This window comes from Nansenia antarctica, assembly GCF_963989245.1.
Source record: "Nansenia antarctica genome assembly, chromosome: 7".
Classification (NCBI taxonomy): Eukaryota; Metazoa; Chordata; class Actinopteri; order Argentiniformes; family Microstomatidae; genus Nansenia; species Nansenia antarctica.
Genome location: NC_137677.1, coordinates 53,409,776 through 53,481,864, shown reverse-complemented (window position 1 = coordinate 53,481,864; position 72,089 = coordinate 53,409,776). Strand labels below are relative to the sequence as shown.

General features: G+C 40.4%; 3 protein-coding genes across 3 annotated transcripts; all 3 read right to left on the bottom strand.

The window, feature by feature from the left end:
• Positions 1-21,975: 21,975 nt before the first annotated feature.
• slitrk5b (SLIT and NTRK-like family, member 5b) lies at positions 21,976-24,643 on the bottom strand (the record flags this gene model as incomplete). Its single annotated transcript, XM_080535549.1, has 1 exon — positions 21,976-24,643. Exon 1 carries the CDS (start codon positions 24,586-24,588, stop codon positions 21,976-21,978), a length of 2,613 nt encoding a protein of 870 aa, XP_080391675.1. The 5' UTR covers positions 24,589-24,643.
• A 7,601-nt stretch (positions 24,644-32,244) lies between these two features.
• On the bottom strand, positions 32,245-42,319 carry LOC308162775 (protocadherin-17-like; the record flags this gene model as incomplete). The annotated part of the gene is made up of 4 exons (XM_080536917.1): positions 32,245-32,840; positions 38,269-38,441; positions 38,572-38,630; positions 39,848-42,319. The coding sequence occupies 4 exons, from the start codon at positions 42,317-42,319 to the stop codon at positions 32,245-32,247; spliced, it is 3,300 nt and encodes a 1,099-aa protein (XP_080393043.1).
• Positions 42,320-47,386: 5,067 nt separating this feature from the next.
• LOC308162774 (protocadherin 8) lies at positions 47,387-57,877 on the bottom strand (the record flags this gene model as incomplete). The annotated part of the gene is made up of 5 exons (XM_080536916.1): positions 47,387-47,404; positions 54,450-54,670; positions 54,933-55,066; positions 55,307-55,377; positions 55,493-57,877. 5 exons carry the CDS (start codon positions 57,875-57,877, stop codon positions 47,387-47,389), a joined length of 2,829 nt encoding a protein of 942 aa, XP_080393042.1.
• Positions 57,878-72,089: the final 14,212 nt, after the last annotated feature.

Genomic DNA, 72,089 nt, shown 5'->3' with positions numbered 1-72,089 from the left:
TGAATAATGACTAGTAGGCTGATCAGTTTAAGGGAAACCCCCTGTGAATGAATCCTTTATTTTTCCACAATGCTCTTCAAATCAAATAGCACGTGGCTTGTGGCTTTACACCTGTAAGATTATGGCACACTTGACCAATTTGTCTTAATTGCCAGCACTTTTACAGAAGCATCTAGGATAAATCAAACAGCACTTACACAATGAATGATAGGCCGAAATGAACACCATATGTGAAATATGGGCCTTTTAGAAACATGATGACAATCAATGCGAGGGGGGTATTTTTGGTAAGTAAAATACACATCTAAACATTCAATTAAATGCGCAACTATCGACCCGCGTTTCGAGGGGAGCTGCACATGCGTTCTCGGACATCCCCCTCCCCCACGATCTTCACTAACATGGCGCCGGAGTGAGTCGCCTGTTCAAGCATTTTAACCCCCATAGTCAATTTCATCTGAATTAAAGAAAGCAATAACAGAGATACCTCTCTGTCAAGTCAACAGGTAGAAACATTCAACAATTCATGCACTGGCCCAATGCAGAACGTCAATTCCACGCGCCGAACTGATCGAGTGCACCAAATCAAGGCGCTTGTCGACTTTGCACGAATCCCACAAGCTACTGGACACAGGCGCTTTCGTATACAAAGCATGTGAGCACGTTAGCTAGAAGGATAACCACGGGTGGCATGGTGCAATTCTAGCTTCGCCAACTTTGTGTACCTAAGTTGTGATGAAACCTAACCTTTTGAGACTCTAGCTAGCGCAATGTGGGGACCTAAACTTGGCTACGTCGATTGGTCAACAAAGCAACAGTTATGAAGTGAGATCATCAAATCAAAGATAGCTAGCTTTGCTTTCTAACCCATGGCCTTCAAATTCAAACTCTGCGCATTTTACATCTCCAACATTGTTGAAGCTAGCAAGCCATGTTGCATGACAAGTTAACACCCGCGAAAAGCATTGAAGCCACGTGTAGCCAGTAATCACTTTCCATCACATCACAGGCCCTCCATAGGGTTTGACTATGGTAAACATGTGTTTGTTAGCCAACTACACACGGTTACTGCAGAGCTAACTAGCTCGGTATGCTAGCAGAGGCGCGGCCTTGCTGCTCCCATGTGCTGCCGCTTTGTTCTGGAGGCACTTTAACGCACACCACTCCACACAGAAACGGTCCAATAACTTCACTTTATGAGCCGACAGGGATAGCCATTATTGTTAAAACACGTTTCAAGAGACGACATCCAGTGTTTTCTAGGAGTACCTAACACTAACACAACAGTTCTTGGTTGAGGTTAGCCAGCTAGCTTAGCTTAGCCATCGCAGAGACAAGCAGAGACGCACGCTTTTCAAATCTCCCTCAACTATGGAGGGAGAGGGGCCACGCGCCTCTTACAAACAATTGTTTTTAAGTACCAAAAACCTGTCGCTTTTAAAGATTGTTCGTCCATAAATCAATACTGGGAAAATCGGTATGAATACACTGAGAAAAGTAGTACGACTCGACTTGGAGAACTGATACACATCCCAGGAAAGGCTAACAACAGGTTTCTGGTCAATAACATGCGCGTAGTAAGACACTCGCCACCACCGAAATCCACCATCTTCACTCACTTGTGCCAGACTTACCGTTTAATGTCACTGCTCCCAGGCATATCTACGAAAGTAAAACCACAAACTTCTAAACAGCATTACAGTTAAGCTATTTAACACATACCAGATCCTAATTCGCTACTGTTTTGATTCTTCAGGAGTTTTGCAAAAGCGTAGTAAAAAAATTGCGCGAAAGTGGCGCGAACGTACCCTGCGTTTAACCATGTGGTGAATGAAGGGCGGAACCCGTCGAACGTAAATATCTACAAGCCCCAACTCCTTCATTAGCATAAATAAACTACTTCCGATTTTAGCCCTCCGCCAATCCCGAACATCAGCTACTACAATGAAAATAGTCACAGTTTTTTTTTTCCTCAAATATTTTTCTTATTTTTCTTGAGATTAGGACAACACAACATCCAACAGGAAAGACAGACACACATTAATACCGACATCACAATCTGGGCAAAACAAACAAAAAAACACAGAAAAACCCAATAAAACAAAAACAGCAACAAAACAAAACAGCAATAAACAAAACAAAACCAAGCAGAACAAAAAACAAAAACACAAAAAATAAAACAAACAAACAACAAAAAACCAAAACTAAAAGAAAGCAACAGATAAACAAACAACAACAACAAAATAGTCACAGTTAGCTCATGAGCCCACATGCCATACCCTTCTAGACAGGCTGTTTGGTGAGATTTTAGCGTGGTAGAGGCTACCATGATGAACTCTAACCTAGAGATGAAAATCTAATCCATTACAGTCTGAGATACTTGCTGACTTCTCTTATTAATGTTATGAATTGATACAATCTTGAAAATCACAATTTGCATTATTTTTATTATTAAAAAAATAAAACAAATCCTTCATTTGGTAGAGTTGCATGCGTTAAGGCTGTTAAACTGACTAATATACATAATGTATTGGTATAGTCAGTGTGTGTGTGTGTGTGTGTGTGTGTGTGTGTGTGTGTGTGTGTGTGTGTGTGTGTGTGTGTGTGTGTGTGTGTGTGTGCGTGCGTGTGTGTGTGTGTGTGTGTGTGTGTGTGTGTGTGTGTGTGTGTGTGTGTGTGTGCGTGCGTGCGTGCGTGCGTGCGTGTGCGTGCGTGCGTGTGTGTGTGTGCGTATGTGTCTGTGTCTGTGTCTGTGTGTTAAAAGACTTATGAGAAATGAACAGGTAGGCTACATGTATTCCATACATGAAAAATAAAATGTTCTCCACTCCAACTCACCCCCTAGCCTAGATTGTTGAAGTCTGGGCAAATAATAATTGCAGCAAAGACAGAAGCATTATTATGTGCTTAATGTTTGGACAGAAGTTGCTTGCAGAAGTCTCCTTGTTATTCTGACTGCTGAAGGGAAGTTTACATTTAATGATCCTATTCCCAGAGTTGCTTGGTCTTACAGCCAGCTGTGTGTGTTTTTTATGCATGAATTAAACTTTGTTTTGAATGTTTTTAGTGTAAGTCTCAATGTGTGTGTGTGTGTGTGTGTGTGTGTGTGTGTGTGTGTGTGTGTGTGTGTGTGTGTGTGTGTGCGTGCGTGCGTGCGTGCGTGCGTGCGTGCGTGTGCGTGCGTGCGTGTGTGTGTGTGTGTGCGTATGTGTCTGTGTCTGTGTCTGTGTCTGTGTCTGTGTGTTAAAAGACTTATGAGAAATGAACAGGTAGGCTACATGTATTCCATACATGAAAAATAAAATGTTCTCCACTCCAACTCACCCCCTAGCCTAGATTGTTGAAGTCTGGGCAAATAATAATTGCAGCAAAGACAGAAGCATTATTATGTGCTTAATGTTTGGACAGAAGTTGCTTGCAGAAGTCTCCTTGTTATTCTGACTGCTGAAGGGAAGTTTACATTTAATGATCCTATTCCCAGAGTTGCTTGGTCTTACAGCCAGCTGTGTGTGTTTTTTATGCATGAATTAAACTTTGTTTTGAATGTTTTTAGTGTAAGTCTCAATTGGCTTACATGTACAATTCAACTTGACTATAATGTCAACTGCTCAAGTGTACTTATGGATGCTGTGCACTGGATTGTTTGTTTATTCAAGGTTTATTACTGAATTATAACTGGATAATGAACAGCCTATAGAATTACTTAATATGCCCTTGAAAAAGTGTACCATAAATGAAAGTGGTACCATAAATCTGTTGTGCAGTATCACACACTGAAACCATATCATAACTAACTTGACGTTTGGTCAATAAGCCAATCAAAAATAGCATTGATAATAAAGCATGAATGCAAGTGGTGTTGTTTAATCCATCAAAGCAGTGTTATCAGTAGACTTTGAAGTGTAGAGCCACTTCCTGTTAGTCCATACATTTTTGGTAAATATGAGTTAACTTAAGACAGATGTGGCATTACTGTGTACAATGTGTTTTTTCTCTGATTATATGCATGCACATGTGCATACTTCTATTGATATGCAGTTCCACAAGTGATTGCATATAGCCCTTCAGTAGCAGGGGTAGAAATGGAATCCCTGTTGTAACATTGCCACCACCTCTCTTTAAAATGGCAGTTACTGAAACTCCACCCACAATGGGGCCAGAGGAGTGTTCCTCCCCATAAAAGCAATGCTTGGAATTGTCTTGCTTTGTGACCTGAGGTCAGTCCAGCTCACCTCTCACCTTTAGCCTCATTCATGTGTAAAATCTCACACAAGGGGAACAGAAAAAAAGAGGTACCCTCAGAGCCACATGACAACAGATAAAGTATAGGGGTAAAAACTATATTTATGCATATTTGTAAACATGTCCAAACTAATCAGTTTGAATGTGCCTGATGAATCAAATTCAGCTTCAAAGATTACTCCTGGAATGGGAAAAAAAACACTACTATAACAACCTTTCAGTTTTCAGTTCGTTCCTGAACTTTCCTGTGAACAAATTCATAGTTATGGATTAGGTTATTTAGGGATACTCTTACAATTTTCAGAGAAGAATTCAAGATAGGAGAGTGTTATAAGCCATGTCCATTACCAGGCTTTGAAGCAAAACATTGATGAAATAAACTAGGCTAATTGGTTAAACAATGTGGAGCCAATAAATCCATCTAAAATGTGTGCTCATCCTGTTTGGTGAAAAAAAACACAGAGCCATGGCAAAATAATTACATTGCACTCCTGCAGGTGTGTCTCCATAGAAACAGGCTACAAACAACATTCATCCAAAATAGCCACCATAGCAACCTCAGGGCAGGTTGGGCAATATACTCACAATCAGAAATGTTTTGATAAAAACATTTCCCTGTTTTATGAACCATTAAACCTTCTCATAACAGAGTATGTATTCACTACAGTATACCAATGAAACATAAATCAGACCTCAATACTTTTGATTTCCATTTCCATGTATTCAAAAGCATCATATAAATGTGAAATATTTTTTTTACAAATACGTTAGTGATAAGTTAATATAAATACCAATACACTGGTATGCTATAAAGATACCCATACTCAATATCTCATAGCAAATGCCTCTGACGTTCTCTGAATTTCTCAGTGAACCGTACATCTCTACCTGTCCTCACTCCCAAAGGTGCTTCAACCTTTGGCATTAAAAGTTATGATAGAGTGTCTTTCTGACACTACACCCCCTGATAGATCCCTATTCCAGTCAGGGGTCTAATCCTCCACTTGTGTTGCCATCAAGGGCTATCTGCTGAGCACACCAGGCAAGAGACAAGGTCATACCCTCCCCCCTGACCCCTGGTGACTGCCCCACTCATTCTGAAAGGGAATTTATGGTCCCCAGGCTTATACGTATGTCTGCTCCCACATATTAGACCTGGCTCTGCAGCCCATCTGTCCTATTCTGACCTCATACTTCTCCTGCTGGGGGGTATCTATCACTGCTCAGACCAGAGAAAAGGGACTTAACTAATACGGGACAAGTAAAAAGAAAAAAGATGGTCGTTGTGAAGTTAATTGTGGCTGGATTGTTTTGATATTCTTTTTGCTGATCCATATCCCATCAGTTGAATCTAATTGAAAGGCTTAATTGTTTGTGGCTTAATCATGTTATTTATGCTATGGTTTCTTTGATCCACTACAGATATTAGGCTATTATTACATTTGCTATTTATTTGTAGTTCATTTTAATTCCTCTATACAGCAAAGAGAAGGTTTTGTGCCATGCCTGGGTCTTGCCAGCAGATGACGCTCTGCACATGCACAATTAAAATGGACATTGGACAATGATAAACCAACTCAGATAATGAAACCTCAACACAAGAACTGGGCATATTGAAAAACAACAGTACCCTAGAATGTGACTTTTCCCTCTATGATAGGAATCATAAAACAGTTATCTCAACAAAAACGTGAATGTGGCATCTTAGGGTCATTTATATTAGCTTTACCGGTGGTGCGATTGTTCTAATATTGCTGGCAGTATTATGTTATCATAATACGTTTTCTGACACCATCTGAGCAGGATGCAAATTGCACAATGGCAAAACAACAGTGAATTAAATAACTGCACCTTTTGTCCCATTAGCTTGACAGGTACCCTTGACTTGGAGAAATGTATTGCAATGCTCTTACCAATCAGTGGGATCTGTCAAATTTATTTGATTGATATACTTGGTGTATTTCAACTTATACACTACATACACACATAGAAAACACAAAAATATACCAATAAACATCCAGGGAACCAAATATTTTTAGTTTTTTTCTAAAACACGTCTGCGTAAAGATACCATTGCACAACCTTCCCTCTCCACTACAGATCTGCCAAACAGATCAAAGTAAATTCACAGTTGGGCACTTTTAAGTCAGCGTCACCCCTGCAGCTACAGATTTCACAGTGCTGGAGTGTGCAGGAAGCATGCTTTTGAAGTGGAGATGACTCAGTATCTCATTTAGTGCCATTTTCTTTGGATTCAAGTGCAACTCTTGGGACGGCCAAACAAACGCCATGGCCATGGATGGAGAAAACAATCTCTCTGCCATTGTTGTCATGTCAACACTATTAGTCTTTTGGGGTTGAGGGTAAGAGGGGTAACCATGGGATAGGGACTGCCTGCCAAAATACATTTTATTGACTGGAGAATGTGGAACAATGTGGAGGATTAAAGGATTAGACCAGGACATTAAGTAATTACCGGTACAACATTGTACAAAACTCAACAAGGTAAAGTTCTACAAATTCAAGCACCATTGTGATTGTTTATGTCTGAATTAACATTTACAGTATGAAAAGAGAAGGGTTATTTCCCAATTGTTGTCAATGATGAGAAGTTACTGTATAGCTGTACATGAATGCATTAATTAAACATAGTTGAAGAATGAGAGATGTTTGAAACACTGGGCGCTATTGCACCAGTTTATGGAAGAGATTCTAGCTGAGTGAATGCTCTCTCTCAGTAATCCTCTTCTAATTTGCATTTCAATTCTTTTGCCTTTCTCAGCCTCAAAGCTAATCCAGTGCCAGCTTGAATGTGGCCTGATGCTTCGACCAGCAATTCCCCAAGCCTTCTCTGCACGTCTTGTTACTGTTTTGACAGTAACTAGCTTGAATCTTTGTGTACTGTGATAATCTGACACCATTACTATATGAATTCCCACATTGCTCCTTTTGATGGACTAAATTATAAGAACAAAAACAGATGTGTAATGTTTATTTTTCACCAGAAGCTTGAGGTTTCAGGGGAGCAACATGTATAAACCCACGTCTTTAAAAGACTATAGCACTAGAAAGGTATAGGACATGTAAATGATTTGTCCTGCTGCAGACTAACTGAAAATAATACAGATTTATCAACATGACTTTGTAATGGAATTAGCTACCTCTGCCCAGTACCATCCCACGTCCAGTTCCTAGCCACTTCCTTCCTGATCCATTAGCTGGTGGTGAGGTAGCATTCAGTAATGGGTCTGCAACTTTGGATATGTATTTAACATTCCACTCACCCACCCTCCTAAACCAACCACTTCAGGGACATTACAATGTGAGAGACTGTTAGCATTCTATGCTTGCATAGCCAGTGCTGCTGATAGTCCATGCTTCACCCACAACCACAGACTTCACAGTTGCAAGTTCCCCACAGTCTTAAATCTCCTTACTTGGATAGTGATCTTCAACCTAGTGATTAGGTGATGTTCAACTTAGAAGACAGTGGGTTCAGTATATGAAGCATGTGCTGTCCTGATGTTAAACTCCCTCTGACATGAGGGGGACAATAACACAGCAATTGGCATGCTATTTCATGCTCTGTCAATAAAACTATAGTGAATCATGTGTGTAAATGCATATACCATGTACTGTTATACTGACAGCAGTACAGCACTATGTTGGATGGTAACGTAATAATTGTACAGCATAAGGGGAGTAACTATATTGGCCGATTCTTTTTCGAGCAGAGAAATCATGCATATAATGCCTTCCTCTCTGTGTAGGATTTACTTTCTGCTTTGTTGATTCCATCCTACTCTATGCATATAGATGATCAAGTGGTCCATGTACAGTAAATCGAACTGCTAACCAAATTCCACGATAGTAGCTGGCTGATATCACCACCAGGTGGCACAGTCACAGAGTATCCCCTAGGGTAATGCATGGTGCTTCACAACATCAACCACTACATAGGAATGAATGACTATCATGATAACAACATATTTTACACAGGCAAGAACAAAAGATGCAGGGGCAACCACATAAGCACATTTCATAGTCCCTCTCTATCCAAGTGATGTGAGGGGAGGCCTCGGTGGTAGCCTTGTTATATGAATAACACAGTATATTTTAGCTGATGTATTATGAGGAGGGTTTTGAGAAGCACTGTACCCTGGTTAATTAGCCTCATTGTTTCGCTGTGAGTGAAGTTCAAGCTGACACTTGGGCCAGCATCATCGTGTTGCATAACAGGGTTGTATTTCCCTGGCTACACTCGGCATTAATTTTGGTCGCACTGATCATTAAGATTCAAACGTTAGGATTGACGTTAGCACACCAGACATATCAGGATGCTTAAGTGGTGCCAGACGTGAATCTAGCACAGCATAGAGATGTCTCCAGATCCCTCTTGCCTTTATGCATTCACATTGACGTTGGCAATCTTACCATTAGTGGGATGTAGTACATTTGATCTCCCTTTCCCATTTTTCTACCTGTACAGCTAAATAGTGATTTCTTGTGTACAGAAAATAATGATTAATGAAATTCAAAAACACAGCAGGACATATCTTCAGGAATACAAAGCAATGACAACTCATACAGCCAAATGACACCATTTCTTTTTTGTAATTATCTGAAAATTTAAAATGCACACATATGGTTATTTGGCTATAGGGTTGATTGATTGATTGAATAGTGTGAGAGAAAACTATTATATGTAATAAGACATTTTTCTACATTTAAGATTCAAACTTCACAACAGAAAATTGAATATCTAGAGAAAGCTATATAAACTGATTTCCTGTTGTAACCACACAATGAAACCAGTTTCTCTACTTGAAGCTTGACATTGGCTAGAGACAACAGACACGTTTAAATGATTACAATGACCTGATTGCTCTCTTTTCTACCTAGATGGACCAAGCCATCTAGAGCAGTTTTGGACCTTTGTGTTTCCCAGACCCAGTACTCTAAAACCAGACTAAACCAGTTGTAGCCTTTGTGTTCCTTGTCCACCTTTGTGTCTCTAGGAGAAAGTGGGGGCCGATTCCCCCTTAACCTTCATCCCCCATCATCTTCCTCATGTACAGATCCACACCCCTTGTTAATGATTGGTTTAGAACTCACCCGAGGGCGGACTTGTTACCTGAGGGCATAAATACTGAGATGAAATGAATGATCGAGACTTTGTGAGAAACGTTCACTGTTAAGACTTGTCTGACGTGCTTGTAAACTTTCTCCTTCTGCAGAAGAATATTAAATATATTTTCTTATATATCTTGACAGGCTGCCATTATTGATAATTTGCTCTAACAATAGAGGGTCAGTTTTTCATACAGTAAAGGACTGTCCAATTCATATTTCATATGTACATGTTTTCTGGAGTACTTACTGTACAATAGCCTTCGTGATTGATAAATGTGTCCTCTTCTTACTGCAATAGGAACTAGCACAGTGGGAAGACAGCTGATAAAAGAGCACTGGAAAGTAAAAAATCGTTCCTATGTTCCAACTTCCTATCATTAATAATGCATGCACTTACAGTACATTCACATCGCTATGACATCGGGAAAATATTGTGCACCACTGCACACTACTGTACAACATGCCATTGAAAGATGGTTGCGAGGACAAAAACATGGCAGACATGATGCTCTGTAGAAGCTGTGGTCTTGGTATGTATGGTGCTCTGACATACTAAATGCATTTGACATAACATGTCCAGTAGCCTAATGTCTGTCACCTTGGAGAATCATATTCTGTATATACTGTACAGCAAATGTACCAAACAAGGTATACAGTTAAAAGGAATAGAATCTTAATTAGAGTAGATCAAAAACATATTTCTACAGATCGCACAGGCATTTCATTGTAAGGACACATTCTGCAACTCAAAAATGGTTGACCTCATTCTTGAGGAAAGATGCATTGTGGGACCCTGTTGATCAGAAGGAGGTTTAATAATTCTTGTCTCAGTGGTTTAACACTTATCAACTCATCCTGCTGTTGATTAAACTCCATTCCTGCGTTAATCTGTGCTGCTTCATTATAAATCACATACTTTCATGGACGCTTCCACTTCCAAGTGACGTGGTGAATATTTGATACTGTAGTCCTCCTGTGTGCGTAGCAATGCACAATCTCCAGAGATGTGCTCAGGGACAAACATACAGTATTCAGACCCTTTGAAAGTTCTTACCTTTTGTTGCTCTTGTGGCTGGAATCAAAACACATTGAATTTGGTTTTTTCCTCCCCACTGATCTACACAGCCTATTGGACACGTTCAAAGTGAAAGACTTTTTATTTTTTTATTTTATGTAAAAGCATAATTTAGTTAAAACCTGTGGCTGTGGCTCTCCTAAAATGATCTAAAATGCACAAATGTCTTCAACAAATTACCCAGTTGAATTTAGTCCATTGAGTGCAATGATAGGTAAAAAGAAAAGAAAAAAGAATTCAGAACTATGTCCTTGATTTGAACAGGAATGGATAGCATGCTGTTGCAATGCTTCGGAGGAAAACCAGAGAAACACATTTCCAGTCACTTAGACAATTATTGATTTCAAATACATTTATTAAATTAAGTGATTCCTTCTGGCCACTTTGTTATATAGTATGTAGATTAATTTTGTAGAGTGACAGGGGGGGATGTTGTCGAATGTGCTTTTCCATCTCAGGCATTCATCTTTGTAGATTCCTTTGAAGTCTCTGCTGTCCCCCAGGGCTCCGTCCTAGGGCCCTTACTGTTCTTCCTCTATACCAAATCTCTTGGCTCAGTAATTTCCTCACACGGTTTCTCCTACCACTGCTACGCAGACGACACTCAACTCTTCCTGTCTTCCCCCTCCTCTGACTCACAGGTGGCAACACATGTCTCTGCAGACATTTCTGCTTGGATGTCAGCCCATCTCAAGCTCAACCGTAACAAGACTGAGCTACTCTTCCTCCCTGGAGAAGCCTCGCCTCTCCAATACACTCTCTCATACACCCATTCACACACCAATGGCGGCAAGCTACTATGCAAGGTGCCAGCCCACTCATTGGGAACAATTTGGGGTTCAGTGTCTTGCCCAAGGACACCTAGACACGTGGCCAGACGGGGGTCAAACCGCCTACTTGCAAACATTAGACGCTGGCTCTACCTCCTGAGCCAAGACTTCTCCATCACAGTAGAGAACTCTATGGTGACCTCCTCCCAGACAGCCAAGAACCTTGGGGTGACCCTCGACAACCACTTATCCTGTGCGGCGAACATCACAGCGACAGCATGCTCCTGCAGATTCTTCCTCTACAACATCAGAAGGATAGGTTCATTCCTCACCAGAGAAGCAGCTCAACTCTTGGTCCAGACACTGGTCATCTCCTGTCTTGATTACTACAACGCACTCTTGGCCGGGCTCCCCACCTCCACCATCAGACCTCTGCAGTGCAGCTCATCCACAATGCTGCCGCCTGTCTGGTGTTCAACCTCCCCAAATTCTCCCATGTTACCCCTCCTCCTTCGCACCCTTCACTGGCTCCCAGTAGCAGCTTGCAATGGTCAGCCCCCAAACACCTGCACGTTCACGCCACTCTTCCACCTCTGCTGGCCGACTGGCACCACCGCCGCTACGAGGATGCAACCATCCTGGCATCCGCTGGTGGAACAAGCTTCCCACTGCTGATCTGCCACCGTAGACAGAAGACCCATCTCTTCAGGCTACACCTTAACTGTCCCTCCTGAAACCTTTCCCTTATGTCCTCTCTATCCCCCTGGAGAGTTTCTCTTCTGTAAATACAGTATAACAAATATTTTGCAATGCTTCGAGCATTTTGACTGCCAATGGCCTCTGGGCCGAGCATAGATTACTTTTTCTTGCGATGACTGATGGATAGATGATTCACCTACTTAGACAAATGTATTGTAAGTTGCTTTGGATAAAGGCGTCCACTAAATGCCAAAAATGTAATGTAAATGTAACGCTGGCATCAAGGTAGCATTCCTGAGCAGTTTTGATTTTCTCTTTTTGCTCAGTTTTTATTGACAATCTGATCAACAGAGTTTGATTACTATTCAAGTGGGGGGACCTGCAAAAGCAAGGTTATACATTAAACAATTTTAATATATTACTTTACTATTATCATTGCACTCAAATGGAGTTAATGTAACTTATTTAGTAACTTGTGTAGCCTCTTAATTAACCTCTTAACCATCCAGGATTGCCACAGAAATGTGTGCAGTAGGCTATGTAGATCAGTGGGGAAAATCCTAATTGAATGTGTTTTGATTCTAGACTCTGGGGCAAGAAAAGGTGAAAACTTCTCAAGAGTCTGAATACAAGGCACTGTATATTCACAATAAATGTGATTCATGCATGCGTGAAAATATTCAGTTCCTTGATGGTGGTGGAATGAACCATCCAGCGGCTAATGAAATATATTCCTAGCCTCCTTCAGAGGACATAAAATACAGAATGATATGTAAGATTACTTTGAATGCAAATCTATTATTATGTAAACAATATTCATATATACAGTACAAGTAAGAAAGTATTTTCATACACTGAGATATATTACTTTTTACATTTTCGATTTATCCTCACTGAGAGAATACACATTTGCATTTTTTTAAGGCATATTGGCATTGAAGGTGCATTTCTTGTTTGGAAATGTTGTTGTTGGAAATATTGAACATCCATACATGATAAACTGCACATACTGTACCGTACATGTGTAATAAATGTAATTCTCATCTATTCAAGTCAACAACATCATGAACGAGAACCTAGCAGGAGTGGTATAGTTGCTATAGCAACCACTCCATCTGAACTCACGACAATTATTTCCTGTAAATGCATTTTGCTTTGATCTCTTAGCCAATGGCTAGTTGACGAATTTAACTGTGGGAGACCTGTGGGAGAATGTTCCCTGTGGGAGAATGCTTCCATGACAATAGCCATCATTTGACTGATAGAGAAGAAATGCCCAGTTATACTTAAGCTCTGCAACTAGTATGGTCCTCTGGGGTTCAATTCTAAGAAGGTGAAGGGGTATCTCCCCCACAAAAATGTAGAGCAGTTCATGGCTTATTCACACGGAACACTTTCTAAACATTTCTTTGTATGCTAAGGTGTGTTAAATTATCAATTGTTGAATAAAATAAGGCATTCATTATTCATCAACACCTCCACACAAATGGAGGTATTTTCAAATATTCAAGATATGTTTAATTATTTACAAACATTCTGAAATATAAAATAGCAACTTTCAATTATTCATCCCAAGTTCTAACGAATTTCACATTATAAAACATTTTGAGATTGATTTCTTATCACATCTTACATAAGAAGGCACCTTCACCACCACATGAATTCAATATCCCTCCCTTGCATGACTATAGAGGAAGAAAAGGAAGCTCCTCAGAGGTATGCTCAACACAGCAAATACTGTAACAGAAGGTGTTTATTAGCATGGTTGTTTTGGTGTGAAGATGATTTAATCTCATGCTCTGATCTTATTTCTGGCCTTATGGAGTTGATTGAAACCTATTATCAATCAATGTAGCGATTATTACTTATGTCCAGCCAAAATAAGTGGTAATGGTGAATTACTTCAGTGATAAGACGAGATACCACTGTATAGATTTTAAATAATGTATTGCTTATAGCCCAAGTATTTCCTGCAATATGGCTTGTTAGTAATCATTTTTACTTACACATGCCTTTCAATGCAGTTATAGCAACTTAAAATAACTTTCTCTTTTGATATGATCCACTTGCTATGAGCAACGGTACACAGCCTACAGCATATAATGCTACCCAGCATCATTAATTAGGAAAGATATGAATGGTCAAATGCATTCAACGCTGAGGCATCGGGTTACAGCTCTTTGAAGTACTGAATTCTGAATATTAATCACACTCATGACCTACTTCGGTTTATGGAAATGTGGTATGCCCTTGTTGCCCTGGTAAAGTCATTGAGGATCTGAAGACGCTGTTAGAACAACAACACTTTCATTACGTTTGGGAGTGGTTTGCATAAACTTGTTACCAAGAACCACAAGTTCAAGATGTCATAGATCACTGAAAAATTCTAAATATTTGAAAGTGCACTGAAATGCATGGCAAAGAGACATCTCACATCATAGATGCTGATAAAAAAAACTGTCTGCTGACGGCTTGTAGAAAAAGCTTCCCTTGGGTACCCAACCGTACCATCTGTCCAAAGCAATTGCACCTTTATAGTTAATCCCATGAGAACACTCACACCGAAGAGAGACAGAAACATGGAAATACGTATGCTTTTAGGAACCATGCTACATCATCAGCCTGAAATGAGAGTTGGGCATGACATGAGAATACTGTTATGGCTACAACCAAATTTGATGCTGTTTGTAGACACTCTGAAATCAAGAAGAAAACAACCACAGGCACTCAAGTCAAGTCTGCATCTTGTAAGGTAGACTCAATGCTCCTCTGTGGTATGGTAATAAGGCCAGGGTTATTATATTCAAATCCACCAGATGGTCAGATAATGGAAATCTGAAACAATGTACTGTTATCTATTGACACAAAGCAATTGCCACTCATTTCTTCTCATAACATGAAGTGAAACAGCACAGATATATAGTATCTAATATATGGCGAATGAGGCAATGAGGCAAGTAGTAAATAGGGTGTCATTTCTTTTCATTTTCCATCTTTTCATGTACGGTAGTTTCGTTTTCTTTGATGGATGTCACTAGGTCAATTGGTCAAATTGGGGCTAGTGCAGCTTCTTTCACATCAATGTTTTTTTTATTTGTTGGACCACATATACTGTAGGTCAATAGGTCAATCGTCAATGTCAAACACGTTCAGCAGATGCAGATGCAGATGCAGAATCAGCCTACACAAGCAAAAAACGATTACACATACATGTTTTTCTACTCTCAAGGAGGTAGATCATGTGCATACTCTAGTCAATGCAAGAGGTGTTTTCTTACAGTGCTGGGAGAGGATGCTGATTTGTTCTGTGCAAGGTTTCAATTGAAATTCTGCCCCAGTCTGTCGGTAATGCAGGTACACCAGCACGCAACTATCCTGAAACTTGAGTGCTGAGACTTGAAGAAATCTATTACAAACATCCAAATCTGTTGTTGGATACACCATGGCTGAGTTGCCTTTTACCGAAACATTGATAAACAACAGTTGCGATGTGTGCTGCACCCCCTCAGATACCATATTCTTCCACTGAGAACTTATTGATCTTATCAAGCAACTTACGTATATATTTATATTATGTTTGATTATATTTATATTACATATTGATTATATTATTCAAGCCATGGAATAATAAAAAATAAAAAACCTAACCCTATATATATATTTATATTTTTCATATACTTGTAATTGCATGTGTACACAATGTCTGGAGTTATTACTGCAAGGCCTTTCTCAATCCCAGTGAATGGGACAATCGGAGGTGGGGACAGATATTGTCAAAAGGTAATTATTGAGGCCTGAGAATGATTTGATATGCATATGAACAGGTTATGATTATCATTATCAATATAATCTTTCTTTCATGCCTTTACAGCGAGAACAAACTGAAGAAGTTGTACGTCACTTAACAGCTCAATTCCTCAATTCTCTACTCTCTATCAAGTGATAAAAGGAGTGCTAAGGCTGCAACTTTCAGCATCCATTGGTGTCAAGACATTCTTGGACACGTTCACCTGCAGGACAAATGGTCGTGAGGCTCTTGGACACACGTGCATTTCACACAAAAACACATCTGCTGTGTTTGACTGTGACGATTGACCTATATGATCTATATGATGTGGTTCATCAAATAAAAAACATTGATGGGTAAGTGTGCTTCTAGCTCATCTGCTTTATATAGGCTCCAAACTCAAATTGTTCAATACATGACATGCCGATCATCTTGATCATGAACTTCTATAACACTCTGCCTGTATATTATTATTCTAAATGACAGACAAAGTAGCGTGCCAGTCTATGGTAGACGCTGATTATAAAAGAGTAGGCACCAGGCCAAGATATGGAGAAGGACATGCCCTTGACGTGCTGTATCGCCAATAGGCAAGAGATTGATAAACAGAGGACGGGTACAGGGCATGGACAGAGGTTAACTAGAGATGCACAACTTTAGGGTAGTATGTGAGCAACACAGTATACCAGTCAGTGAAGCGGAGGGGCGAAATTATTTCAGAATCAATACAGTACAGCATTGCCTTTAGAGCCATGTACAGATGGCATATGAGGTGGGGAATGTGTTCAATTCTTACTTGAAACCAGCAGTAGTCATAGTATGACAACATACTGTGTAACAACACTAAGAAACGACTCTAGTCTGTAGTCTGACATTCTAATGAAATACCCCAAACGCTCCTGGAATAAAAAGCGTCTTAAAAACACCAACTCACAGCAGACCTATTTTGATTCTTGACATCAAATATAAGACCTATTTTGATTCTTGACATTAAAATATAGTTCATATGTTCAGTTTGAGAACTATAAATGGGTGAGGATGAGGAAGGATTTTGTTACTTTTTTCATGCTGGCAGTCGTAAGCCTGGATGAGCCCCTATAAATATTACCGTGCCTCATACCCGCTGTTTCCAGCTGTGGCAAATATGCTGGCAAGGTGCATGCTGACATCTTGAATCCCTATCCAACTTGGCAAGCCAGTAATTACTATTCCACTCTAGCAGCTTATATTCCCCAACAAATTAATATACAGAAAGGTACAGTACAGTACAGTATAGCGCACGCACACACACACACACATACACACACACACACACGCATTTCCACACGCTCTCTCTTTCACAAACACACACACACACACACACACACACACTGGACACGTACATAAATAGTACTGCATGTTCAATCATTATTCCATAAATTATTATTGAAAAACAGTATTCCGCCTGTGAATTATGTAAAGGTTTTTTTGTACAAAAATGTTGAGGGAGGATGGCACTGTTGCCACATTGGCTGAAGTCCTTGAGGCATGCATGAGTCAATAATTTATGCACCCAGACACATACACACACATACACACACACGCACGCGCGCACGCATCTACACACACGCACACACACACACACACACACACACACACACACACACACACACACACACACACACAGAGACACTGCAGTGCCGCACAGAGGATAGGGAATAAGAGCTTTAGGACAGGAACAGAGTCACAAGGAACAATACAAATGTTACCAGAGATAAGATGCCATTATTATTTTTTTTACCATTGACTATCTCTATGAGAAAGGGTTGGTCATAATCATTAAAAGTCACATTTGACCTACTGTATTTCTACTTGATAAAAATAAGCACATTTAAGAGAGTTCTACTTCATTGAACACTTGCAATCATATGCTCTCTTCACAGTGCTTGACAGATCTCCTCAAGCTTACATAATGTAGATCTGCCCTAATTTCCGTCTCCCCAGCAATACTGGAATCTTCAAGGACTAAGTAAACATAACACCAGCAATCTGCCAAGCAGATGAGTTAAAAGTATTTCAAATGAAGTGATGGGGCTATTAAAATTTAAACTTTGCTTCTAATTCTTGAGAGCATTCTATTCCTGCATTCTTAATTACAGGAGATACTGTCAAATCTAAATGCAATGCAATTCCATTTCAACCAAGCTATTACAGTAACACCAAGGTCTATCTACAAATGGGGAATCTCACGAGTCTCATTATCACAAAAATAAGATACAGAAATAATGATTTATGCCACATAATCAGTCTACAGTTTATATGCAAATTTGCGGGCAAAATAAAACTTCACCATACATGATACATGAAAACATATCTCCCAATATTGTGTATGTCTACACATCAGTATTGTCTATAACATTCCATGCATGTTACTGTATGCCTCAAGAAAGCCATCTCTGCCATCTCTGCTAAGAACAGAGTGTTTATTTACAATGTCCTTCTCCATCCATGCATGCACATTTGGCTGTTGTTCATATTGCACAGCTACGGACAGATCATCAGATCCCATTAGCTCAGTGTTATGGCTATGACTTCTGAGACATCAAGGGCCGGTTTCACAGACAAACCTTCAATGTAAAATCTCCATTGAAGATGCTTTTTAGCCTAGAGTTAGGCTTAAGCCTTGTCTATGAAACTGGCCCCAAATATCGTTGTCTTCACACTAACAACTTCAAATAGAATATCTGCAATTTCAAAGTCAAACTATTATATTAGTTTATATTAGTATTATTTCCAAAGTCTTTAATACATTCACATGAACTACCTACAATATTTACCCATTGATTTGCTTGGTTTTAGACACTGTGTGTAAGTTAAGTCTTAAAACAAGTACAGCATTTGTACTATGATGACCTTGACAAAAAGGTCAGGTGATTACTAATGAATGGTCCTGGGGACCCAACAAGCATTTTCACATAACCAGTCAACATTAATGTTGTTGAAATAGGATATTGGGAAAACATAAACAATCTTCAAAACACAAATTAATATTGAAACCATCTGTCTTTAGGATTATGTAACATGTCTCATAATCATAGTTTCATTTCTGCTTCGATGAGATCCTGAGAGTGGTGTAAACTGCTTATTTGAAATTACTTCTTAGTAATACTCTGAAAGATGCCAGTGGGCTTTTGGGCAGAATTTCATAATCAAACCTCCTGGTATGCTGACATTTACCTCTTATATAGATCATATTTTTCCACCACAGTTTGGAGGGTGAAGGCAAAACAGAAAAGATATACAGAATGAATGCACATATTTTATTCATTAGCTAACAATAGGAGAAACAGCACTTTTTTTTAGATACATTTACCTCTGAGCTCACATGCCCATATCTTCCCAGGCTTTTCCACAATAAAAACTAGGCGTTGCACTCAGTGAAGCAGGTCTGCATGGAAATGCAGCCAAAGCATCTACAGTATGTACACAGTTGAGGTTATAATTTAGCAAATCACATCTACATATGAAAACTAAAAGGACATGTCAATAAAAAATATGCTTGAGTGGAACACTGACTGGACCTCACTTAAAGAATGTATTACATTACATTTCCACATGTTATTCAATCATCAACTATGTTTGATTGTTTTGTGAAGCATTTGAAGATTAAAAAAGCTAAGAGGACAGTTTTGACATTTGCTTGTGATATTTACAGTGTAGATACCGAGTAACCTTTAGAAACTGTAGCTTCCTCTAGCATAGTTGCAGATTGTCCCAAAAAGCTGTATTTAGCAACGTAACATAAATTTTATAAATTGTAAAATTAATCAAAATAAACGTACAGGTATATACATTATTTCATGCCTTTCATTGATTTTACATGTCAGCTTCATTTGGATACTCAATCGTCATCTTATGGATGAAAAACTAAAATGTCTGTACCAGCACATGAAATGATAGTACTTTATCATAATAAGGGTACATACATCAACATGAATAGATGCTTTAAAAAATGTGTTCATGTTTAGTACCATGAACAAGGCCTTGCTCGTAAAGACACTACATATGGCTTAGTAAGTAATTATGCTAGTAAAGGGGTACAATTTGGACAACATTAAGTAATCCGAAATTACTGGCTTTTATACAAATATGGTCAAAGAGAATTCTGGAAATTGCAAAATTATGCAATTTTCAAGGTTTTTCCACTAAAGCATGATGATAGTTGTTTAGAAGGAGGGGTCAACCATTACTGTAAGGGTCGTCCACCTCGCTAGATTGTCCTTTCTCAGTCGCCACTCACATTAAAGTAAGCAGTGATGTCACACTCTTACAAAGTCATCTGTATTGTTGACATCAGTGTGGCACGTAGCTTACTGCACTATGTGTTCTCAAACATTTTTACACAACCTGTTTTGAGTTGATCTCAGCATTCTATTCCGATCATGCTAACAGAGCATTCCAATTGCTATGCACTCACCAATACTAATGCTAAGCTGTATCTTAGTAAATAACTCAAAATAATCTGATATTCTTGACTCCAAGTCCATGTATTCATGAGATTAGGTCAATTGAGGTTCATTTGTAATTTGAGTGAACCATCCCTTCTATAAAATGCTTACCCCATGTTTATTACCATGGACAATAATCCTAATAAACCATTTGTTATGTAATAACTTAATCAACAGGTTAAATGTTTACCCCTTAGTATGAAACAATTGCAGTGTTAACCATTACACAAATTGTGATTCAAAATCAACAGGAAAAATAACATGTTGTAATGATGCACACAGCAATATGCAAGGCCAGCACCAGATGGACCATTTTTAACTGTAACCTCTAATAAGGTCAATAAAGTAAAATTGACAGATTCCACATGGTTATATAATTCAGTGCATTATAAAAGTGGCAGTCCCTCTCAGTGCAGACTCTAGAGATCTACTCAAATCTCTGGGGGGGTTTCTGACACAATTGACCCAGAAATGTGTTATATTGCATTCTTTTCGATGTGCCTAGCCTATGACAATATGTATCTAAAGAGAAGCCTCACCGGGGGTTTATAGAAATTCCAACACATCCTAGCATTCAGGGAAAGTACACATTCTCCACCACATCTATCTCAAGGAGGGTTTTGCTCTTCTCCCCCACGAAACCAACACATGGGAGGAAGACTGATGAACTCCAGTACAGTGACATTACACAATTATTTTCCAATGTTTTATACATATCACAAATATCAAAGTGATAAGACCACAACAGTTAATGTGTATGTTTAACAATTACTTGGAATTCGTAGAGTTTAAAGTAATATACCAAACCCGCAAATGTAATTTTACTGTATTTCTGGCACAATATACTGTATATGTGTAATTGAAGTATGCACACTTGTAGTCAAATAAACAAATATGTGAGTGATCAAATATGTCAATATGTTAAAAGTGGCAGTCATAAGAACATTGTTGTTTTGCATCTCAATAATACATATATAACTATTAGTAGCAACAATAAGGAGTCAAACTGACTCTTTCCAGTCAGGGGTAGGGTGGGGGTTATATACAGATTGTTTTACAGTCCAGGGAAACATTTGGGAAAAGATAAAATAATTGGATTATTGTCTTAATTAGGGTAAAGGAATTGGCTATATCTAGGTATAGTGCAATTATGTCTTATAACTTTCCGTCACAATGCAGTTGCATGTGTGCAAATTATTCAACCATGGCTATAATCACGTTTCACATACTGTACACAATACATAAGAAAGTGACATCATATTGTAGACCAGTTTTGGTCAATAGTGCATTGTGTGCAAAATAATTAAAATTAAAACAGAGAATTAGATATTTGTATAAAAATAGGCAATTATTTAAACCATGAGCATACCACAACCAAAATCATCCGTAACTGTGTACTATGGATTTATCTTTTAAAACTTGCTTTTTAAAACTTGCTTTCCCAAAAAGTTGAGAATGATTAATGAAAAACAGTTGAGCTTTTAAAAAAAAAGAAAATAATCATATTAAATGCAACAGGCATATGTAAACTGCATAATATACATAGTGTTAGGGATAGGACAACCTAATTACAATCCCTTCAAAAGTCAACCAGTAAACAATAAACATACTCCATGATGGATTTTGGATTTTGAAATATCACAAAAGCATAGATTTCTTTATGCTATTGGAGAAGTATTGTCAAGTCAGTGTACATTTAAAAGATAAAAAATGTACCATAAAACATGTCGCTATAGTCCCAATGAATCAACCCTTCAAGGAAAATCAAGTCATTCAAGTCATTCAAAACTGGGTAAATGTTGTACGTTTCTCAAGAACTTCAAGGTAGTCTGGATCAATATGAAGCTTAGCTTTCAGTTCCCAATATTCACTCCTGTTGGGCTCAACATAAACAGTACTTGGTGCTGTGCAATACAGTATTGTCTGTTGTATTCTCTCTGGTTGCATGTATTGATGTCTGACATCGAAGTCTGAGGTATACTGGCTAGATGAATGGGCCATATGTCCATGTCGGCATGGTAACGTACTGCTGCTATATGGTGATTGTTTGTCTGGTTCTAAGACATCTCTGTAGTAATACTGGTCATCCTGCAAAGTGGAGGAGGGCTTGTTAAGTGGCTCTGGAGTCGTAACACTGTAGTCAGAACTTATTACGTTACTGCCTACCTCTTCATCTGAGTGGTTCAGGAATGCCCCATTCAACTCCTCAAAGTCTCTGTACCCTTCCACTGGTCTGCTCTCAGCTGGGTTGTAGACAGTGTTTTTACATGTGTGCTCTGTTGGAGGTGGGATGTACTCATACACATGTCCAGCAGACGTTTTGACTTTTGGAATGGATCCTTTCTTGTAGAGACCGTATTCCATGTTTAAAGAACTGATGCAAGCATTCACTGAGTTATTGTGCTCATTTTCAGATTTTTGGCGTCTCTTTTTCATTGCCACAAAGAGTCCTGCAGCCACAAACACAGACACTATGAACATCAAGAGCAGAGCTAGTATCAAAACAGATAAAGGAACAGTGTTGAATTGTGTGTCGTAATCCAAGGATGTTTCTATGGTGATAGTGCTGCCTGGAAACGATTCTTCAGAGGGTGGGATCATAGAGGAAAGTGTATCAGAGTTATTAGGACAGAAATTAGCAGACTTAATGTATCGCATATCCTCCCCAGTCAGCCTCTTAGGGGAGCCACAGATGACATTGTTGACAACAGTGCCAGTGCTAAGCTGCTCTAGCCACATCTTCATCTCCACAATGGCACAGGAGCAATCCCAGGGGTTCTCAAACAAATCTACTTGCACCAGTGTTGTAAGCTGATCTAAAACGCTAGTGACAGGCAAATAGCGAAGATGATTATTACGAAGATTTAGTCTGGCCAATGTCAATCCACTGAATATCCCCCCAGGTAAGGTTTTAAGGAGGTTGTTGTTCAGAAAGAGCAGCTGAAGATTGGGTACATGCAGAAATGTGTCGGAAACGATTTCTCTAATGACGTTGTATTCTAAATATAGGAACTGCAGGCTTTCTAGTCCATAGAACATATCGACTGCGAGGCGGTCTATCAAATTTCCATTCAAGTACAGCCTTCGTAAATGTGTTAAATCCCCAAAGGCTCTATCATGTATGTGAGCAATCCGATTGTTGCCAAGGTGGAGCAAATCTAATCCAGTCGCCTCAATAAAATCCGATCTACGCACCACAGGGATATAATTCCCTGTAAGATACATCTTTTTGGGATTGTAGGGTTTGGGGTTTAAGTCAGAGATGTGCTCAATCTTTCTCTCTTGGCAGTTGACATTCAGACCGAGGTCTGAAATTTGGAGATTGCACGTACAAGCAGTGGGACAGTCCAAAGGCACAGGGGATTTGGTCTGATATGATACGATTTGACCATAGTTCTTTGGTTTGTTGGATGGGATACGAGAAGTGGGTTTTGACTTTAATTTGCCTGACGGACGAGGTCCCTTGGTTGGTCTTGACGAGGAGCGTGCAATCCCTGATAGGGTGAATGAGGCTGTAACTGAGGCTTGTGTGGTTCTATAGTATGCATCGGTGCTTAAATGTGGTTGTGGCCGCATCTCATACTCTGCAACAGCTCTCCTGGGGCACAACTCTTGTTTGGAAACTTCATCAAGATCTCTCCCATGAAGTCGGAAAGGAAACTCACAAACCACATCACCGACCAAAGCAGCGTAGGATATGCTCTCGAGCCAGGCCTTCAGAGCTATCAGCTCACAAGAACAGTTCCACGGGTTCTCCTCTAGTTGTAATTCCACAACACTGTCCATGTGTTCCAATAGGCCTGAATAAGGGAGCAGTTTCAGTTGATTCCCCCTCAAGTCGAGGTGAGTCAAAGGGACATTTTGAAACATGTTTGTGGGCATACTAGTGATTAAATTGTCATTTAAAATCAGGACCTCCAGGTGACTCATTCTGCTGAAGGCATTGGGCTCCAAATGAGTGATGTAATTGTAGTCAATCTGTAGATACTCCAGACTTTCAAGGCCAACAAAGAAATCCTCCTTCAAAGCATCGATTTTGTTATTGTTGAGATGTAATCTTTTTAATCCCTGAAGTCCATTAAAAGCTCCCGATTCAACTTTGGATATGTCATTGTTGCCCAAATGCAATATTGTAAGCCCATTGTACTCAACAAAGTCATTTGCAAAAAGCCTCTTCAAAAGATTGCCTGTGAGCAATAAATGATACATTGGAAAATACACCGGGCTTATTTCCGTGAGACTAAGGATTCCTCTGTTTTCACAGCCCACAGTCAGTATCCCCTCTTTCTCCTCACAGGCACACAGTCTTTGACATATCTCTCCATAATTGTCAAACATCTCAACAATGCCCACAGATGTAGCAACCAACAAAAGTATTGTAATCCAGATATCCATTTTCCTGTATTGATGGACAAACTCAGTGTTGTGCTGATGAAGTATGTACTGTCATCTAGAAACAGAAGACATACAATAATTCAACAATAAGCCATTAATGCAAAGGTTTAAGACAGCACCTGCCCAAGGGTAAATCTAAATCAAGCTACAGTAACTGGACTAAAATGAAAAAGCTTGAAAGATTGCATGAATTACTCCAATAATATAATGCAAATAGCATAATGAGTTAAACGAGTCCAATATTCAGCCCATATGTAAGTACAGTAAACCTAATTATATATATATACATTTTTTAAAAGATCCATCAAAATAAGCCAAAAAACAACGGATGTACAGTATGTTGTTGATATTCAATGCTTGGTCATTAAAAGCACTCAAATTTAAAACATAGGCTACCATGGATATGGTATGGTCAAATTCCAGCATTTAATGCAATGTTCTTGCATAATATCATATCCTAACAAGCCCTTACAACATTGATACTTCATATCTTTATTTATTTGCTATAAATTAAATCATAATAAAGCATCTCTAGGCTATCTCTCTTAAAAAATAAGGCACTTACCTCACTGGTGAAGATGAAGGTTCGTTGCTAGGAATATTTATATCATTTTAAAGAATTCAATGTTGAGATGTCTACACCTTATTCCTTATGAAGACGTTCGCCGTCTCTAATTCACGACAGAGGATAAAAGAAATGCTGATCAACCATATCTGCCAAATGCTTTTCTCTTTTCATAACACGACCTATGCCGGAGGAGGCAGAGCTATCCATGGTAACAAAGTTGCTTATTCGGGCTCTCTCTCTCTCTCTCTCTCTCTCTCTCTCTCTCTCTCTCTCTCTCTCTCTCTCTCTCTCTCTCTCTCTCTCTCTCTCTCTCTCTCTCTCTCTGTCTCTCTCTCTCTCTCTCTCTCTCCCTCTCTCTCTCTGTCTCTCTCCCTCTCCCTCTCTCTCTCTTTCTCTCTCTCTCTCTCCCTCTCTCTCTCTCTGTCTCTCTCTCCCCCCCCTCTCTCTCTCTCTCTCTCTCTCTCTGTCTCTCTCTCTCTCTCCCCCCCCCCCTCTCTCTCTCTCTCCCCCCCCCCCCCCCCCCCCCTTCACTCACACACGGGGGGCACACGAGCAATGTCTTATGTATTATGTAATCGCAGGTACAATAACAGCCTACTGGACTTGTAGGTTATGACTGAGCACTAACATCCGGACTAACGCATGTTAAACCTCGGCTAACCTGTCATTATGCTCAACTTTTAGTAGACCACACATACCCACACATGCATCAACTCCACCCTCCCAATAACCTTCTCAACCGTCGCTATCGGCTCTGACGATCAATGAAACGAAAATCAGGACATAGTCAACATTTCGTGACGTTTTGTCAAAATTTAGTTTTTTTACATAATCTGATCCATTAGGTGTTTATTAATGCCTGTGTGATGTTATTTTAAAAATGTTGACATTTTTGAGTTAGTAATTCATAAAATACAAAGGTTCCATCTCACCAAACATAATGGAATGTCAAAACGTTGACGCTCAATATCTCTGAACGGCCCTAAACGGAGATAGAACCTTATCATTCTAAGCTCACGATTTGCCCATTTTTAGATTGGGCAATCCCTCCGTTCACCCACGAATGTGCGAAAAAAAATTGTCGCGTCATTGAATGTTACAGGGAGAAAAAGAGACGTCAATTGAACGGATACATCTTACCCCAGTAACACCTCTAAAAGACGGAGCACTGCATGGATGCCGATAGCCTCCTGTACTGTCCGCGTCATCAATAATTCATTGCATATCAAGCGTTTCGTTTCGTGTTCTCGAAAGAGGTAAAGGAAACGCGTTCACCACGTTTCGGAGGAGGTCAAAAAGCACCGTTATTTACCAGACGGCCAATCTAGACACATCTGCGTCGTGAGAGTAGCATCTGGGTCAATAATGACATGACATAGTCACATTTGACTTTCTTCACATGCTGTGTATTCAAATGGAGGAAATATGTATTTTCTTTAAACCCAAGACTAAACCGGGAGAAAGACTACACACCCCTCCAAAACACTGTGAATGGTATGACTTGTATTGCAATGGATTCAAATCTCCTGCTATTTTGGGCACCTCACCTTGAACAAGTGTTGACCATGTGATCATATTTCATACCCAATACATGTGGTGCTGATGTTAGGTACTATTTGCTTTCTGTTTATATAACATCTGACCTTAACTGTAACTTTACTTTACTGTTTGTCTATACATACTATATCTGTACAGCCTAAAGGCATCTACCCAGCGTAATACCTGATGGGAGAGACAACTCTCAGACAGCTTTACATCATCAATACTTTCTCTTCGAAATATTGAATCCAAGAAACTAGACTTTTTTTGTAAAGAATAATTTAACCAGCTAAGTCTATTAAGAGGGATTCTGGCTGCCATGTCACATATAATATCCATCTCAGTATGTATGTATGCATAAAAGTATATTCATGTAGCCACAGTTCTCCTCCGTATGTAGCATCTAGGATGAGGCAGAGAAAGCAGATGTGAACTGCATGTTTTATTGTAAATTCAAAGGATAAGGGGATAATTACTTGCCATCAGAGTGTGTGTGTGAAAGAGGAGATAAGGGGTGCCTAAAATAGATGATCAAGTGAAATGTCTCTGTGGTATCCAGGGTGAGAATTGAAATGAAACACTTTAGGGGAACATCTTTCCAGGTGCAAATTAGCAAATTTAGCATATACGACCTTGAAAAGTTTTAGTATGGCACTGTTTATGCTAGAAAATGTTTTGTTTACTGGTAATTGGCTCGTATCATTAGTTACTGCATTATCAGGAAGCACATCTCTCCTCCACCGCCGAGTTCTTCACAGTTACATGGAAACAGTTGGAGTAAGCATGGCTGATAGCACCTCTCTCGCTGACTGATTACATTGCAATTGATTTCTGCCAAAATGTCAGGAAAAGCAAGGGTCCAGTACCATTAATGCGTGTCAGATGAAAGCCGAAGGTAAGGGGGCTCTGTTATCACTCATGTGTCACCCCAGCTGGAGAATGACAGAGTGGTGCCATGGGTTTAATTGGTGTTAACACTTGTGCTGGGGAGCTGCTGCTGGAGTCTCGAAGGCAATGCCCAGTCATTGTGACTGTGAGTCAGGAGGGCAGCATTTGATTTGGATTGAGGGAAAGCGGCCATGTTTATTTTCTGAACTAAAGGAAGATAAAGGAGAAAAGTTTTGAGAGGCTTGAAGATGTTTGGACGACGATAGAATAAACTGGATCAATTCAGGGTTAAAGACGGATGAAGTTTTGAAAGAATTTTCGGTAATTTAAAATACTTCTCTGGACGAATGGGTACACCAGGTAAACCATAGTGGTATATGGGCATAAATGGCTTTTAATTGGTGTGACTGATGTCAAAGGTCATGGTATCTAGATCAATCACACACACACACACACACACACACACACACACACACACACACACACACACACACACACACACACACACACACACACACACACACACACACACACACACACACACACACACACACACACACACACACATTTTCCTCTCAGTCGCTGTATGGGTTTGAAATGCCAGGGATGATTATTCCTCTGGATTGCTCAGGTGACTTTGCAGAGAAAGACAGTCATAAATCAAAGCCACCCTCTGGTCAGAAAATAGCTCCACAGTAAATATCCATGACCCGCTCATTTTTGAGCGGAGATTTCCAGCAAAGCTATAAAGCACACTGTCATGAGTGACTGGCCCAACTCCTAAGCTATTAATGATGTGATGATTAAACTCCATTCAGAATAACCCAGGACACTTAAAGTGTCATATCAGGTTTGTCACTGAGTCACTGTCTTCTGAGAGCCCATGGTCACATCATTATGGACTTGCCTTTTCCCTTCAACAGTTAGGTTCCGCGGATTGGCACTCAGGTTCTATAAAATCACAAACCATCCCTCAAACTTCTTATTTTGTTGTCCTTGAAAATTACAAACACTACTGTTTCACTTGTGATAGTGCACTGCTATCTTGTAACTTGTGACTTCCATCTTACCAGGATAGTACAGACACTCTACAAATGCAGCACGTAATCAGGTCATCCTTTTCAACTCTTGCCTTCTTCTGGCAGCCAAGCTTTGTGTTACACTAAACTGTGTATTGATTCAATAAACTGTCTATCGATTCCAGGTGCTGGTCCTATTCTTTTCCCTTCAATATATTCCATTTTTATCTGTCATAGCAGATAAATGTACCTGAGGGGAGACTCACCGTAGATCCAGGAGCAAGCTTTGAAAGAATGTGTGTGTCAATTCAAATATTGACCCACTTTGTCTCTGAAGAAGGAGGGTAAAACCACAAAATTCAGTTCCAAGTGAGAGAAGGATGCTTTTCCCCCCATAAAGAAGCCCAGGTGAAGTCTGGTTGAAACTCCCTAATCCTGTATCTATGATTGACAGACTAACACATATTTGAACGCTTCCCTTAGGACAACACCATCAGCAACACAATTTTAACAAGCACTTAAGATGGAACAGCCATGGAGGCAATCTTTTCCCCTTCTTTCTCGCCTACGACAGGGCCTATATAAAAGGTGTTAATTCCCACGGGTGAGGTTGAACACTAACTGCAGTCAACAGTGTCAACTCCACAAAGAGTAGGAGCTGAACAACACTATTCTTCAACACTATTAAGCCCAAAACCCTAACCCTAAAAGACCCTCTAATCTCTTTACTTCCTAGACTGCCATGTCAGGTGTGTCCACTCACAATGGGAATCACACTGTGGATGCACTGTGGATGCCCTCTCCTCTCTCACAGTCATAACAGCATATGACAATATCAGAGTATTGTTGCTGAAATGTCTCATAAAGTCAATGTAAGGATGAGCCATTATTCTCACAGTCATTCACATGACAACATTATTTTAATGTACACTCCAAATGTCCGCCATGTTTGTCAGCAAAAAGATATCATGACTAGAAGATAGTTGCCCAAGAGGCAGACAAATTATGTTTTTTAAAGTTGAAATGAGTGAACACTCTCAATATTATTTTAGAACATTCTTTTTCGGTTTTTCACCATCACCAGCTTTCAGCCAAGTGGAACCATTTGGAAAGCATTCAGTGAAGGTGGAAGACAAGCTCTTAATCGGCTGTGTTATTGAATTATTGAATTAACAGCTTATGTGCTCAGGGTGAGCATGTCAATTTTTTACAACTGAATGGTACATCGCTCATTCCCCTTTTCATTTGAATAGATCATTTGTGTATGTAAAATGTAGAAGAAAAGGGGTATTACACAGATCGGTTTCATTGTCTGTAATTCCTATTCATTCTGAATGTAATCATTCTGAGAGACAAGTCATATTCATCCAACAGTACTCAACGCCAGTCCCTAATCTGTATTCAATGCTTCTCAACAACATGCAGCTTTTTGTCAAGCAGTTGTTGCACGGTGTTAATTAAAGAAGGGTTTTCTTCATATAATACATTTTGCATAATTGCATCTGAAGTGGGAGTTTAACCTGTACAGTCATCTTTAAGATTTTTCATATCTGTTGTGGATCTCAGGGCTAAATGTGACCAAATTGCTTGACTGCTTTTAGATTGACATTCAGCTCACCTGTTTTCATGTCTAGTGTTTAGAAACTATGGCACTGAAGTAGAGAGAAAAAGAGACGTGTCTGTATTTCAATAGGAATGAGTTGCTGTGACCCACGCAATTTCTCTCTCAAAGAGTATTTCAACTTATGCAGATGAGCTCATCAGAGCTGCCTGCTGGGTTGCAGCATCTCGGTCTGGAATTGTGTCAATACCAGAGCACCAAAACAAATGCAAATCGAAATTGAAATTAATATGTTTTCCCTGAGGAGGGAATGAGTCTTCCATGTAGTCATCTCTCAGAAGATGACAGGATATTGTTTTCCTCCAAACAAGGACTATGGTGTTCTTCCACCAATCTACTTCTCAGTGAGATGGCATACAAATGTCATATGTCATCTGGTTGAGAGAAGACAAGGAATAATTTAATATCTAGGTGGGGGTAATTTTTCTGTAGCAAAACACGTTGCCTTGTTGAAATTCTTATGGTACTTCAGCAGACAGAGCTGGATGAGAGACATGCTTCGTATATGTTTACTATAACTGCCAGTCTCCTCGGTGATGCAGCTCATGTCAAAGAATCAGTTACATTCTATGCAGCTGTTTGAGTGAGTAGACAGTCACATAGGGACTAGCAGGGTATGTCTGTAAAGATATCAGTAAAGGCAGGATAAAATGGCCCAGAGCTGTCATACCATTGCTGTTGTCCATCCCCCTGTACTAAATGTGTGTATATGTTACTGCTGGGGAATTTATTCTACCTTGAATCAATCTAGATTGGAACGAGTGGTTGTTGTTGCTCATGACAAACTGTCTCTTATGTTGTCAGCGGGTTAGACAGACTGCATTGTCACTTGTCAGAAACACAGGAAATTTATTAAAATGGACGTCCTACCTCAGAATTTAAATTCAAGAATACCAGTACAGCAACATAAACTGGCAGCCTACGTCGAAGGCATACTTAAGTGGCACAGCTGCGGTGATTTGCTGTTTAATGAAGTACACTGAAGGCCTGAGGTCAACACATCTAGCATAATGTACACCACTTCATATGGTCTGATTTAATGTGTGTGCTGTTAAGGATAATTAACTGGTGTGTAAAAACAAAGGTGACTGTGGTTAAGAGTATGATAATATAAGGTTCACTTGAATGAGGTCCTGACCGCTGTTTAAAATCAGCCTGGCTCATATTGAAATGTGTTTATGGGGTTGTCGCTTTTTTGACAGTTGATTAAGCAAGATAAATCATGCCAGCCTTGGAGCCATACCGTGGCTCGAAGCTCTAATCCTGAAGCATAATAAAGCTTGATAGCTTTAGAGGCACCATTTGTCAAAAATAATTACATTCCATGTACGCAGAAACACATGTGTATACAAATTTAATAAAATACACAACAAGTACAGTAGCCCATATCCACTTGAAAGCTCAGCTTATTTGCACATAAACTGCAGAGGAGACAACAATAAATTACAAATACATTCATAAAAAACTGTCAGATTTTTCAGGGACCTCAAATGGTTTTATGAAAAGGGACATTCCATGTTCTACCAGAGCAGAGTCACCTTTAATAGTTCATAAGACACTTCACATTGTATTTCACTTCAATGATATGTATTTCAATTGTCTGCAATATTCAAAGGGATGTTTCTCATACACTAGGTGAAGACAAAAGCATATCACTGTACATAAGCAGACAGGACTCAATAGCTTTACAGCAGCAATTCGTTCCACAGCCTCACAAATTGGAGTTTGAAATGTGTAAAATACAGACACCTACAGTAAATTGACAGGTATACCATGAAAACACACAAGGAAATGTAAGCCATGATTTTCTCCCCCCCAGCCCGTCACAGAATCAAAGACGTACTTATTTCACTTTACACAACAAGTCACAAATTCAAAAACAAAACAGAGAAGTCTGATGGTTTTTGGTTGTACATACAATGCATGTCAGGAACCTTTCTGGGTGGAAAATAATTGACCCCTTTGCCATTTATTTGAGATATCATCATCGCCTCTATCAGAGAGCAAGACCAGATGACCTTTCAGTTCCCAGAATGCCGCTGGTTCAGCCCAAACTCCCCTCCCCCACACTCCTGGCTGATGACAGAGCTGTGGACAAGGCTGCTGGTCAGGGACTTGGGCCTGAGCTGGCAGGTCAGGTAAGAGGGCTCGTCCAGTTCTGTGTGTGGTGGTGAACACTGGCCGTCTGGAGGTCCGTAGGCACTGCCCCCCTCCCTCTCCCTCTGCCCCTGGCCCTCCCTCTCCTCTAGGGCCTGTTTGCTGGGTGAGTCCAGGGGTGTGTTTACCTTGGTGGGGCTGCTGGATGTAGACGGGCACTCTTGCAGGAGGGGACTGAGCTCACGCTGGGACTTTAAGTAGGGCTTGACGTTGGCCACGAGGATGGTGCTGTCCCGCTGCTCCTTCCCAAACGTGCTGAGGGTTTTTCTACTACCGCCACGGCTGATGGTGCCATAAATCTCTGTCTCTACGATGGCCTCCATTCCCACAGGGATGAAAAGGTTGGTGCGATTATCAGCACTGTCTGCTTGGCTTCCTATCCGTAACTTTGGCATCCAGCATCTGTCAGAATGTCCCAGAGCACGACATTCATCTGTGCAGTGGACTGATTTGTCTTGCCCTACAGAAACAGTTACAAAGTTGTTAGAGGACAATCACTCTTGCAATGGGGACACTTAATGCACATTATCAAGTTGGAAAATAAATTAGTATGAATGAATGAATGAATGAATGAATCAATTAATCAATTAATCAATTATTTCTGGGGAACAAGTACAAGCAACTCCTATTTGAAGTCTGTCAGGACTAAGATCAAGAGAAATTGTGTGTTTGAGTTCAAAATGCATTTTAAATTCTAAAGGGAGAACCAAACGAAAACAGTTTGATTCGGCAAAACTACAATACAGATCCCACACGTTACAATCATGATGCTTTGAAGGCAACACCCCCGATGCAGACTATCACAGATTACAGTTATGTGCCATGTGCATTTGTTTTTGTCTGCCTTTCATCTCATGTCTGAGAAATGTGCTAGCAGATGACAATGATGCAAAGAGAAGTTTGTATTAAAAAGGTTCACAATAGAAAAAGTACAGGAGGGTAGGTTTGGTCTATCATTGTATTTTTTTTTTTCATTCTAATACAAGTCAGCACTATTCCATGTAAAGGTAAATCTTTCAGGATGTTGACATGTCATGGCTCACACTCAAAACAAACTGTTTCCTGCCACCGTTGCATATTGTCCAATACCATGAATGTATTACCGGAGGAGCCTACCGGCTATGTTTTGACATGTAAGTGCCATAGTCTGTGTCATTCAAATCAAGCCACCTTCAAGCTCTAGGACTAATCATCTCTAATGGATCTACAATTGCAGGGTATGCCTTGTGGATGCTTGTTAAAACCCAGCAACAGAAAAGACATTTAATGGGATCACATGGTATGCATACCATGAGCAACTTCGAAGAGAGAAAAACATGTTTTCAAAGAAAATAACCTGTCTGGTCATTATAAATAGAAACAGAGAAACCCTAGCAACAGAGAAACTCTGTGTGCACCTGAAGAATAATTATTCAGAGAGGAAGCCATGTAGAGCATACATTGCCTATATCAAATCTGAGAAGAGACTGGAGTCTTTGATACAGGTGAAACATAACAAAAACCTGACTTAATCCATGGTTGTGGCCTTAAGAGTTAAGGCTTTGGGGATAAGATTGAATGGCTGTTCCATTGTTCGTATTGTTATTTCTTTAGAGTCACTAGCTATTGTCCCTGACTGAATATACTGTTCAATAAATTCTCCATTACAGAGGTTATAGAATTTTCAGTCCACTTTTCCACTTTTCATGTGAACACTTCCCACACACCAGTGTATGTGCTCTGTGGACTATTAGCAACATTCTGTACTCAATGCAGACAACAAAGCGGGCTGTCTGTTTGTATATCACAATTCTGTCCATTAGTCCCCTTTTCTCCAACACCACTAGAACACTTTTTATGAAACTAAGGGGAATAATGCGTCTTGCAATCAAGATTGTTTAGAACTTTCGAAGTGACACTGACTCATCATTAAAAAACGTCAAAGTGGAAAGCTTGGAGGTTAGCCTAATGCAGTAGGCCTATAGGCTAACAAATTCAGGAATCTTATTTTGAGAAATCAACACAAAGCTGTAAGAAGCAAGACTGATGATGAATCAAATAAGCACTACACTTTCTGGTAGCCTAATACAGTATGCCTAATCAATTTTGGAATAATATTTTGTGAGTGAAATCTGTTATGCAGCTAAATTAAAAGCAACACTTGGTCTATATCAATACGGACACCAGAGTTGTGCAAGCTACGTTTATAGCCAGTCACATTTGTAACCAAATAATTTGGATGTGTAAATATTTTGTCTTAGCCCATTGGTGAAACATTGGTGTTTAAAGTAAAAGCGTCTTATACAATACAGAATTAGTACAATAGTAGCCTAATGGCACCCAAATAATTGATTTGTATTCTCTTTGGTCACAGAAGGTGACTGTAAAACAGAGACAACCACATTCATAGTAAAGATTATGAATAAATGTCTTGCTTCATTCACAGGCTTCTCCATCACTCTCATTGTATGGGGGACATTCAAGGGGGACAACATGTTTGCTGTACATGTATTTACAATTGCATTGTCAACACACAATGGAGGAAAACAATTATTACTTATTTTGATGGGGTGGAACAGTGGAACTAATGAGGCAGTGAAAGTTACCTTCTTCAAGAATCAATGGCTATATACTACAGTCATGTGAAACAATTAGGACACCCCATGAAATATTTGGTCTTTTTTAAGAAATATGGACAATATTTAATCTTCTTTCAAACAAGATATAGATAAAGGAAATGTAATTGAACCCAAAACAACGCAAACTTTGTTATCACTTATTTAACGAAAAATTTACAAAGATGCCAATTCCTACTGAGGAAAAAGTTAGGACACCCTATGCCCTAATAGCTGATTTTGCCCCCTTTGGCTGAAATAACATAAATAAGACGTTCCCTAGAACTGTCCACCAGTCTCTGACATCAATTGGGAGAAAGTGTTTCCCACTCCTCCATGCAGAATTCCTTCAGCTGTGTGATGTTGGAGGGGTGTCTTGCATGCACAGCCCGTTTCAAATCACCCCACAACATCAATAGGATTAAGATCCGGGCTTTGACTTGGCCATTCTACAACTGTCCATTTCTTTCTTTTGAGGCATTCCATGGTGGATCTACTGGAATGTTTTGGGTCATTGCCATGTTCCATGGTCCACAACTGCTTCAGCTTCAGATGGTCTCACATTTTCCTCAAGCACCCTCTGATACAAGAGAGTAAATGTTGAATATTATAGATATCTATATCTATCTATATATAGATATAGATATAGATTTCATAGTGGATTCTATGATGGTGAGCTGGCCAGGTCCTGCTGCAGCAAAGCAGCCCCACAACATGACATTTCCACCCCCATGCTTCACTGTTGGTATGAGGTTCTTGTGCTCAAATGCTGTCTTTGGTTTGCGCCAAACATGTGTTCTGTTATTGTGCCCAAATAATTAAACTTTGGATTCATCTGTCCAAAGCAAATTGTTCCAGAAGTCCTGGTGTTTGTCTAGGTGTTCTCTGGCAAACCTTTGTCTTGTCCTGTCAGGGTTTTTTGACGGCAAGGGTTTGCACACCTCCCATGAAAATCAAACTTGTGCAGTCTCTCTCTGATGATAGATGCATGTACTCAACTGTGGCAAGAGCTACCTGTAGGTCCCGTGATGACATTTTAGGATCGTTGACGACTTCTTTATGCATCTTGCAGCCTGCTCTTGGGCTGAACTTTCTAGGACGGCCTGACCTGGCCATGTTGGCAGTTACTTTAAATGTTCTCCACTTTATTTCCACTTTAATTTCTCCAAATTATTTTCCAGACAGTGGAATGGCTGATTTCTAATTGTTTGGAGATGTTTTAAATCCCTTTCCAGACTCGTACACATCTACAACCTTCTTTCTGAAGGCCTCAGAGAGGTGTTTTGATCTCACCACTGCACTACAATCACTACAATCAAGAGCAAACCAAACTAAATGTCTGAGGTTCAAATAAGACCGACTCCTTCAAAATCGTCACTAACAACATTCTAATCATTTGCACCTGATGTGGTGCACTAATTGTAGGCATTTTAAGTAGCAATAAATGTAAATCTGTTTAGTCATATTACCTCCATCTCTCAATATTGCTCAAATGAAGATCAAATGTCCATATGTTTAAATATGTTGAAAAAGCCAAAGATGTTCATTTTCACATGACTGTATTGTTAATTTAAAAGTCAAAACATTGATGTACCAATTACAGATTGCCACTTTAAGTGACTGACAGACCGATCATTAAAGTGCACATAAAATGTGAAAATCAGTTTGGCTTTTTAACCACAATTTGCACAACCAAAGTACATATTGATGAGTACATCAGGAAATACATTAACACAAGCTATTAATATTAAATGCATTGCCCCAGTTCTTTGCATTTCTCTTATCTGACATATGCAGGCCTATAAATTAATTGACATTCCAGTCAAGTGAGCATCAGTACTGTGTGTGAATTCCACTCTGCACATATGAAACATCTTTTTCAATATCTTTCTATTTGATTGGACTTTGAACGGGGGGCTGGAGAATCAGATTCAGAAATATGTGCTCCAGAAAAGTGTGATTGAATTTACACCTCCTACAGAGAGAGCTTGGCCAGCCGTTTCCCCTGGCAGCACTCACACACAGACAGACAGACAGACAGACAGACATACAGTCAGTCAGTCAGACAGACAGACAGACAGACAGACAGACAGAGAGACAGACAGACAGACAGACAGACAGATACACACACAACACACACACACACACACACACACACTCTTTCCTTTAGCAACCACAATAGTGTTCCCATCTCTGCCCTCCTGAGCTTGCCACAAACAAACAGCTCATAGCGATGCAAATGGTGTGGAAAGCACTGCATAGGGACCTGATGACCAGAGCCATTCCATTCCAAGACACTTCTATCTCTCACTGAGGGAAATGAGAGCCAGCTCCACTTCAGTCAAGTCCTCCATTATCTTTTCCGTAGCAGGCCCACTGACTTTCCTGCCTATGGGAGATGTGCTTCATCTTCTCTGTGCATCGCATCATAAAGGAAAATAGCTAAATAAACCAATGTTAATCTTGCCAATGGTGAAATGGATATGACTGGTTGAAAAGATGTCAAACATAATATTATGTATTGTGAACTATCCCCCTCAGTGATGTGAAATACTCAATTTTCTACCAACCAACGATATCTTATTTTCGAAAACATTCTACCCACACAAAGCAACTAGCGACTGAGAATATATTTCCACATTTAGAATGTGAAAACTCTTTTAGGATTCACAAAAGGTTCCTTCTCTGTTTATGCTGAAAGTGTCTGTCATGCTTTCTTGTTGCTGTCTTGCTATTCAAGACAGGCATGCAGTGAGTTCATATTCAAATAATGAAATGATCAAATGCGACAGCTACAGAGGTACACTTTACCATGCATATGAGCTTGTTTGATTGCTAAAGCAGACAGAGGATGTTTGAACATTCTTCCTTCAGCCAATGGACCCTTTTATCCTCTGAACTATCATCTACTTTCCACTCTGGTGCCTTCATGTCATCCTGGCAGCACAGCACAGCTCAGGATTTCTGCAACTAAACTGAGCTACAATACATACAGTACTGTGGCTGCCTCACAGAGCTAAGATTTTATTCCTGTGGTGAATCCACACCACTCAAATCTGGTTTAAGTATTATGATTGTGGTATCTCTCATAGGTATAGCCTGAGGAATATCTACTTACTTCAGCTTCACCCAGAGGGTGGAACAGTCGCAGGACACACATACCTACCTGTACTGTATAAGCTACACACGTCTTGAGTGTCTTTTGGCTTAATGCAATGATAGAGAGAAACAAGGGCTGATACAAGAGTCAGTTAAGCGTCTTGAAGATGTCAGACAATGAGAGCCTCCACTCACCCTGCTCGAGAGTCTGGCCATTAACTGCTGTTGCTTTCATCTTGAGGGCCTCCCTGGCAGACGTGTCGCAGTGGGAGCCTTTATTAGTATCCTGGTCACTATCAGCCTGGTCACTATCACCATGGCCACTGTCTCGGAGGCTTGCACGCTCTGCATCCTTAAATGTTGAGCTGCTGCAGGATGGGGGGACGACGACACACGTAACTCACCAGTGGCTCTGTGATCACTCCCATTTGACAAGCACAGTCTGATAGGTTGATATAGATATGAATGTAAAATGCAGTGATCAGATACCGCCCTTACCTTTGAACAAATGGCTGTCTGTTGCCCACATAATTGGCCTCTGGAGGAAAATTATCCGTCTGAAAATGAGAGACAATTATTGTGTGTTGTGCTTCTCAAATGTCTCATGTGTGCACTGCAACAGTAACATGTGGTAATCATAAGACATAAGCTATAAATGTCTTGGCCTAATTTTTCAGATCTGTACTTTTCAATCATTCAGGAACACACTAAGTATGTAAATAAAACATATTTTATCTAGACTGGGAGACCAGCTGCTTACAGCAGCACCCAGATAAGAACAAATCTCCTTCATGTCCATATGTGCCTATTTGGCAATGCTAAGCTGTAATGCATCAGGCACTGTCATCTGCATCCTATTTTTCCCATCTTGACAATAATGTGTTCGTGTTGATCACTCCCACATGCACTAGCAACTGGTGACACCAGCCTTGTCATCTGTGTTTTCATCTCTAAATGACACTGTCTTTGAGACTGTCCTAGATATTTACATGATTTACATGAAAAACACACTACAAGCCCCCTGGCTTCCCTGTCAATTTAATATGCTGTCCGGCATGCATAAGCAACCATGTCATCTTTACAAGGCAGGGCAATGGTGTTATCTTGCCAGCATTGGATTTGGATTGGTGGAACTGTCCCATGTTTGTAGAGGGCAAGCAATGGGATTGTAAGGTTATGCTGTGTGCATCTAGCTGTCTGGCACACAATACTTGTAGTAATGTGATCAGACAGGCTGCTCAAACACCTGTCCAATCCCACATTTCGGGCAGGGTTTTGTTTTCACTCTGTGGCAGCGGATCTGGCAGCAGCACAGCAGTCTAGTCCAAAACTCACATGGTTTGCATGTCTAACCAAAATGGCTCTCTGATTATCTAGACCACCTGTACAGTCTTGGTAGAAAAGATTCATAATGGGCAAATGTCTATATGCTTACATTCTCTGTGGAGGAAAAGCAGATCAGAAATATTCTATTCTAGTACTTGAATGACTAGTGACCAAAAATATATTCATACGTATTTTAGTAGGCCTACACTTGCAACTGGGATATCATGCTAAACCCGCCATCTGTTGAATCATTTCAATTTCACTTTTGTACAGTATGGTGGCAGAAAAAGGAAAAAAGCTGATAACAATAATGTGTGAATACATTGTTGTCAAGAGTCTTTGATTTGAAGAATGACCTCTTTCTGAGCCATGCAAGCCAAGCAAGATAAGGCAGAATAAAAGGTAAAAGGCAGATAAAAGCTTACAGCAGTACAACTCTGTTTCTTACCTGTATCACTGACATCCTATTCACTGCAGTCTCAGTAGTAAGCCCGGCGAAGCTTGAGTGATAGCCAGCCCGGGGAACCGTAAGGCTGTTGGAGGTGGTTTTAAGGTACATGACCTCTGACCTGGGCAACGTGAGAGGCAGGGGGCTCTGGTAGTCAAAACAGATGGGCGACGTGATGAGAGAAGGGCTGCTCACCACGTTCATCCTGCTCAGAGAGTCCCTCTCCTCCATCTCACTCTGCACCAGCATGATTTCGCTCTTGTTGATCCTCTTCTTCTTGCCCTTCGATCCCGCCGGGGGATTGGAATACTCTGCGACACGGCAGTTATAGTTCCCTGGTTCCTTATCTTGATGCTTGGACTTGACAGCGATGGCAGTCATGACTGCCAGGAGCATGACAGAGATGATGCAGAGGGTGACTATGAGAGGCAGGGACATGTCCCAGTGCTGTTGGTCCCCGCTGGACCTGGAGTCCCCACCGGCTGCGGCCCCTGTGTTAGCCTTAATGATGAGCTTAGCCACAGCAGACAGTGGGGTCTTCCCGTGATCTGTTACCTTCACAACCAGCTCCACCACGGGGACTACATCCTCCCAAAGTGCATGGACAGTCCTAATCTCCCCAGCCACAGGGTCCATCTCAAACAGGTGCTCCTCGTTACCCTCTGAGATCTCATAGGTCAGACGGCCACTCTCCCCGTGGTCATGGTCCATCGCTCTCACCGTGGTAACAATGTACCCCAGGCCTACGTTTCTAGGGACTGTGATCTCTGCAGTGTCATTTTGTAAGAGAGGTAATACTATAACTGGCAGATTGTCATTGACGTCAAGAACACTGACCCTGACTGTGGCGCTGCTCTCCATATGAGGTGACCCTGCATCTTTAGCTTGAACTTTGAACTCAAAAAACTTGGTTTGTTCATAATTAAAAGACCTTGAGGCATATATGGCTCCGTTGGTGGGATTGACTGACACAAAGGTATACACTGACACATCTCCAATGTGTGATGGTAGAATAGAGTAAGACACTGTTCCATTACGACCTATATCTGGATCATGGGCCAGGACAGAGCCTAGATATTCCCCAGGGATGTTGTTTTCAGGCACCTGGAGCACATAGACTGTCTTGGTAAAACGTGGTGCATTGTCATTCTCATCCAAGATTTTCACTGTAAACGATTTGGTATAATTCAAGGAGGGTATCCCATTGTCCCTGGCCACTATTGTCACATTATATTCATCCTTTAGTTCCCTGTCTAGGGGTCTGTCGGTGAGCAGAGTGTAAAAATTATCATTGTTTTCCTGCAGTCTGAACGGTACATTACCAAGCACTCTGCATTGGAGTTGGCCATTTCTCCCTGAATCTTTATCTGTGACTCTCACAAGTGCAATGACAGATTCTGGAGGGGCCGCCTCACTGATAGCACCCTGGCGCACAGACACAAAACTTATAATTGGCCAGTTATCATTCTTGTCAAGAACTTTTACTGTAATTTTACAATGGCCAGGGATCGGGTTAGGCCCAAGGTCCTTAGCCTGCACATCAAACTCAATGATTGGGTTCTCCTCATAGTCTATGTCTCCCTGAATTTTGATGACACCTGTGTTAGTGTCAATAGAAAATAGCTCCTGAATTCTATCTGATGCATATCCACTAAAAGAATAGACCACCTGTCCATTGCTCCCCTCATCTTGGTCTGTCGCATTCAAATCTATCAGTAATTTTCCAGGTGAAGAATTTTCAGGGATCTCTAGGACATAGGAGGGTTTTTCAAACACAGGGCTGTTATCATTTGAATCAGTAACTCTCACATTGATTTGCATGGACCCTGATCTTGGATATTCACCTCCATCAATAGCTGTCAGAAGAAGGGTGTGATGACTCTGATCCTCCCTATCTAGAGGTCTCTGGACAACCAGCTCTGGGTAGACGGTTCCATCACCCCTCAATTTCAAATCCAAAGAAAATGTATTGTAGTCATCTCTTGTGACCTGATATGTCTTAATTCCGTTTTCCCCAGAATCTGAGTCGTGCGCGATTGTAAGAGGGAAGCGAGTCCCAGCTGCTGCATTCTCTGATATATCAATATTGATGTGATCTGAAGGGAAGCTGGGCGAGTTGTCGTTTATATCCAGTATATCAATCTTGATCATGCATATTTCCTTGTCGTTTGCGAACACTTCCATGGAGAGCTGACACTTGGGGTTGCGTCTGCATAATGTCTCCCTGTCAATCCGTTGTTTGGTAAAGAGCAATCCACTCTCCGGATCCACGTCCACGAGATGTGGAGCAGAATTCTCCAGGACCCTAAAGTTTGATTTCTTCCCCCTCTCCATCGGTCCATATCCAGCATCCTTAGCAATGTTTCCTATAACAGTTCCAGGTCCCTGTTCCTCGGGAACAGAATAATTGAGATTTTTCAATGACAGGGCTTTAGCCCACAAGAGAAGGAAACAGAGGACAGAAAGACGCATCCCTTTAGCCTTCTAGGTATGCGCGTGCTTAAAATATTCCCTTTTTTACTTGCAACCTGTTGATTTGTTCAGCAGCCCACCACTACCACTAAAATCACCCGAGACAGGTACCGTAGTTTTGTTTCCAACACGACGGAGAGGTGATTCAATTCAATCGATCCCTTATGAACCAGCCTTTTCGATTTCCCTTTTTACGCGGTCCCTTTTAACCTCCTTCACATGCCGTTCAAATGTGATGAACTCTTCTGTCAACAAAGACGAACGCCCAAAGACATCTTACGCGTTAACGCAATACAACATTTAACATGTGCCAGACATGTTATTGCTTGTCGGTTGAATAAAACAGCTGCTTCAGTGATTTTAAAGCGTTCATGATATCCCCAGTGTTGCTACAAGGTTATACACGTGTGAACATCCCTCAATGAAGGTTAGGTTGTACAAAAGCGCAATGCCCTTATGCGACATCTAATACCTACTACATACAGCACGGCTACTGACATATCAATCCATTCCAATTGCAGCAGAAAGCATCAACACAGCATACACAATGATCTACTTCTGATCATAGGAGCTACACACTGTTGCATTCAGCTTTTGTTCTTAGTAGGCTACTGTACATAAACTAACCCGTAAAGTAAAGCAGATTGCCTCTGGACCAACGTCTTACATTTCCCTGTCATTCATTCAGGAACATCTGGAGAGCGATGACGACTTTTGCCCGATAATTGTCCTATAATAATCAGTCCTGTAATCCCGTAGTCCAGTCCAATTGCACCTCGCACTCTGGCATCCTGCATTGATTCGGGCTAAGAACATCAGCACTTGCTTCTTATAGACGTTGAAAAAAATCACAAGAAGTCGGGTGCAATGTCGATTTTTCCGATATGCACAAAATTAACCGCGTTCTCTTGTGTGATCAAATTCTCTGGTCACGTCAACTGTTGCAAACCGCTCTCTTGGAAACAAACCCGAATCCTCACGACGCCCCTATCCTACTGACACCAGTTTATCTCTTCTTGGTGCATTTAACATTGTTTCTGATAGTCTTCCAGCCAATGAGTGAAACAGTGACAGATCCTGCTGCCTTGGGGGGTTTTCTCCAATAGGTCTGGCAAAATTCGCATTGGAGGGCTGTTCCAGTGGTAGCCTACGTGATTCAGTTACTGATTTGAGCGCACTGACTGAACACCGCTAGAGATGAAAACCAAACGTGCCTGTGGATGTTGTTCTTGATAGCCTACATTCTGATGTGGAGAAGTGATACTGAATGAATGGATCATTGAAACTCGTTGATGGATACAATCGAGACTGGTCCAACCAGTCCAAAGGTGGTCAGTCCCGTTAGAACCTGAGAGGCGGGTCACATCAAGGGCTGACTGGCTAATCACGATTCACGACACGCGTTGCCTGGCTGGTGGTGACTTTTCATTAAAGACTCTCAAATATATTGTACTTGCTTCTTGCTGACATTACCAATAGACTTTAGCAGATTATGCATCCAATAATAACGAGTATGATATTGACATTTAATATTTTACAGCTTTTGATTTGGTGAAGGTGCCAGGCAGCAACTGTCTTCATTCATTGTTCTATGTTGAACATCACTGGCTATGTGATAATAGTGAGTTTATTATTGTTATTATTGGATTATTGTTTCTCGAGGAAAAGCAGTACTGTCAAAAGATGTATAGCAATGTGTTAATTCATATGAGAGACTGTTGCTTTACATGTAGATATGCAAACGACAAGGACTTCCAATCTCATCATACAGTACAGTATATATTTCACTTGTTGGCACACCTTCTCCTGCAATGCAATTCTATCATATTATAACTTAATATTCACACTTCATATCACAGAGAGTATATTGAGAAGATGGACTGACATTTATTCCACTCAGCATTTCAATCTTATGACATTTGCATTTGAATTCTCACCTGACCAGACTGGTGCAATGCTGGTCTCCCTGGTAATACAGGTATGCACAGACATATTCTGAGAGGGGAGTAAAGTCAACAATAGGCCAAGATCAGTGTGGTTCAGTTCATCATTAAATTTCTCCTTGCCCTCGTTCTAAATCAACCTTGAGTTGTCCCCGGGTTCATTTATATTGTCTGGAACATGGCTGCCTTCATCCTCAGGGGAGCATCAACTTTGCCTGGCCAGGGTGCAGGCAGCCTGCATAAATTGGCCATTTTCTGCAGGTGAGAGATAAGAGCAACAAAGGGAAACTCTAATTATCATTCAGTCAGTTAAAACCCAGGGAAAGAACTGCTATTGACAACACTGTTTGCATTGACACACATTCATACCTCTCTAATATTATAATAGCTCTCTGACTGAATGAGAAGTTAATATCCAAAATGTTGGCACACTCCATGTGTGGCTCTCCATTGCTTGGTTGAAGGGTGTGCTGGGGAGAGAATGTTCCACCACTGAGGGTATTACATTTCCCTCTGTAATAAACTTCCATCTGCATCTGTTGCTATCACAAAGACATGGATGCATCGATTACTTCATGGTGAATTGATTTTCAGTCAAAAACACATTACTATGGAACTGTATATTCAAGCTGCTGAAATTCTGCAGGAGCTGGTATAACAAACCCTACTTAACCATCCTGAACATAAATACAATATTTTGTCATGTTTTTTTGAGATTCACTTTCCATCCTGAAACAGCAGGATTAGAGAGAATGAAATAATTTATAACTGCCTCAGGCAGCCAGCATCACAGGCTGACAATCAAGAAACACTTCCAGAACATGCGAGTCAACACTTGTGAGGTGATTTGGTTTCGCAGAGAATTCATTACAGGAAGCATTACTTATACTCTACTTATATACTTCTATATACTACAATAATATGCAATATAATACTACTACTACTAATAATAATAATGAACAATATCATCTTTTACTTGTTTATATATAGTAATACTTTATCTTTTATCTTTTTATTTTTATTTTTTAAAGCTGGACACATCTGTCTTCCTGCCCTACAGATGTCTCTCATCAGTCCTGTTGCTGAGGATTAACTAAACCATTCTGACAGCAGCCTATGGTCAGAGAAGCCTATGGGGGTTTCTTCTCTGTTTACCATGGACAATGTGCCTGCGGAGACCAAGTGCAATTATACGCCAAACATTCCACATTACCTGCTCATCAATCAATTCTGTTAAAGGAGCACAATTGGGGAGTACTGTGTGAAGTCGAGCACATTTGAGAATGTTAATTCCAGACTCTGTTTTTCAGCAGGCCCCATCCAGTTACATCCACTCATGCTGTGTGATGGCTACTGCACATTAGTATTTGCGCTGTAATGTCATTGGGGGCTTCCACTAGGGCCATTGTGTGGATGAATTGAAAACAAGTGTTCAATTTAGTCTTTGTCATCTTCCTGACTCAGGTAACTGTGCATAGTGTAACTGTAAGTAATGTGGTATTACTGTAGTAGGCAATAGGAGGAAATAATGCAACATTAGCTAGGTGCCAGATCCCTTGTTGGCCTTTTTAGTCTTTAAGAGGCAGTTCTGCCTGTTATGTTAAACTGAATAGTCCTTGGCTTATGAATGGTGTAGCAGAGAGGGATTTCATTCAGCGCTCAAAAAGAAGACCCATGTGTTATAAACATAAATATAACATTGTGTGCTACTCCACTTCTGGGCCTGTGCCTGTGTATCGCCAAGCAGAAACTAGCTCACTGATGCTCAGCCTCGGGAGGGTTGTGTCAGATGCCCTGTCTCACTCTTAGCTCAAGTGCCCCATATACAGTGTGAGGAGAAAGTGGATAGCTGGATACAGACCTCACTGGACCAGCTCTGAAGCAGCAGGTTAGAACAGGTGCCTCCCTGGAGAAATGACTCAAGGTATTGGAGAGCCTTGGAGGAGAATAAAGTGGATTTAATTTCAGCGGGATAGTAATGGAGGTCACTGTGTTTTGATGTTCCCCCTCTGATCATGAAAATAACTCGGTGATGAATGCGAGTGCAGATGTATTTAGTTATGCCACATTAAGTAAGACTCTTACAATCGAAGTCAGTCATGCATTGCCGTAGACAGAATGAAGTGCAGCAACATGGTGATATCAGCAGACCGAGGGCAATAATGCTGGTGATGGATGGGTGCTTTTGCTCTATCGTCTCCTTGTGTTCTGTTGTGATGAGTGAATACAAGGTCGAAGTAAGGTTTATCCTCTGATATCAGTCCAATCGGGAGTAATGGCCATTCAAGGTGACATCACTTTACTCTCTCTGTATTCTGCATGTCACTCTATCATATCAATTTCCTGGTGGCTCAAATTTACAACTTCTTCTCTGACAGCAACTGGAAATATTTCTAACGGCATTCAGTCCTCTGCGTGTTCCTCTGCGTGTTCCTCTGCGTGTTCCTCCCTGATAGGAATAAGAACTACAAATCCTGCCACCCCAAATGAACATAGACAAACAAACAAAAGCATGTTTTAATGATCGTATTCCACTCTGAATAAAACTTATTTATGATCTGTGACTGCCTGTCCTTGTCAAATGAAGGGTCTCTTAGAAAGGGAAGAGGGTGGATTTGTACCTCTAACTATAAACAAAGGAAGTCAATGTTGATGCAGTGCATATCAAATTACAGATGAAGCAGTAAATGAACATGCTTAGGTTGTGAGATACTCTTTATACTTTTTTTTTTTTACCTCTGCTGGCACGTAACTAACTATTTTCTTTCTTGAGGGTGGTGTTTAGGATTTGTTTGGTGAAACAAACAAATTTTGTTTTGTTCAAATTACAATGTTACCAGGCGCAATGTGTTCATTATGGTTCCAGATGTGTTTATGCGGTTTAGGTTCACAAAGTAGAAGACACCCTGCCACCTAGTGGGGTGTGAACCACACATACATCAAACCACTAATTAGTATGTGGTTGTACTGTAAAGTGACGGAAACAAATGTACAATACTGTGGCAACATGAAAGAGGAGGGAAGTTGCCCACAGACAAAAAAAAATGTCAGTCCTGCACAGATAGAACAACATCAAGTGTTGTCTCCGAGGCAATTCAATTACTCTAGGGCAAACTGCAAATGGCTAATAACTTCTGGGAACCTGAGAAACAAAACAAGGGGGCTAATTACACAAGAAAGTCAATTAGACTGATTGATAGAACATATTAGCTCTCTCATTTCCTCATCCATGTGGAAGGAAATAGAATAGAATTTAGACAGCCTTTCATTTGGCAACTGTGTCTACAGGACGGCTCACATTGACGTAATGAGACGCTCCATACTCAATGTGTGAACAACTGCTGCAGATTCATCATCATCATCATCATCATCATCATCATCATCCCAGGACTACAGGCCTCTCTAGCTGAGTGTTGACACTATGAGACTGCAGGCACCACCGACATGTGCTGTGGAAGACATAGGCGTTTACTTATGTCCTCAGTCTGCACATGCTATGCCATATGTGGGATTACAATGAAGATTTCCAATGAAGATTTCCAATGAAGTGAGTCTATAATAGTGAAAAAGTGTATTCCTTGATCTCATCTCATTGGCTAGGGAAAGCATGTTGTAAAGTTTTGCATTACTGCAACTGTGTTTTGAGATCCATATTGTTCACAGGATAAAAGATATTCTTTAAATCCATATTATATATATATATATATTATGGAGTTCAAAGCTGTGGAGCTGTGGAGCTGTGGAGAGATAATACTTCAAATTCTGTAGCACAACCTTGTGGAATTTGCTGGCATTGAAATATATGACCTAATATACGAAGAAATGACCCAATAAAGGTTAACATATCTTTCATAAATATTTATCATTGTTCAGCAATGTTCACTCCTTACTCCTCAAACTGTCTGTGCATGGTATTTATTTTTTTCCATGTTGGTATCCTTCCTAAATTCACACTTTGGGATTCCATAGCATGGTGTTTCCCCCTAGTGGTATACATAATGGATATGAATCACCAACAAGGTAGTCTAAAAGTGAAGATTATTCCAACAATGCAATGATACAATGATCTTTGTATCTTTGTTTATTTTAAGAGACTACCTTGTTGGTGATTCATTATGTTCCGATTCCTGAAATAAAGGGCAATCATTCATGGTACTTTCTGTGCTAATGTGAGTGCATGTTCGAGTATTACTGTATTAATGAGTAATAAGCCTTGCCTATATGAATGTCTACCATAATCAGCCTATGAGGTCCATTTTGTTTTGAACAACAAAAATTATGTCAAAGAAAGTGAGTCATAAGGATTCAGCATTCAGCATGGTGAGTCTATCACATATTATGCATATTATGCATTAGATGACTTTCATGTTTTCTTGACAAGAATGTCATAACATGTTGTGAGTTTGTTAGTGGGTGCGAGTAATGTCTCCACGTTGGGTGGTGAAGATAGTCGGATTAAGCTCTTCAAGCCTCTTCCAAAAGTAATTAACCAGAAAAATAACACAGTCCTTAATTATTAAATCAATGCTATTGGTCTAATAAACTGAGGGGCCTAAGATAAACGTATTAGACATGGGTTGTGTAAGACGTTGTTTGGAAGCAAGGCATTAAGTCTAAATTAAAATGAAACAACACTGGGAAAAAAAGACTTGCCTTTTTGACATGACATGACTGCCTGCAAACTATTTCTCTGTGAACTGTTCATGGTGTTAATTTCTCTACAACTTGTTGAGCAAAGCAGAACCAGCCGTGTTGCAATGTTGCAATGGAATGAGATGAAACTGGAACCAAGGTTGAAAACCTGGGGTAGGATTTCGAGATAACTCGTGTTGGTGGTTCACGCACGAGTTTTCGATTAATTGAACAACCCAATGTCTGCTTGATTACCTTAAGAGAGATAGATGGCTGGGGTGTCGATAGGTCAGCGACTTGACCGTGAGGAACTTTGTGATCGTTTACAGCATTGCGTGCTGCCATTGTAGGCCTATGTCGTAGTCATTTATGAAGCAATATTTCACTTGGTTCATGTGGACATTTAAGTCCGGGACATAAATGATCACTCACCGACGTTTTCTATTAATGACACCTGTCCTGGAGATACTTGAGAGCGCAACTTTGGGAAATCGCTTCCCTGTGGCGGTTGCCTCAGATCATGATGTTGGTTAGAGAACTATTATAGTGGTCATGGGACTCATGGCAATGGACAGTGGAAGTCCAGATCCGGTAAAGACAAGTGCTAGATTTCAACGTCAACAGGCCGATTTTTGTGGACAGCTATATCAGAGTGAAACTCTATGAGGATGCTGTAGCCTACCGGGTGTCTTGCTATCACAGCTGGATGCATCTGACCATCTGATTGCGAAATAATGTCAGGGTTTGCCCGCAGACATAGACTACAACAGATCTTTACAATCGATTCCTATTCAGGCCTGATGGGCTGTTGATTCTCGGTGACGTTGATTTTGAGAGAAATACATTTTATGAAAGGCATAATTATGATTTAGGGCTTAGCTCTCTGCTGTCTATGTGTAGGCTACAGTAAGGGGTAGATATTTGATATGTTAATGTCAACGCTCCCTTATAATAACACCTTCCGAATTCAACAAGCCGCGGCAGTGGGCAGTTTGGTGGCTCTGATCAGCACCATGGACAGGGACTCGACTACTTTACATGGGAATGAGCATTTCAAGCTGCAACATTATGGAGGCAGTGACAACTAAGCATGCATCGAGAAATACTATCACAGTACAATGTGACTGATATAACATATCAACTAATAAAGGATCAATCAAACACAAAAATCCATTCATCAAGTTGTGTTGTAAATACAGTTTCGTGGTCGGTATAGCCTATACGCAACATCATCATTTGACTATGAGTTGACCAAATAAATCAAAGTGTAGATTATAGGCCAGTGATGGTACGTACCAGTCGCTTTCAAAAACAATATTAGTTTGGATAGGTTATGGAAATGACTACCCCTCCAATGATGACATCCCCTCGTTTAGTAAATGGAGCCGTTTTTGCTGTCTTGGTGCTTGACGTGTCTACTGATATCCCGGTGCTGCAGATAAGAGCCGAAGACGCTGATGCCAACAACTGAACATGTCATTATTGGTGGTGAAGCTGAAAACGACCTGTGTGAGTCCTGAACGCAGACCAGGGATGTCACGCCTCATTTTCCATGAGCAGGGGAGACCAACAACAGATTGCAATACGTTACTGTAGCCTACACATGAGTAGTGTGCATAACCGTTTATATTCACATTTCCAAATAGATGCATCAACAATGTTTATAATGGAAATTGACTCTCAATCATTCTGTAGATTAATATAAAGTACCGGGTCGATGGTCAGCTATTTGACCTACATGGGAAATATAAAGCAATGAAGTAAGGCGCTTCATATTATATTGATTGATAATGCATTTTTTCCTTTGTGGAGATCAATTGGACCAATTGGAGATCTGTCAAAACCTAGAACATCATTGAGAGCAAGTATAACCTTGTTATTTTGTAATGTTGGTCCTATTTTGCTTGACATCAACAATCTGATATATAGTATAAGTCATCAATTCCCCTCTATTCTGTGGGCAGCACACTGTAGTAAGTTCTAAAATGTTATGAAAGTTCAAGTTTTCAGTCCATGTTCAAATATTTAGAGCTACATTTTAAACTACAGTACACGTTTGCTAATGTGCAGTGATTTAGCGTCTCTTACCATTGTAGCGTCCCTGGCAAAAGCTCAAAAACAATATATAGTTTTCCCTTTATTTTGGGCCATCAGATGTCTTATTTACTTGTGTAAATGTCAGGCTTGTTTGATGTTGGCCTGAAGCAGAGAGAGGATTTGATCAAACCAGCACACAGACAGTATAACCTAAGCAAGAGTATCAATGCAAATGCAGACGAGAGAACAAGAGCAGGCTCAACCGAAAAACAACATGAAGGGAATAAATGTTGCTAGAAAGAAATCACTTTTCTGCAGATATTCTGAAAAGGTTTGCTGCAGATGATTCCAAGAGCAAGTCCTATATTGGAGCCTGATCAGCAAAAGATCACCTGGGACATACTCTACTGTGTTACATGTAAAACAAAACAACAACAAAAAACAGCATTCGCTCCCTCAAGAACATTTTCCCCTGATGGAAAGATGCATTTTGTTTTGTATTTCATGCTTTATACATGTATGTAGAATACTAAAATACTGTCACACTGTTAAGTCTCACTTCAATATACCTCTATCATAGTACAATACAATCAATACAGACTACTCATTAAGAATTGTGTACTGCACGTATTGAACATTTTCTCAAATATATTTTTTAATTTTGCTGAGGATGCTAAGCAAATGTATTGTGTTCATACAAATGTATGTTCATAAGTTGAAATCAAAGATCTAAGACTTTTTATATGTACACAAAAGGCCTATTTCTCTAAAATGTTGTTTACAAATTAGTTTAAATCTGTGTTAGTGAGCACTTCTCATTTGCTGAAATAATCCATCCTCCTGACAGGTGTGGAATATCAAGATGCCGATTAGACAGCATGATTATTGCACAGGTGTAGGCTGGTCACAATAAAAGACCACTCTAAAATATGTGCAATTGAAATGCCGACTGCAGGAATGTCCACCAGAGCTGTTGCCCATGAATTGAATGTTCATGTCTCTACCATAAGCCGTCTCTACCATAAGCCGTCTCCAAAGTCATTTGAGAGAATTTGGCAGTACATCCAACCGGCCTCACAACCGCAGACCACGTGTAACCACGCCAGCCCAGGACCTCCACATCTGGCTATTGGAGCAAAAACAAAAGTGTTGCGTTTATATTTTTGTTCAGTGTATAAGTGCTGTGTACAGTGTATCTTTTCCTTGTACTAATGTTGCTTTTCCACGGCATCACCATCTGGTATTGACAACCTGGATGGAAAGCTATTCAGGATGGTACCGGACCATATTGCCACTTCCATATGCCACTTAGATCTTCAATCTTAGTCTTCATTGTATGTGCCCATAAACCTGGAAAGAGGCTATGGCAATCCCTCTACCAAAAAATGCTTGCGCTGCCTTTTCTGGCTCTTACAGCAGATCACACAGCTTGCTATTGTTATTAGCAAACTGTTGGAATGTATTTGACTAGATACAATGCTATTTATCTATGAACAAGTTAACAAGCAACTACCAGAACACAAGCAGGAAAGGGCACTCAATCTGCACAGCGCTCACTCAAATAACAGATGATTAGCTAAAAGATAATGATCAATAGAATAGTGTAAGAGCAGTTCTACTAGACTTCAGTGCTGCCTTTGATGTCATTGATCATAATTTGCTATTAAGGAAACTCAAATGTTATGGCTTTACTCCATCTGCCTTAGCATGGATAGAAAGCTATCTGACTAATTGAACACAGAAGGTTCTCTTTAACGGAATAATCTCAAATGCAAGACATATACAGTGTGGGATTCCGCAGGGCTCTTCACTTGGACCACTGCTCTTCTTGATTTTTACAAAATAATCTCCCACTTGCTTGTAAAAAAAAAAAGCCTGTGTGTCTATGTATGCAGGTGATTCAACACTCTACATGTCTGCACCAACAGTTACCTCAGCCCTCATCAATGAGCTGCAGATAGTATTTAACTGGATCACTGAAAACAAACTTGTCCTGAACATATCTAAGACTAAGGATCAAAACACTCATTAAGCTACAAACCACAGCTGAATCTGGTACAGGAAACAAAGCTTCTTGGTGTAATTTTAGACTGTAAACTAACACGGTCAAGACATATAGACTCACTTGTACAAAAGATGGGGAGAAACATCTGTAGTCAAGAAATGTTTTTCTTTTTAACACCACATCTGTTTAAACATGTCCTGCAGACCCTAGTATTGTCACAATTAGATGACTGCCCAGTGCACAATGAGAGAAAATATAAACGACATGCATGACCGACTCTTCTGACTTGTTCTGAAGTTGATGCGTTTAAAAGCATCACTTCTTTGATTTGTAAAAAAAAATATGAATGTTCTGAAAACCCTGCCCTGTCTGTTTGTACAGGCAGCTTCCAGCGCCCAGCAATTAACAGCTCCATTTGGTCTCCTCACAGTAAACATATAACATAATGGGGCATAGCAGGGATATAACAATGACATGCTGGATCTATAAAACATTTTAATAAAAACTAGGGAAAACTCTCACTGTAAGGCACAAGCTACTTTATTTGTATATATTTTGTTAAATGCACAATACATCTTCAAGATATTTCATTTTTATTTGTATGCCTTTATCAGCAGGTCCTTTGAGATTAACATTTATTTTTCAAGTGAGATCTGACCAAGATAGCACACCAGTTCAAGTACAAGGTTACAAAATTGGAGAATAAAGCACAATAAAAACAGACAAGGCACAACAGATAAATATTACAAAATCAATTTTAGGAATATCAATTGCACTCTTCTTAACATTTCTTAATCAGAGCTTTGAACTCTTCCAGGGAGACGAGATTATTAAACTGTAGTGTTCTGGAGGTTATTCCATGACCAGGGCGCAAAATAAGAGAAAGCTGCTCTGCCAAGTTCTAAGTAAATCCTGGGTACCCGGTAGAGCTAGTGGAAAATCATAACAGCTGTTGGTGAGTATACATACATATATTGCTCACCATACAGAATACTAACCAAATAACAGATCTCAATGTGTTACTAGAAGGACATATCCATGCTATCAATCGTCAACAAAGATGAGCAGGAAATGATCACAACTGCTCATGCAAACAATAACGCACATACAGTATCTTGCTTTGTTTAAATCATGTTTTTATTCAACAATCACAATTTCTTTTCAATATCAAATACAAAAAACATACAATAAAACACATGATATTTACAATATTCAGCATTTCATCAAACTTTTTATTTTTTATTTTACATCCACTGACTGACCATTCAACAATTATGTACACATTGATTCAAATTCACAGTATTTACATCCTCTCCTTATAACAGTAGGCCTATATGTACAGTATATTTACAATGTAGTGAATACAACAGTATCTATGCAGTATAGACTTGACAGGCAGTTAAAAAATGGTAGCAACTTCTGATATAGTTGCCACTGTGACCCTATCTGGGTTCTGCTTGCAACTTCTGCCAGCTTGAGCCCCAGCTTCTCTCTTTTGGTAGGGTGAGCCAACCCGGGAGAACGTCTGCATGGTGCTTCTTGTGTTAACAACACTTGTATTGTAGCCGGACTCTTTCCAGGTGTGGGGATAGCCATGGGGATTGTTGTAGACTGGTGCTTGAGCAAAGCCTATTGTATATCCATTGTCTCCAGACGCCTTGAAGCTTTGGGTTGGTATTACACAGTAACTATCTTTCCGATCCACAGTGAGGGTGTTGACAGCGTTGGATGAATCTGAAATAGAACACACACATACAGAATTACTATCCAAGGAGTACAGAATGAAAGTTTTACACCAATGTCATTCATTGTTGCAGTGATATAATATATTGCACAGTATTTCCATGTGGGTGCTATATATTGATGGTGAAAGGTGTGTTAAGCCCTTTGGGTTTGAGAGGAAGTGCTATATAAATGCAAATCATCATCATTATTATTCAGCTGCAAGAGAAAATGTCACTATCAAATCTCAAAACAAAAGGATTGTAAAACTCACCTTTGATCCAGAGCTGGAAGGTGCGGAGGTTCCTCTTGCCTCCATCCCCACTGACGTCAGAGTCGCTGTCATTGAAGTCACTGTCCCCTTTCCCACTGTCCTTCACGCTCAGTTGGTCTGGATTCCCCATGCTGCTGGGAATACAATAACACATGTTAGTCACCACTACACAACTGTATTTGATTATTGATGTCTGCTTTCTCACTTATGAAGCTGGCCACCACTCGCCCACCCCCTCTCCACAAAACAAGCACAAATACAATCTACTGTACGTGTATATGCATACTGCATGTTAAGTACCCTACAGTGATTCCTATTCCTTGTAAATAAAACAGATAAAACACAGCAAATCCTCATTTTGGTGGTATTCTTACCTCAGTTGCACACAGTATTTGTCACCTTGCCACACAGATGTTTGTTCGAAAGGCTTGGGAGGCAGGAACAACTAGAGAACAAGGGCAAGATAACAAAATGAGAATTAAGTTTAGATACAGAATCCAGGATGAATGTTTCACTTAAATATTCACATCTTGTGTAACTGAAGTAATGAAACCACTCACCTTTGTGTCTGAGTCACCACTTCTCTCCTCATACATGCAGGAGTCGTCAAGAGAAGATGTTGTGTTGTGGATGAAACCTCTTTGGCCACTGTACAAGTTTGGTTCTGCAGAGTTGAGCCCTGGCCCTGGCCTTGAATCAAACAGGCCATGAGTCACCTCCCTCTTGGTGCTGTGGTTTCTGCCTCCTCGGCTGAGCTTGCATGTGACAACAACAATCACTATGGCAATCAGCAGCAGCGCACAGCCCCCACTGAGCATAATGATCACTACTAGTGAGACATCCATGTTGTAGTTTTCCTCATCGGTTGATCTTAACACAATGACAACTTGGGCTTCTGAGGGATGTGTGCCTGTGACTACAAACCTAATGGTGGCACTGTTGGAGAGCGGGGACCTCCCATTGTCACTAACTGCAATCGTCATCTCCAACACATCTCCAAGAGGGGTAGTCAGCCCCTGTTTTAAAACAATTTCCCCAGTCTCTTTGTTGATTAAAAACAGCTTTTGGTCGCCTTGTACAATTCGGTAGGATAACTGACCATTCACACCTTCGTCCTCATCCTCACCCTGGACCCGAAGGGCAAGGTACCCTAATGGAGCATTGTAAGGTAGAGGAATATCAGCAGAGTCATTTTGCAAAACAGGAAATGTGAAATATGGATAGTTGTCATTTTGATCGACCACTTTGATTCTGATTGTGGATGTGCTTGATTGATGAGGTGTTCCTTTGTCATCAGCCTGGATGGTCAATTCAATCTGCTGCAGAGTTTCATAATCAAAAGATCTCAAACTATACAATGACCCTGAGACTGGGTCTATAGACACATAGGTCGACATGAAGGCCCCTCCTTCAACCTCTGAATCTATCAGTTTGTATGAGACTTTGGCATTTTTACCAATATCAAGATCACGTGCTACAACAGTAGTAACATATGACCCTGGAATGTTATTTTCAAGGACCGAAACTTCATAAACGGATTTACTGAAGAGAGGAGCGTTGTCATTCTCGTCGGTCACTCGGATGGTGTAGTGGCTAATGGTTTTGAAGGGTGGGGTTCCAAGGTCTTCAGCCACCACAGTCAGGTTATACTCTGCGATTTTCTCTCTGTCTAAAGTAGTGGTTGTTACAATCATAAAAGTGTCCCCATAGGCTTGTTGCAGCTTGAAATGTTTGTGCCCGTGCAGACTGCTCCGCACATAGCCATTTGACCCCGAGTCTCTGTCCGAGGTGCTGATCAGTGCCACGAAACTCTCCTCTGCTGCGGCCTCCGTGATGTAAGCCACCCCGTCACTGGTCGAGGTCATCGGCTTGATACTAATTTCTGGTGCGTTATCATTCACATCTAGAACATCTACAATAACTTTGCAAGTCGATGGGACAGAGACAGAGTCAATGCCTAAATCAGACGCTTGGATATTCAGTTCATATGACCTCTTCTTCTCGTAGTCCACCAATGCTTTCAAAGTCACTGCACCAGAATATGGGTCTATGGTAAAAACGCGTGTGACCTCAGAAGATGCCCCCCCCTCCACAAATCCATACACCACCTCACCATTAACGCCATCGTCTTGGTCAAACGCATGAACCTTCAGCACACGGGAACCCACAGGCGAATCCTCGTTAAGTTCCACTTTCAGTGAGTCATGTTCAAAGGTCGGACTGTTGTCATTAAAATCCAGCACCTTGACATAGACAGTCGTTGATCCGGACCTGGGTGGCTCACCCCCATCTGTCGCTGTCACTTCGATGGTATACGAGTCCTCAGCCTCTCTGTCCAGCTCTTTCACTAGCACAAGTTCAGCATACTTCACCCCATCCTCTCTACTGCGCACATCCACTACAAAATGACTGGAGGTGGAGGCAGAGATATAGTAACTTTGGATGTAGTTATTGCCGACATCGTGGTCCACAGCGATCTCCAACGGGAATCGTGAGTCCAATGGAACATTCTCGGATATCTCCAGACGCGTCTCGTTGTGCGGGAATCGAGGAGAGTTGTCATTGATGTCCTTGACCTCCACCTCGACGTGGATCAGATGAAACTTTTCTTTGGAGAAGGCGACAATGTCAAAGGTGAGGAAGCACCGCGGGGTGCGCGCACAGAGCTTTTCTCGGTCAATTGTTTCCCGGCCGACAGTTAAAAGTCCATCACTCTCCCTCATTTTGATCGCGGAAGAGTTGGTCTGCTGCATGAAGCGGAACGCTGTGTCGGGATCTTCAGCCGGGTCGATCTTCAAGTCCTCCGACAGATGTCCCACCTCTGTCCCGGGGGCATCCTCCTCGTAAGTGATGTATCTCGTGGTGGTACACTGAGCCGAGTAAAACAAAACAGCAAGCAGCACCAAGCACTCTCCAACAACTCCTCTAATTCTGCAGAATTCCATTTTTAGAAGAAAAAGAAGTGACTTAGTACTTCATAAATAAAACAAACGTGCAGTCAATTTGGTGGGATGTTACGTTGCCTCGCCACCAGGACCGACTGAATTGAATACTGACTGAAGGAACCATTGACCTTATAAGCCTTGATTTATGCAAATCAGTTTGCCCCATCGACCAATGGCCTTCAGCTTCAACTCACCATATGGGACACGTTTGGGTCAGGTTGGGACAAATGCTGTAGTGTAGCCCCTCTCTCTCATATGCAAATAGTGTCTAGATAACTTGATCAAGCGTTGATCAAGCGTCGTTCAATTATCGTCGTTCAAAGTAGCCTACAGGTAAATGTCAGATAGACATGTAGCGTCGACCTCGGCTACTAGATGCTGGTTCTGAAATGTGTTCAAAGAATGAATGTCCACAGACAGTATTGCAGGCAGTCACTGTATCAGAATCAAAATCAGAATCTGAATTATTTGTATTGTCAAGTATATTCGCGCATACAGGAATTGATATGGTTGGTAAGGCTGGTGCATAGGACATAAAGACACAAACAACAATATAATAAAAATAAAAATGTAATAAAAAACACATGAGCCATTTTTAAATGTATTTTCCATTTAATAGTTTAAGAAGACAATGACAGAAAGGGGCGGTAGAAGAATAATTATGTAGGCTTAGAGTATGTAAAATTAATATAGATTACATTGTCAGTTGTATGTGTGTGTGTGTGTGTGTGTGTGTGTGTGTGTGTGTGTGTGTGTGTGTGTGTGTGTGTGTGTGTGTGCGTGCGTGCGTGCGTGCGTGCGTGCGTGCGTGCGTGCGTGCGTGCGTGTGTGTGTGTGCGTGTGTGTATGTGTGTGTGTGTGTGTGGGGGGGGGGAGCATGGACCATGGGTAAAGTTTTTACTAGCAAACACTGATTTGTATTACTTCTTGACCCTCACAAAAGACCATGTGAACTAAACTGGCTTTTGACAACCATATGGCTGATTAGCCTGTGTTGATTAAACAGAGTGTTTTGGCTTCAAACAGCCTGAGACACCTTCCACGAGTGAGCCAAATTTGTCAGAGCCCCCAGAAGACCACATACAGGAAGGTGTTAAAAGTGACACATTTTAAAATAGTCACTGGGTCACTTAAAGCATTTGTTGGTCTACAGATGCTGATAAAGAACTGGTGGAGAGAAGTCTGCATGGGTTAATCCACATTTGAGTAGAGCTATCCAGAGGCAGGGTTTAGCTGCCAAAACAATGCACCATTAACTTGAAAATGAATTGCCAATCACTGTAATCTTAACTGTTAATGATGATGATGATGTTCATTGAAATCATCCATCTCTGTTAATTAAATCTGCTGCAGAGTTTCATAATCAAAAGATCTCAAACTATACAATGACCCTGAGACTGGGTCTATAGAGACATAGGTTGACACGAAGGCCCCTCCTTCAACCTCTGAAACTATGAGTTTGTATGAGATGCTTTCCAACATTGGACTCACAGTATTTGACTAAAAACACCCCCATACCTGAGATAGTCAGTGCTGTGTTTGCACTGGCATCAACCCGTCACCTGTGCCAACATATGGGACTCCACTGGAGTGAATGCCATGGCTTGATTGTCAATGACAAATAACGTCCTAAAAGACTACCAGTAATCTTTCTGATAAAGATTAATGCACTGTCTGAACTGTTCTGAGTGGTTTGTTTTATTGGAAATATCTACAGACAGATTGGAGAGGATTCTAACACGTATCCCACTGCTCGAACCATCTCTGATGTCTGAAGGTTGTCTCAATAGTGGCTTGATTATTGTTTGTCCATTTTTATGCGATGGCAAATTGCAGAACATGATGTAGCTACACTAATGACTATCAATCAGAGAGACTTTCATTCGATTGGCAAAATATCAACGATAGTCAGACCAATCCAAATGTTCACGGTTGTGCCGAAACACATTCATACATTCATGTATCGAAACCGTGTGCATGTCCAAAAGGCTTTCCACTCTGTGGCCCATCAGGCTGGCAGGAGTCAGTTTAAAAGATAATACAAAACAATTGGACCAAATGAGATCTTTGCTACTAAGAAGCTTACTAGTTAATCTTTTCAATTGATCTCACACGTTAAATTTTGAGTGGCTACATTTCTGAATGCTAGCACAGACAAATGTTACACTCAAAGCCACATTTGATTAAATGCATACCAATGAGAGCACATCAATTAAATACATTTTAAAAAACAAGACAATAAAACAGTTGTGTAAATGATATTCTTTCACACTGTTGAGTGAATCGTGCATCATTTACACCGTTCTACATAATGCATTTTGTAATTCACATTAGGAAAGACCAATAAAAAAAGAAAACTTCAATGGTAGTCTCTAGTGTGTCTGGTGTGTGATTACTACTGTGATGCATCATGACACCAAATTAGGGAGCAATGGTCTTACCACCACCAACATGGCATTGCTAACCTAGGAGTGATACTTGTTTGCCACTTAAGTCTGGTGATCAAGGCAGATCACAACTTGATTAAGACCTGCAAGGTGACAGTAAGAGCATTAGTGCAGATTAATAGGTTGGTCCATCTGCTCTGATACTGAGGTGATTTTAATTAACGGTAAGACTAATGTTAATCTCTTCTTGGCATGCCATCTCAATAATCACAGTGATGGTAAAAAATTGTCTCTCACATTAGCCCTTTCCACGGTCAACAATTGAGGGGTCACTTGAGGACAATATGTGCCCTAACTGCAAACCTTCTCTTCATAATCTGTATTTTCCAATGGCTTGTCAACATACCGTGGCAATGTCTGCCAAATGCCAGAGACAAGCTTTTGGTGACACGGTAGGCATTAATCCTTAGCATATGCTACAGGGACCACATGTCTCAACACAACATAAATAGCAACCCTTTGGGTGGCATCATAAATGATGTTATTTATTGAAAAAAGAGAAGCTAGAATAGAATAGCTATGTTAGGGTAAATAATTTTATATCATGGGATGTCCTTGTCTACGTAAAGGGATATTCCTACATGTTGTAAAAACCTTTCCATGGACATGCTTAACATGTTATGTGCCGCCCCGTAGCCGGTGTATCACGTCCATAATACTTCATAAACATCTCAACTGAATGTAACTTTTTTTCAATGAAACAAACAATTAACAGCCACCTTCCTAAGTTAGTATATCTAACATTCATTATCCAGAATACACAGAGTATGCAAAACAAAATAATTCAGAGTGATTCTAATGTCTGACAACCATTCTGTCTCATTTCCAAGTCATCTACTCAGTTTCCTCATCTCACTTGTTACCTCCAGTGCTCTCTAAAGTGGGGGGTTTAGCCTACATGTCACTCCTGGAGCCATGGGGGGTCATGTGGTTGGTGGGATGGCTGTGTTCAAATCTAAGCCATTTGGGCTGTCTGAAAGCCAGATAAAGCTTACCCTATGCCAGGGTATTGGCCATCGGTGAGACAAATGGGCGGGAGTGTGTGAGCAACAGATGTGAAGGTGCCAGAAGATCAGACTGGCTAGTGGTCACTGTGGCCTTAGCACCTCCTGTGGCGTCACAGAGCCCCCAAAACACAGATCATCCCCACCACCTTCCAACTGTATGACTGGCCAAATGTTAAGCATACTGCTCCTAATAACACACAACATTCTGTCACATTTAATTGCCTGTTAGTGTCTGCCAGTTCCAAGTCCTACATGTGAAGAGATTCATTAATTGTCTCACTAGTTTGGTTAACTTATGCATGAAGATAGCTATGGCGGGGGGAAATCTACTTTGCTGTTTCTAAATGTAAAATGTGTGATTCTTTGTATGCCGTATTTATATATCAAAGAAAATCTAAAAAAAGATTAGTAAAACAAAGATCTATTATGGTAATGAATTGCATAAGTGAAGTACAAGGTTATTTTATTATTTCGTGAAAAATTAATGAGTCGATTAGGGCTGCAGCAATTGAATAATGCAGAGTATCCCTGTAATTGGATCTCTATGGAGTGGACATGTTTTAAACAAATGCAGCACATTAATATGGATGTACACATGTTTCTAGGATTTTCTTAATGTTGGCTGCAAAAGGCTTTTAAGAAATTGAGAACGACACAATTTGTTGTTCATTACCTGAAAACAGAGGCAGATCAAAAAAGCATTAGCATTCTCAGCCAAATCATGTTTGGCTGAAGGTCCAGCAACATTCCATCCTATCCACTGAGAAACTAACACTTGTGTTGTGAAATCATGTGCTTTCAGATGATTGAAATGGGGATTCTATTTGTTCATCTGTTAAAAGGGCATGTTATGCCAAATATATTACCAACTCTGACACACCCATAGATAGTTGCTGTTTTAGTTGTGATGTGCAAGGGCTGAGTGTCAAAATAAATACAATATAATACTGTATGCAATAAAGAATAATGTAAATGTCAATAATGTCACTTCTCAAGGCACATCTTTACATATATTTTTTTTCTTTACAAATACAAATCATCAAAAAACAAACCAATAAGACAAACTTTCAATCATGGACATACTCCATTTCCGATGAGGAGTGACGTGTCAATAGTGACAAGAGATGAAATTGCTCTATTGAAACCAGGGGAAAGAGCGCCATCTATAGGATTCCCATATTGAAACGATGACATCCAATGACATGCACAATTACAGCAATATCGAATCATCACAGCAAGCCCATGTTTTTATAGTATAGATTTCATGCAGTCTCTGATCAATACCTTCACTGACGAATCATAAAGCACCCGAGAGAACATCTAGTCCTGCAAGATCACAGAAAACACACGCTTAGAATGGCAGCAATAGGATTCTGACTTGAGCTCCTGAACCTCAGAAGCATGTGATAAGCAGTCAAGACTATTTGAAATCAGCTCCACTATTATATGTGTAGAGCAGGTCCCTGCTGTGTGCCTTTCAACCTGAGTTTGTAAAGCTATCCACTGAATGTTTCAATCTAATTAAGTGGACTACTTTACATTTCATGGTTTATATTGAATTTCACCTCAAGCTACATGGATGAGAACCTTGAAAATCAGCAATACTCTCCATATTTATATACTGCCAATGATATTCTGTAGAATATAATTTTTATTGCTGGTACATATTTTACATGACACTATTCTAATTCCATTTAATTTCACATTTCAAAATTCACGTGTTCAAACTGTATAAATTCTGATTTAATTGCGTATCTCCATATTGCAACGTGTTTATTACTGAAGCTGAAATGTTTATGCTTGCCATTCATATTCATGTGGCTTGTTGTCAGTTACTATATCAGGCGGGGTAAATCAGCATTTGTTTGGCAGTCCAGGCTGTGAATAAATTTAATTCTCAGTGGGACGGTTGTATTATTCAAAGGAGAGATACAGTATAGCCAGTGAGTTGGTGTGTGTGTGTGTGTGTGTGTGTGTGTGTGTGTCTGTGTGTCTGTGTGTCTGTGTCTGTGTGTCTGAGTGCCTGTTTGTTTGTCTGTCGGCCTGCCTGTCTGTCTGTTTATCTATCTGCCTGCCTGTCTGCCTGTCTGTCTGTCTGTCAGTCTGTGTGTGTGTATGCTAATCTCTTCTTTCTATTCTGTGTGTAGATATTTCTGACCTAAACTGCTGCCTCCTTGAAGCAATTTCCTCTTCAGTGTTATCTGATGGGTGCGAACTGTGAATAGCCTCTCATTGGTGGGACCAGATGACACAGGATTTGGCTGTGAACTCCCCTCCTTGGCTCCTTACCAATCCAGAGCCTGCTTGGTCCTAACAGGCCCCACGGGGGTGGCCACTAGGGTTGGGCTCCTGGGCCAACTGGCCACTGAGGGCTGGAATCAGTCCCTCTGACATTGACAGAAGCCTTCCATTTGCTCGACAATAAACAACGGCTGTGTTATCTCTGCTAAACCAGCTTCATGTTACGCCAGGAGATGGCAACATTGAGATAGATGTTTCACATGTGGAAACATTTCCGCCTGGTTATGAGCTTGATGAAAGAAAGGAGAGGTTAGATTGAGGTTTCACAGGAATAAGAATAACTCAATCTATGAACCATATGATGTCACACATAATGGATGTTTTGTAGATCATTGTTTATCATGATGATAATGATGTTCATTCACTGGTATGTATTAGTTTCAATGGCAGAGAAGCCCTAGGGATGTTTTTCAATTGTAATTTGTACGGTTATTGAGCACACAGTGAAACTCTCACTACAAGTCTACTCTATACTAATATTAGGGAGAAAAATGGCTATGAATGCAATGCAGGGCTTGTCTCTGTGGAGCAGAGAGAATAGATTAATGTTGAGGGGCATCAGCTTGCAGGATGTTTTGTCTCCCTACTGTACTAGTGTAGCGCAGAGAAGAGTTAAGGGATTCCAATCTGGTCGAGTCCTGCAGTGCTGGGAATGTTTGGAGTGTGCTTCATGATAGCGGACTCCATTACGGGGCTGAGTCTCAGGGTAGCCTGCCATTGTGGCGGGTAAGCGAGGAGGTTAATCAGATCCCAACTCCATTATGAATGGCAGTTATTTCTAAAGAGCTCTCTGAATAGAATAAGCTCTCGTAAAAATGCAGCTCAACGCTGCGCCTTCATGGAACAACAGCTGATAAAGGAGGGCGTTGGTGTACATTTGAAGAGATCTGCAGTTCTCCAGAGCTCAACCGAAAGCCTGTTTTATGGAACCTCAGTTGTTAATTGTCTCAGATTAAGAAGTTCTCTTTTCAGCACTGCAGTTATATTCCCCATGTCTGCTTTGTTTGCCATCAAGGGCAGCTGAGCTTAATTGATTTTTAAAGTATGGAATTAATTACAAATAGTGGGTTATTGAAATTAGATTTTTCAAATTGGTCACAGCACTAAGAATGTTTCCGCACTCACAATCTTAGACCGAGGTTCAATTTTGCACATAGATGATTTTCTTTGAATTCCCTCAATGAGTCACCATCCAAATCACTGAAATGAAAGTGACGCAGATGAATGAAAGTACTGTTTTATAGTTGAACACATGAGTCTGACATGAGGAAGTATTTTTAATATCTAAGTAAATTCAGATTCAGTCATGTGAAATTCTTAACCCACCAAATTATTTTCAGATAATCCGTTTTTCCAGGGTAGCTAAAGAAAACATGTGTGCACGCTTTAGGAACAACAGAGACGTTATGAGAGAGAATATGTGTTAACAGTCCAGACAATCCTATTCACTGTTAAGAGGTATTTAAGCACTGAGGATGAAGTGAGATGGAAAATCAAATTTCCATAACAGGATGGGAAAAACAGTCGGGCAGAAGTTTTTTTTTTTTCTGTTGAATTGTCAGAGCAATCATGGTCATGCCACACTGAGGGCAGCAATCCAGGGGGGTGGGGGGTAGTGTGGAGTGAAGCTCCTTTCCTAGCCCAGCATACACACCAAACACACATGCATGCACACATGCACACACGCATACACACACAAGTACACACACACACACACACACACACACACACACGCGCGCAGGCACGCACGGACACAAACACACAAACACACACTGCTTGGTCTCATAGGAGCAGACAGTGAACAAATTATGCAAACAGAGGGTTTGTGCGTATGGCTGTGCGAACGTGACTGTGTGTTGGAGAAAGAAATTAGGCTGATTAAAAATCAGGGCAAAATTGCTAACTGTTCAATGGTTCTCCTTGGAGTTAATTAGTATGTTCAGAGTAGAGCCAAAACACACTGTCTAAAACATTTGGAAGTAGAAGAATAATTATACTATGTTTTGTGCTTTTTATGTAAAAATGTTGTGTATTGTGTACATTTTTTGTGTATCTCTCACATGGCCAAATATACTACTGGGGGAAATGCAATTCAGTTAGAGACTTGTTATCACAGTCTACAGAGTGGTACTGCTCCCTAGAACCAGTCATTTCCTCACTGCGGTATAGGGAATGCAATCCTTTTGTGAGGCACTGACTATATGTTAGAAGAGCCACCATGATGTACCCTGAAGCAGAGGGTTGGGGGTCAGTACTCTGCTTGAATGAAACCATGTTTAATGTTCAAACCTGTGCTATGACTGTACATTTTGGTGCTTGAGAAGCGGTAAATTAATGAACTGTTGCTGGCCTTTCCATTGTGAGTTATGCAATACAACGACAGGAAAATGCCTGGAGGAATAAAACACAAATGACCCTTCTTGCAAACACAATGAATATTTAATTCAAGTTGAAGAATAGACTGTCTCTGGCTGTTTCGTCCTTGACCGTGTGTGCACTCCTTACAATATCTGTACAAAGAAGACGAGGAGCGTAATCAGTGTAAGAGCTGATTCTATTCATCTCTGCAATAGGGAACCTGTACAGTTCCCCCGACTTCAATCCATCATTTATAAACGGGATTTTTTTTTTTTATGCACCTGCTATCAACCAAGTCCCTATCAGCCATTCTGTATGAATATATTCAACAACATACCGAGACGTGAACAGTGGGAGATCTTTTTTATGTTTTGAGCACTGAAAGAAATGTAGTTTAATATTTATACCATCTCTCTACAATGTTGAGTATAGTGCTCAGTGTGTGAGGTGCTGATACCTCTACTCTTTTCATTATCTTAACCAACAGGGCAATGGACCCTTGTAGGATATGTTGCTGGGGTGAGTCAGCCAATCAATGGCTTGGCCAAAGTGGAGTGCAGAAGAAGGATATCGACCGTCTCACATACAGTATTTTTAAGCATTCTCTTTCAATTATCAAAGGGTTATCCTTACAGTGCTAAACAAAGGGTTTTCGTCATCTTTACAGAGACAAAAGCATGTCTCTGTAAAAGAAAACCAGGCGAAGCTGTTCTGAGGTGTTATAAATATTGTGTTGCTTAGATTCCAAGCACATTTTAAAGCAGTGAGCCAAACGCTAACTAATTTAAAGCACTGTTACTTAATTTATCATCCACGAGCTTTGGAGGGTGACTGTGAGTTGTGTTTCTAGAGAGAGAGTCCACAAATAGGGCACTAGTAGAAAACGACTACATATCCTGCCTCAGCCGTTGCTAGGAGCTGGTGTCACCATGGTTAAAGCTGTCAACAGCAAACTCAAGGAGGGCTCTTCTGTCAGGCCACATCACTCCTTTCTCCTACACTCCCTCGTTCTCTCTTGTTCTGTTCCATTGCCTTTTTCCTCTCTCTTCCCTCCATTGTCGGTTTCTGCAACAGTTAAACAGCTCATAACAGCTGAGGATATTCTACATACTACAACACTACCTTCTAATCAGATGAACCTCTCTGCGTCGGGTGATACATCATTTGACTGTAGAAAATGGTAAACTTGATGTTGTTACGTTGCTCTTCACAGTCAATTTAAACACTAATATAAATGTAATTCTGCCAACAGTACTGTTTATACAAACTACCATCTGTTCATAATAGTGTATTTTACAATCTGTATCTAGTTATCAACAAATGTAATTTCATAGTCACTTTGTTCTATAGGGAGGAGGGTGGTTGTGCACAAAATGCTCTCGTGCTCTAATGTTCTGCTCTGAGCTTTTCAGGAAGCTCACAGATCTCCCCAACACCCAGAGACATTTCAAATAAATTCTTCACCAGCCTGTCATAATGCTTCTCCTCTCCCATCAATGCCAGTAAGAGACCGCCGTGATCTACTATGAAATGGCCTCATTGTGCGGGGCATCAAGGATTTCTCCAGCTCCATCTCCGAGAGTGCTCTGAACTGTCAATTCATGATTCAGACAGCCAAAGGCCCCCAAGCCATGAGCCACCAGCACTGCTGATGCACTCTGTGGCTAGCTATACACATCTGCAATTGGCTGACATGCTGTGGGTAGGTTTACTGTACCTTTGCTCAATCTCTGTGTGTGATGCTTCCCTGGCAACTGGTAACTGTGTTATGCCCATAGGTCAGTTAAGGACCTACTGTTCATTCAAGACCTTTAATTAGTCTGCTTAAACTTTAGACTGTATGTATTCCTTGATGTTAGGAGTCTATACTTCATTCTGATGAGGTGCTCTCTCTCTGCAGAGATCGTCTTCCATTGATTGACCTCCATTCTATTCCAACATACAATATAGATTTAGAAACATGGGGACCCCAAAAGTATTTTTTTAAGAGATGTTACTTCTGACTTATTTCCCTGTATTGTGAGCCTCTCTCCTCCCCAGATGACTTTAAAATAGAGATCCCTCTCTACACAGCTCTTTGTATGGGCGCAGAACTTTGTGTAGGGTCTGAGCCCCACTGAGCCAACAGAACCTTCAAAGCCCTCCTCCATCCATGCAGAGAGGATGTGCAGCTGTGTTCTAGGAGGAGGTGTGCTTCAGGGGAACATCTCAGGGTGGGTTGGTCCAGGTCCGAGACTACAAAAGTCAGTGATTGTTGATACTACTGAGAATTTGTATTTCCCCCGTACTTAGCAATGCTTGTGTTTAAAGAAAACATCATGAAGAGACACCTTTACCTAATTATCTTTTGCATTAGATGAGCATATATCCGTACACATTATAAGCAAGTGTGGGACTTACGTTGAGGTGACATGTGATTTCATACACAGTATGTGATAATTTTCTTCCAAAAATGTTAACAGTATTCCACAGACCAAAGAAAAACACTATGAGTGGATCACACCAGCTACAAAGACAGATGAAAAAATACTTCACTTCCAAGGTGCCTCAAGAATGTTTCCCTGTTAATTTTTCATGGCCCTACCTTTTAAGAGAGATGTCAGTTTGATTTAATGTTGGTTTGACAGTTAGTGGACTTTGGTGTTTACCTCTTATCACCACGGACAACTCGGAAGGCCAATTTATACTCTAGATGCACATAAACCAGCATAAAGAATTAAGAAGATCTTGGCACCTTGGAACCGTTATAAAACCATTGGAATAAAAGCTTTCCACATGTCTCTCACAGTGTTTAATTGGTTATGTTATTTTCATGTGTTGGGCAGGCTGGAGATGCTTTATTTGAAAATTCATCAGTACTTTCTATATTTACTGTTTAGACTGATTTCCTCTTTCAGAGGCCATTTTTAAAATGTTTTTATTTTCCTCCCTCAGCCCAATCCATAGATTCACTCACTCACTGGCTGGGCTGTTGACAGCTACTGTTTGAGTGATGGAACTGCAGTCTCGAATGCTGTCATATTAAACTGGCATTGGTTATGAGTTTTTTTTTTCTTCATCTGATTAAATTCCCTATTAAAAAACAACAACCAAGTTGAACTAAATGCTCATTTTGCTTGTTTCTGAGAGGATCTTTAAAACAGAGCATTACAGTGAAGAAATTGTCTCCAGTGGTTCAAAGGCTTTGGAGGGGGGGAAGAGAGGATTGATGTTTGCGCTGCAAACCCAGAGCGTAACTGGCCCGGGGTCTAATCAGAGACCAACAGCCCCCCCTCTCTTCCACACAGCCATAGGATTTTCTCTCACTATTCAGCACTGATAGATGAGCCTCTCTTTGTATTTCAGCCATGCACTTTCTTAAATCTGAAAAGCCCATTCATCTTGGGCAAACGTAGGAAGAGAACGGGAAAAAAACTTCTAGACTACATTTTCCCCCCTTTTTGCCAGAGCTCAAGTGTCGCTCACAGGCTCTCCAAGCACTTTGTCTCTTCTCTATTAATTGTCTCACCACTCAGCCTTTTCACGTGCCCTGACTACAACTGGAGACAGGAAACCACAAGACTAGTTCTCTCCTCTGTCTTGCTCCACCTGTCTTGCTCCAAGTCCACCATGGCGTAGAGACAATCCTCTATATTACAGTACTGGATACAGGTCATTTCGATAGCAAGGGTACAACCGTAAGATGTCTCACCCTGGGAAGACCTCTCTGTTGTCTAGTAGACAGAATATATTGTCTCTCTACAATGTTTCAGGAAATGAAACTGTTTATCCAAACCGTTAGACATTATTATCTGATACTACTGTATTCATGGATTTAGCAAGAAAGATCAATAATCTACATAATCTATCATTTCTTTCTCCTGAAGTACAACGTGAAACCCACTACAGTCCAAACAGGCAGCAAGCTCAAACATTTTGCTTATGTAAACATAATATATAATATATTTTATTGGATAAAACAATATTTCAGGTTCAATAGTAGGCATACTCAGGTTAGAGACCAGGGTCGGGTAGTTATCAAGCCTCTCAGAAACAGCTCATAACATCTTGAAAATGCTCAGTGACGCACATTTGGCCCTATTACGCATAGCCTAAAGAATAAAAGCTATAAGCTAAAAGTTATGGTTTCACACATGAAACACAAACATATCGGGAAAGGACAAACATTTGACAACGCAGAGCTTCTTCAAAGATACCAGTTGCATAGGGATGTCATGATTTTTATCTCTTCGCCACTTACGGGAAGGTATTTTTGCCCTCCTTGTAAAGAAGAAAATAATACCTGCGCTTTTTGGCAACAGGGAAAATGCAGCAGTGCAAAGCAAAGTTGTGGGTTCATCGCAGACAACCAGCAATAACTCCAACATTAATTCATTACAGCACCACACATGATCCTAAGATTTCCCCACCACTCAACATAATTACCCGTGAACAATCTGACTCCATGCATATCGGTGTAACGTAACCCTTTGACCTTAATGGAAAAAACCTCCTACACTGCCGACTCTGATCTGTGAGTTGCCGTGATAACAGTGGGATTCCTATGAGTAGCCTAATTCTGAGAGGCTTGATACTGTAACTACGGACCCAGTTCCTTTCCCGTGCAGTAGCACAACCAAAGCCTATTTTTCAATTCCAGATTATCTTCTAGTTCTAGGTCTGGCAGTAGGCTTTATACACAGTATTTTTATCCCAAAATGTGACTGCAGCCTACTGCTATGTTCCCGAAAATAAATGGTGTCAAGTTGAATTAACAATTTCTCACAGTGATTCTGAACACCTTGTTGGCATATTCATTCCACATGAGGTATTAATGATCCGTTTGACTCTAGTTTGCATAATTATACCTCTTCCTGTCTTCTGATGCACATGCATCCAATACCATGTTGCTTTTAGCAAAAATGGAGCGAAATTGTTACATCTTTAACCCCTCTGGCAAAATCCCTTAATGGTGAGGCTGTTTCTTCCATCTGTACCATGTTTAAGTCACGATGGTCTCACTTGACGGGAGATATATCTACAAAACATAACATATTGTACTGGGTGTGTTGCTTTCCCTTTTTGTGTTTAGTCTGTATGCAAATATGACTGAAAAAAACCTTCACTGCTTGGAACATGACCCAAATTGACACACTCACATATTTTAGGCACATTTACGTTGAAAAGTCATGATGCATCACTGTCATCATGGTATGGTGCTTGGTACGGCAAATACTAATTTACCTCCATAGAGATGTTAAATGTTGCCATTACTGTTTGACAGTATATACTCTGCAGTAACATTAAACATAGAAAATCATCTATTGTATATTCTCATAGGAGCCAGGCAACAGATTGGTAGGTAACAGACTGTAGAATAAGAAGACGAGGTATTGTCAGAGGGTTCCTCTATATCTCTTATGGGTAGATCTCCCTCTGAATCGTTGTCTCACTCATCTATAATAACTTTGTTTATCTCTGCTGTGAGACGCCTCTTAAGAGACACCTTGAACACTGGAATACAGCTCTCATTCCAAACATAAAGAGAGAAATGAAATATTCAAGTACTTTATTGTCTCCAGGCTCTAGGAGAAGAATCAATAAAACATCAGATTGGCTCCTCTCTGAATATAAGACTTCTGATGGGGTTTGAAACCCCATGTGACTACAGAACCTCTGTTCTCACACATAACATAAAAACACCAGTTTCAATTTTTTTGATGTTTGAATTAATCAGTTGAGAGTGCCTTCTGAACAAAAAGAACTGATGGTGCTTTTGGGATCCACAGTCATTTGGGATTTGATAGCAAGTGTTTAAAAGCATGTTTTGATTAATGCCATAATAAGCTCATAGACTCAAACAAATAATCTAGGGACCGTCTCATATGTAGAGTTAAAAACCCAGTTAATCGCACTGCATTGACTACCAGATATTTTCATTAGTTAAATCTCACCCTTTATAGAAGAGAATCCTCTCTTCAAAGTAACATGGAAAAGCTATGTGTTGATGGAAAAACACAGGAACCTCATCTGTTCAAATACATATATTTCAATCCAGGTACAGGATGTATTTGAATGTTCCCAACACTACTAATAAGGCAATGATGCAGACCATTCACC